At 37.2% G+C, this 63,270-nt stretch overlaps 1 protein-coding gene across 2 annotated transcripts; it reads left to right on the forward strand.

Annotated features, from left to right (window-relative positions):
• Positions 1 to 8,274: 8,274 nt before the first annotated feature.
• LOC149819997 (OPA3-like protein) lies at positions 8,275 to 54,980 on the forward strand. 2 transcript variants are annotated; one of them, XM_089982671.1, is made up of 4 exons: positions 8,286 to 8,608; positions 12,589 to 12,723; positions 45,872 to 45,958; positions 54,630 to 54,980. In XM_089982671.1, exons 1-4 carry the CDS (start codon positions 8,480 to 8,482, stop codon positions 54,783 to 54,785), a joined length of 507 nt encoding a protein of 168 aa, XP_089838797.1. In that variant the 5' UTR covers positions 8,286 to 8,479; the 3' UTR covers positions 54,786 to 54,980. The 2 variants fall into 2 exon arrangements, with proteins under 2 accessions (XP_089838798.1, XP_089838797.1); XM_089982672.1 differs by lacking the exon at positions 45,872 to 45,958 and having other exon boundaries at positions 8,275 to 8,608.
• Positions 54,981 to 63,270: the final 8,290 nt, after the last annotated feature.

The following is a 63,270-nucleotide window of genomic DNA, read 5'->3' on the forward strand; positions in this document are numbered from 1 at the left end:
CACAACTATAACAACAACCACTTTGTCCTCGTCCTCCCAATCTCTATACGGTCTCCAGACAACCTGTATAATCGAGATTGTGGTTTATAAACCATTTACCTCATTTAATTACAATCCATCTAAAATGAACTGAGCATTTTCCTCCTTGACATTTATTGAAGCTCACTGGCTTATCTTGGGAAAACCACAAACCGTAGGGCCACACTGAGGATGCAAGACGACAATATGCTCTCACGTCCAAACCTACAAATACAATAGATTAGTAAAACTACAACCTTCAACGAGCTTAGTCTACAAGTACTAAATATGTAATAAACAAATATCTGAACAAATGGCCAAAACCCCCCAATGGTTTTCGTACCCTTACTCACACGGTAAAGTTGACTGTATAAGTGTGCGAGCATAACAATACCCTATGCCCAATTGTTGACTTCATCTAAGTCTTCCAGGAACTGCAACCACAAGTAGCTTATTCTTGAACCAGAACAATAAGAAAATAAAGCAAGTCCAAAAAAAATAAAAAAAGAAGCCGCGTAACTCTTGGTCAGCTGCTTCAGATGCACATGCAACGGATCTCCTCATTTATTATGAAAAAAAAAGATCTTTCATCGATGATGAATTACTTCCACTAGAAATACACTCACGTCATTCCTCCATCGACATTCCTAGAAGGGCCATGCAATTGTCCCTTGGGTTATAGTTTGAATCCCGTGTTAGGAAGTACTTCCATGGCACTTAAGACCCATAATTCGTGCCACATCTTCTAGGGTCATGGTGATCTCAAAACCCTCAAACTAGAATGTGTTCGTCTTATGGTTCCACTTATTGACCAGGTGGATCATGGTGTTTCAACAATTTTCAAAATAATGTTGGTCCAGAACATCGCCGAAGTGCATCTTTTGTAATCGGTCTTTCTGATATTCACTCAGTTTTCTGTACCACGACAGAACTACATGCCACTGACACCGCCCTTTCAACTTTTCACATATTTCTCTGCTTCTCTTTTGACCTGTCTGTAACACAAAATATCAAATCATAATTAATCGCTATATATAGTAATTGTTATCGCAGTAATCACTATACATAATAATCGTTATCACAGTAATTACTATACATAGTAATCACTATCATAGTAATCGCTATGTTGAGTAATCACTATTCATAGTAATCGTTATACAGAGTAATCACTATACATGATAATACCTACAATAGTACATCATGATATCTAGTAGCGATTAACGCACCTTGGTCATGCTTTTCTCCTCTTCATCCCCTCCCTTCTTTTGCTTTTGTACTTCTTCCTTTTTTCGCTCTCTTACGTCCGTCATTTGCTTTTTTCTTTGCCTTTCCTTCTCTTCCTCCTCCTGCTTCTTCATTTCTCTTTTCTTCTTTTCCTCGTCCTCCTTCTTCCTTTGTCTTTCCTTCTCTTTCTCATCCCCCTTCCTTTCTCTTCCTTTCTCTTTCATTCTCTTCCTCGTCCTCCTTCTTTCTTTGCCTTTTCTTCTCTTCCTTGTCCTCATTCTTCTTCCTTTGTCTTTCATTTTCTTCCTCGTCTTCCTTCTCCTTCATTTGTCTTTCCTTCTCTTCCTTATCCTGAATTTGCTTCCTTTGCCTTTCCTCTTCCTTCTTCAATTATCTTTGCTTCTCTCCCTCCTCCTCCTTCTTTTTCAACTGTCTTTGCTTCTCTTCCTTCTTCTTCTTCTTCTTCAATTGCATTTGCTTCTCTTCCTTCTTCTCCTTATTCTTCATTTACTTTTGCTTCTCCTCCTTCTCCTCTTTCTTTTGCCTTCTCTTCTCTTTCTCCTCCTTATTTTTTCTTTGGTTTCCCCTCTCCTCCTCCTCCTTCTTCTGCCTTTGCTTCTCTTCCTCCTTCTCCTTATTCTTCCTTTGTCTTTCCCTCTCCTCCTCCTCCTCCTTTTGCCTCCGCTTCTCTTCCTCCTCATTATTCTTCCTTTGCTTTTCCCTATCATCCACCTCCTCCTTATCTTCGTCATCATTCTTCTTCTTTTTTCATCTGTACTTCTTCCTCATCATTCTTCATTGGATTATCATCTTCAATATCTGACGGATTAGACTCTGCTCTATACTTTATCAGCAATTGCTCTCTTTCTTTATCATTCTTAATCGTCATTATTTTGTAGTATGCTTCTAATTTCTCATACAAAGCATATAATTTGATGATTTCGTCAAGAGATTTTCCCTCTAATGCCGAAGTGTTTCTTCTCTTACGAATGTAAGCCATTGCTAACCTACACAACACAAAAACTCATCGAAATGGCAATGGGTGCTCCAACGAAAGAAGACGAAGTGTTAGATTTTTTGTGGAACATTTATGGGGAAATATTATGAGGATCTCCTTTTATAGCACATGAATTTAATGCTTATGGGACCCGCCAAGGATTTTATAATAAAATAGCATATACCTTTGAGCGGTTTACGCAATGACATCTTTGTCAGCCACAAATCGATATGGAAATTCCTGTTGATAACTTCTAAATCGATATACAAAATCGGGATAAAAATCAATATTAAGAATCAAAATAATATCTTAAATCGATATCAAGAATCAACATAGAAATCGATATTAAGATTCAGAACAATATCTTAAATCGATTTGAAAATTCGTATTGATATATTAAAAATCGATATTTAGAATCAAAATAATATCTTAAATCAATATTAATAATCAAAACAATATCTTAAATAGATATAGAAATTCTTATTGATACCTTAAAAATCAATATTTAAAATCAAAACAATATCTTAAATCGATATTAAGAATCAAAACAATATCTTAAATCGATATTAAGAATTAACATACAAATCAATATTAAGATTCAAAACAATATTTTAAATCAATTTGGAAATTCGTATTGATATCTTAAAAATTGATATTTAAAATCAAATCAAAACAATATCTTAAATCGATATTAAGAATGAAAACAACATCTTAAATCGATATGAAAATTCTTATTGGAATCTTAAAAATCGATACTTAGAATCAAAATAATATCTTAAATCGATATTAAAAATCAAAGCAATATCTTAAATCGATATTAAGAATTAGCATACAAATCAATATTAAGATTCAAAACAATATCTTAAATCGATTTGAAAATTCGTATTGATATCTTAAAAATCGATATTTAGAATAAAAAAAATATCTTAAATCGATATTAAGAATCAAAACAATATCTTAAATCGATATGGAAATTCCTATTGATATATTAAAATTTGATATTTAGAATCAAAACAATATCTTAAATCGATATTAAGAATCAACATAGAAATCAATATTAAGATTAAGAACAATATCTTAAATCGATTTAAAAATTTGTATTGATAACTTAAAAATTGATATTTAGAATCAAAACAATATCTTAAATCGATATTAAGAATCAAAACAATATCTTAAATCAGTATTAAGAATCAACATAAAAATCAATATTAAGATTCAGAACAATGTCTTAAATTGAATTGGAAATTCGTATTGATATCTTAAAAATCGATATTTAGAATCAAAATAATATCTTAAATCGATATTATGAATCAAAATAATATCTTAAAACGATATGTCAATTCCTATTGATATATTTAAAATCATTGTAATGCTTAGTCGATTTGCCTTTGTTACGAAAATATTGTCATAGTATCACACAAATCGATATGAAAATTCATGTTGATAGCTTATAAATCGATATACATAATCAACATAAAAATCGAGGGTTTAGGTTTAGGGTTTAGGGTTTAGGTTTTAGGGTTAGGGTTAGGGTTAGGGTTTAGGGTTTAGGGTTTAGGGTTTAGGGTTTAGTAATATATTAAGGGTTTAGGGTTTAACATTACAGTTTAGTAAGATATTAAGGGTTTAGAATTTAGGTTTAGGGTTTAGTAATATATTAAGGGTTTAGGGTTTAGCGTTACAGTTTAATAAGATATTAAGGGTTTAGGATTTAGGTTTAGGGTTTAATAATATATTAAGGGTTTAAGGTTTAGAGTTTAGGGTTTAGTAATATATTATGGGTTTAGGGTATAGGGTAGGTATAGTAATATATTATGAGATATATGTACCGATTTGTAAAATATTAAGTACTTTCTAGTGTCAATTTGTTAGATATTGTAGTATGTAATTGAAAATTGTGTATGAGAAATTAACATTGTAGCGACATGAGGTGGCAATTTGCGTGTTCAAATCGTTGCTCATTTAGTGATTTCTATGAAAATTGCTTCAAAGCTTTATACCTATAATTAAATAGTTGTCACGTGAATCACTATCGTCAACAAGTATAAATCGTTATTTTATCAAACGTATAAATTGTTCCTGCTTTAAACGTACAAATTGCTGCTTCAAACATACAAATCGATGTAGAAATTGCACCATTTATAAGTACATATCGTTGTAATGTTTGGGCTTCAACAGTAAACATCGTTCCATATCCCGCTCGTTGTCTATATTGTTTTGTTTGTTAATATCAATTTGTAATCTATTATGCTGAATTTTCGTATCGATTTGTAATATATTATACGATATGTATATCGATTTATAACATATTATGTGTTTGCTAGTATCGATTTGTAAGATATTTGTATTATGATATTGAAACGTGTGCGTGCGACATTTAGATTGTTGCGCGATTGCGGTGGCGATTTATGTATTCAAATCGTTGTTTATTTAGCGATTAAAATTAAAATCGCTTCACAACATCGTAGCTGTCATTAAATCGTTGTGACATGAATCACTATCGTCAACACACATATACGATAAGTCATTTCTTTTATTGGCATGGTAAATAACAGCTCGATGCGTAGTATAGTGTGATGCAACTGACGATCATGACAGATAACATGAAGAATTATGTGCATGTAGATTTAATTTTGCATGGTCGGCAGGAAGAAATCCTTTTGCCTCATAAGTGCGCGTAGTTTTCATTATTCTCTTCTTCCTTTGCTTTTTCTTCTCTTCGTCATCCTTCTTCTTCATCCTTAGTTCTTCCTCATCTTTCTTCGTTTGCTTTTCATCTTCAATATATGATAGATCAGGCTCGACATAATAAATATCCAACAATTTGTTCCTATCTTTTTCATTCTCAATGTTTATTATATTTTGGTACTTTACATAACCCTCATATATATCAGATTGGCGGATGATTTCTCCAAGAGTCATTCCCTCCAACGACGAAGGCTTTCTTGTCTTACGAATTGTAGTCATTGCTAACCTACACAACACATAAATTTAACCGCAAATCATTATAGAAATCGAACCCTTCATAAGTATATATCATTGTAAATCATAAATTGCTACTGCAGTAAATGTATAAATCGTGATCGCTTTAAATGTATAAATCATGAATCATAAATCGGCTAAATCGCTACTGCTTGAAACGTATAAATCGTTGTTGCATCGAACAAATCACTACTGCATTAAATGTATAAATCATTGTTAAATTCAAACTTACAAATCATTGTAGAAATTTAGCCCTCATAAGTACATATCATTATAATGTTTGACCTTCATAAGAATAAATCGTGCTAACTGTTTTTCAGCGACTAGAAGGTGGATAGGTACAAATCAATTTGTTTTAGTATGAAAATATGTGTTATTTAGCATGAATAATATAACCAATTATAAAATTTAGCATTCAGATTTACATAACAAAAATTGATTTGTCTACATAACGAAACCTTACACAAAACTCACCGAAGGGATACAAATTTTGCTAATCCGACAGTGGAGAAGAAACACCTAGAAGGTAGATGCAGCCGATGGTGGCAATAATACTTTGACGGTAGTAGACGATAAAAATGGGTGCTCTGACGACAGCAGACGACAACAAAGAGTGATCCCGCAACAACGGACAACGTCAAATGTTGTGTCGTCAAAGGGAGCTCCTGTTACAACAGATAATGTATCATCAAATGGTGAGCCTGAATGTTTAGGGCGACATATTGCGATGAGCTCCTGTTAAAGCAAAGCAGTTTACTCGTTAGGGCAAAAACGATGATGATTTTAACCCTTTGTCTCTTCTAGCGAGAAGACATTTTTGTCTTTTACTCGAAACATCATTTTATGACGTTAATGGCGGGATAGGGTACTTAAGTCTTTGCAAACAAACCAGACTTTGATGCTAAGTGATGCCGACACACACGGGAAAATGAGGCCGACGTGCTTACATACATGTCGCTCATTGAGACCGAAGCACCTGCGTGTTTCGGGGAGGACATATAAGCTGCTTTTAGTGTAGCCCTAGCCTCACCCCCTCATACGACCCTCTTTTTTTTTTGTCTCAAAAAAATGATGGGTTGATGTCCGAATTGGAGGATTAGGGAGCACCCCAAAAAGGATTCAATCATTTATTGATATTGGTGCTCTGTTTCCTTCCTGTTTCTTGGTGGGAACATGGAGGCTCCTAAGAGGTAGGAGAGCTTATATAGCAAGAAGATGACCAAGCATTTGACCGGGAAGCGTGATGACACGCCGTTGCATTCAGCCACGGGGACAGGCGAAGTCGAAACCCAAAAGGCAGATTCTTGGCGATTGTAACGCTCTGGATGATGTCCTCTATAAGCAAAACCAGGCGGGGGAGGCCACTTTCTTTGTCGCCGTTGAATACGGTTATGTCGATCTGGTGAAGAGTTTTTGGGGTTTGTGGATATTGAGTGTGTTGAGAACATAGCTAAGAATGGGTGTGATGCCTTTCGTATTGCTACTAAGCAGGGTGATATTGATGAGTATTTTTTGAGCGGTTGGTAGATTGGTGATTTGATGGAAATGCAATTCTTGAAGAGCAATTGGTTGGTCTGAATGGAGCATTGTGTGGCATTTTCAGCAGATTTGGCGGCTCAACTTTTTATTTGCTCAGAAAATTCTTGTTGTTTGAGCTTCTAATTCTTGAATTGGGTTTTGGCATGGTGGAGACGCAAAAGGCAGCAGCCATGGTGGAGAAGTTGCTCTACCCCCCCGATCTCTCTAATTTTTCAACCATTTTTTATTTTATTTTTCTCATGCTACACAAACAAGTAAAACCTTTTCATTTAGAAAAATTATCATATCAAAACTTTTCATAGGCAAAATTTTCTTTCCTTATAAGAATTGTTCTTGCTTCCAAATGTGCCCTTAAGTGCACGGTTGGAAGTGAGAAAAAATGTGAAGATTCTACATGAAATAATTGCAGCAGAATCCTCCAATGCACATCCAAAAGAGAGAAGATTTCATATGAAAAGTTTTCGTATTTTTCTCTGCAAGACATTGTATCAATTGAAACTTGAAAGGGTGAACTGTTTTCCTAGCATCTGTTTCACTGAATTCAATTGGTTTACTTTCTTCCTTTTGGGTTAACAAGTTGGGGTTGCCCCACTGACATCTTAACCTATAATCCAAGTCTTTAACCAATCAAGCTATCTTATTGGATTCATTGGTTTACAGTTACTTTTATGTGAAAAAGTGAAAAAAATTTAGGTAAATTAGTCAAAAGTTTGATGAAAGAAACCTTTACAAAAAAAAACGGTATCAAAATAAAAAAAAAGTGAACAAAATCTGCAATAGGGTTTGAAAAAGAAAAAACGCAAATATGGATGAATAAGACATTGAATTTTATGCTCTGGGTGAGAGCCGTACGTTGGGGTTGCAGCATACCACATGTGAAACAAAAAATGGACAGATATGATACTGGCATTGCAGCATGGATTTTCCACTCAGTTTGGAAACTGGTAGTCTGAGCAGATCAAGTGATCTGCCAAATCACTTTAAGAAAAGTGATTTGGCATCCTTACTGTCTACAATATACACAAGACCTCATGAGGTCTTATGCGATGAAGCAATGGACGGTGAGGATGTCAAATCACAGATCACTTGATCTGCTATGGAGATTATGCATTTGAAAAAGTGGCAGCTGCGGCATTTGAAAATTTGGCAGCTATCAACTCTAGGAGGTGGGTGGTAACTATCAATTACATTCTTTAGTGTAAGCATAGAGGAGAGAACCTCACTTCCCATCTCAAATTCATAAACACCCATCCCAATTACCAGTTTCCAAACACCCACCGCATTGTTTGTCCAAGTTCGTACCAATTTAATGAACTCCCAGCTCATTTCAAAAAAAAAAAAGATTGATTTGAAATTGGCACTTCTTGTAACACTCGTTTGGGATCCCATTACCACTGAAATGTGCTTGGGAAAGGGGACCTTCGACTCTTTACATTTACGTTGTGGGTGTGAAAACGCGATTTACCACTGAAATGTCCGAGATTCCGAGTGCCCAAAAAGGGTGGGAGGCAAGAAAGAAACACGCCGACTTACGGATCACGGAGAGACCACGACTTCTTCTTCGCGTTGTTCCATTGTTGGTCAGAGTTGAACACCCGATGCCTTCTTTCCTCTTTGTCGACGAAATGAGGGGAATGAAAGAAGCGTACCAATCAATCTGATCTCCTTTTGCGGTTTTCCCATCACCCAACATTCTCCCCTCTTTTCCTTGGTGCTACTATGATTCTCCCTGTAGCCAAGCTTGGGACGCTGGCATTGAGGACACTCTGCAAGCCCATCGCTGCAAAGCTCAAGAAGGAGGCCGGTCGGCATCCCAGGTTCCGGAATTTCATCGTCAACGTCGCTCAGGTTGCTCAATTCCGCTTTCTTTCCTTCCGTGATCGCGTTTTTTTTTGTGATTCTGGATGTTGGTATTGATTGCAGTTTTGAGAACTATTTATTTTTCTCATGTGGGGAATTGCTTATTGCGGTCGTTAGGATCTGCATTGTTTGATTCAAATGGGCTGTTGAAAAACGTGAAGCTGTTGATTGTTTTCTTTGTTTGAGGGGCTCTGTTGTTGTTGGGTGCTGTTACACTCGAATTGTAAATTATCATTTTGTTGTTGTTGCTGCTGTTTTTATGTGTTATAATAATGGGTGGGGAGTCCCTGCATCTTACGGTGGTCTATATGCGTGATGAGGGTTTCAGGATTCTGTTTTGGGATTGTGGTATGCGAGATTTTTGCAGACCTTATGGAGAGAGGGATTTGATTGGTCTGGGAATTTTCCCTTGGTCAAATTTGTATTTTGAACCCCTGCTGCAGAAAACTTGACAGATTCTTGTTCTCTGTTATCCTGGTGTTCGAGGGCCGGCTAGAGATAGCCTAGGACGGGTTCTGATTATAGATTCATAGTCTAATTAACTTGCAATGGGGAGTGACATTGAAATTGTGCCATTTCGATATGATAACCTATGAATGGTTCTGATTATAGATTCATAGTCTAAGTAACTTGCAATAGGGAATGGCATTGAAATTGTGCCATTTCGATATAATAACCTATGAATGGTTATGATTATAGATTCATAGTCTAAGTAACTTGCAATGGGGAGTGACAGTAGATAGCACTACATTGAAATTGCACCATTTCTATACGAGTGGTGATGATCTTGGGTACCTAGGTTCAAGAAAACAGTAGATAGCTGGAAGGAAGATTAAGATCATCACCACTCATAGTCTGATTCACTTGCAATGGACGGTGACCTTGAAATTGCACTATTTTGATGTGAGTGGTGATGATCTCAGGTACCCAGGTTCAAGAAACCAGTAGTAGATAGCCGGAAGGAAGATATTCAGGGGGACTGAATGGCTTTCAGGCTGTTAAGGAAGCTAGCTAAACTTGGGTGCTAGATGAACATTTGGGAGTACAACAATAGAAAGGATTGCTGCTCCTTGCTTGTGGATTGGGAGGATAAATTGAACAGATTACATATAGTAACAAGAGTGATCGATGATGTAAGGGGCAGTAGAGCTTGTAGAGGAAAGGAGAATTCAGAAAGAAAAATGCTGTCAATTCCAGCGATTTATTGGCTGTGTGCGGGTGACCTGAATGCCTGGCACTTCCATTGGTGGTATCGGCTAGGAAAATAGTAATTTCCAGGAAGTCTAGAGGTGGAGCGTGCATGGTTGGAAGGAACTGAGAATATTCTCGGAACTTCTTGGGGGTTTCTTCAAAGCCCAGTATAACCCTCTGTATAGTTAAAGGGACACTTATATGACCTAGTATTGAACCAATGCTTAGCAATTGCCTAGGTGAAGGGCACACACTAATTAGGTGCCTAGAGGAGAAATTAACCAAAAACCATTAAGTTTTTAAAAATAAATTTAACAAAATATTAAACCATAACTTTGCATCTTTATCTTATTTTAAATTTAATTTTTTATTTGGGTCTTTAGGCAATCACTAAGGCCCTGTGTGGATGACATTTATGAAAATATCATTTTGCATAAAAATGATTCTAAAGCTCATTTATATAATTTAACTATCTATGAGACTAGTAAAAATGAGTGTGAAAGCTCATTTAAAATAATTTAACTTGTTGGACCTCATTTTCACATATCCATCACTGAAATGTCGTTTGGAATTTTTTTCCCTGAAATGGTTTTTCTTGTTAAACAAGCAGCTCCCACCCATGTGCCAAACTATGACTATATCTTACTTCTAAGATCAATGGTCCATATCAAAAAAAAGAAAAGAAAATCACCTCCCACATTTCAAAAAGACAAACTCTCCCCCCTCCCCCAAAAAACCAATCGTCCTCTCTTCAATCAATTCTACCACACAAGATGATGATGTTGATGAGTTTGGATCCAATGCACTCCTCCCGTTGAGGAATATAGTGTTGGTGGCTAAGTCACACGGACTCGGCTATAAGGTCGACGCACCCGCGTCGACACGCCCCGACATGGGTGCAGCTTCAGACATGGTCAACCAAGTGTCGGACTCGGTCAACGCACAGGGGCCGAGTCCGTTCACATTTTGGACCCGGTCAACTTTGACCGAGTTTATTTTTGTCCATTTTCAGGGCAAAAGATGTATATAAAAAAAATCAATATATATATATATATATATATATATATATATATATATAGAGAGAGAGAGAGAGAGAGAGAGAGAGAGAGAGAGAGAGTCGTGTCTCCTAATGGGCAAAACTTTGACCGAGTCTTATTATTGTTATATATATATATATTTTTTTTAAATATATATATATATATACATATATATAGCCGTGTCCCCGTGTCCAAAATTTTTAAAATTGCTCCGCACCCATGTCGCACCCGAACCCACACCCATGTGACATAGGTTGGTGGAGATGGATGCCATGGTCGGAGAGATCTTTGATGGTGGTGGAGAAGATTGACCTGGTAGTTGGCCCTTTAAAGTGGAGGGCTACCCCTAGAGTTTCATCCCAAAACTCAGGTTAGGTGGGTATCAGCTGTATGACAATGGTTGACACTCATTTTTTCATCTTCTTCTCCCTTATGTTGCAATCAATTCATATTTAGGTCTAGTCGACACCCTAGACTCATGATAACCTTTGCCAGAAGTTATGATGGTGCTATTAGCATTTTATATGATGGTAGTGGTGGGTGGTGATGATGCAGATGTGAAGAATAGGGAGGAAGAATTTCTCGCTCTTGGCACATTGATGAGCTCCCAGAGAGCCTTTCCACTGTTATGGAATAGCAATTGTTTTGATGGGTTTGTGGATCCACTTACCTCCTCGTTGCATCATGGGAATGAGAGGAAGGCTCAGAGGAAGCATGAAAAGAGAGGGACCGACAAATAACCATCATCTTGAACAAAAAGTCTTAGAAAAGATAGCCTTTTGCTGTTTTTCCAAAACATAAAGACTATTTTCAAAATGTTTTTTGACAATAATATCAGCCAAATGCACTTCAAAAGTTTTGGAAAAAGGTAGTTCTCAAAACTTGTTCTGGACGTCACCTGAGCAGCCCCTGAGTTTCTCCTAAGTACCTATGTGCAACCTACCACATTTCTAAGCATAGGTACTAGGATCCCTAGGCACCTGCTGAGTCACAACATACAACCAATAACCTGCTTATTTTGGTTCTAATAGCATGTCATGAAGAGTCACCAATAGCTGTGATTGGAAAAGAATCTCTAGGAGGGACTAAGTTGGATTGCATACAAACATGTTATTAAGGGGAAGCTACTTATGACCCCTAGGCAATAGTAATGGAAATTGATGGACCATAAAAGAGGTAAAAGGACTAGAAAATACCCCTTGTTCATTATGCTGTGGTAAGATTTGGGACAAATTAGTCACCTTTATACTTATGTTCTTGGTTTTGAGCTTTCAATGAAACCACTCTTACTTGATTTACTCAATTTTGAAAGAAACTGTTAATCTCTTTTGCACATAGTGTATTAGTAAATTTTAAGCATTTGAGCAAAGACATGGTTTTATCGTAATTTACTTTTTACAAGTGAAAGTTTCGAATCAGGTAACCCTTACTAGGTATTGCAGACCATCTATTTAGATGCCTTCTCATTTCTACATTTTGAATGCTAGCACTCCCCCCTCTCAATCAAACAACTTGCACTCTTGTGTTACCTGTACATCTTGAGATCTCTTGGCAATCATCTAGAAAAAGAAGAGAAAAAAAGAATAAAGAATGTTGTGCATTAGGATAGCCTATTTCTGGTTCACAATTGATGCTAAGATTTTCCAGGCCTATAAGATATTCATTAGTGAAGCTAATCCGTTCATTGAATGTACTTATTACATTACATGTCAATTTTTTCTGTAATTGCAATGGAAACAGATCAATCACAGATTCTCAACAAATATGCAAAGGCGCCTTTATGGGCATTCAACTGATGTTGCGATCCGTCCTTTGAATGAGGAGAAAGCTGTTCAAGCTGCTGCAGATCTTCTTGGTGAACTATTTGTGTTCTCGGTACTACCCTCTCTCTTGCTGATGGAATTTATGGAAGTTTTTGCATTTCCATAGTATTTTCCCTATTTTTATGTGTTTTCTCAATTCAAGATGTTCTGTCCCATTTTGGAATGCTTACATGTCTCAGCTGCAAGAATATTCGAATTTCTGTCATGTGGTGAGACTAACATTAAACTATCCTCTGTGAGTACAAAGTTTTCCTTGCAAATCCCAGTATATTTTGGTCATATTGCCACTTAACTGGCTGTTACATCAAAAGTCAAGACACAAAGTGCTATTTAGATTGGCTACAAAGCAAGCAAGCATGTGATGAACAAATCATTATGCTGGTGCAGAATCGTGGTTGTGTGTGTGTGTGTGCATGTTGCCATATGCCTAGCTGTTCATTGGTTTATTTTGATGTTTGAAGCCTTTACAAGGTACAATGTTATTCTGATCATGATGGTGTAGTAAAGATGCCAATATTGCAAATATACCGGAGCAGAGATGTTCTTGAAAAAGGTGCATATTTGCCAAGTCTGCTAGCATTAGATGCATGTTAGCTAAATGGAACTGCAAAGGGAGACGATTCTCTTCACTCATAAACATGGGAGAGACACCTATATGTTTGATGCTATATGCCTGAGGGTTTTATGTAGTTGTTCATAATTTGCATCAAATGCACAAATGTGCAAATGGTAAAAATTGAAGAAAATGCAGTATGTAGTTCTACTACATAGAACACATGCACACGCACACAAAACATACCTGTTTTTTTGCTTTTATGATATTGTTTTTCAAGATTAGACTGGTAGAAAAGCAGTGGTGTTACCAAGTCCATAATGGAATCAGACATCTTTTCTAGAGAAACCAACACAAAACTTTGATCTGAACTATATGAAGTTGATTCAAGATTCGATCCAACCTAGAATCAAATCACGTCTAAATAGCCTCCCTCAAGTTGTGCGTGGTGATAACCATGGACAACTTGGACTTCAAATGCCAAAATTTCTGTTTAGTTAAGCCTTCTTGAACAAATCAGCCAATTGATTTTCGGTCACAATGAATTTTGCTTTGAATTCTCCATTCTCAATCTTGCTTCTGATAAAGTGCTGATTGAACTCTATGTGCTTTGTGTTAAAATATATACATATTTATATATGTATATATATACTTTATGTATATATATACATTTATATGTATATATATTATGATCCCATGATTTGTAATAGTAATGCCCTATAGAGGCATTTTTGTTTTTTCCTTTTATGTAATAGGAGCTGCCCATTAGGGGCAGCATTGTAATTTTATTTTATTTTATTTTTTACTATTTGTCCCTTTCACTTTCATGAAAGGGCTTTTTTGTAAATGGCCCATAGAGCCGTTGGGAGCTCCCCCAACGGCTCTTTGTGCCTTGTTGTGGCCTATTTAAAGAGGCATTTTGCCTCTCTTGTGTGCTTGACTCAGCATTTTTAATATAATTTATTTTTTATATTTTTGTTGCTCTCCCTCTTTACTCTCTGTGAGTTGTTCATGTTAGCCTTTATGGCTTATTGTATTTAGCCCATTAGAGGCCTTTTGTTTTTGTGCACTCTTTGTAGCCCGTTAGTGGCATACATTTGGTTCCATTACGCTTTCTCCTTCCATGGTGAATCAGATTTAATGAGATTTTTATAGCACTGAACAATATGGATCTCGGAATCCTTTCACCTAAATCACGTAATGGATATCAAATCTATGCTAATTCGGATGAAGCTGCTGCCATAGCTCTATATTTTGCCTTTATGTTGAATTGAGCCATGACCTTTTGTTTGCAGCTTGCCCAACAAACCAAATTGCCTCCAACAAATACACAATATCCTGAAACTGATCTCCTCTCATCTGGGTCACCTACCCAATCAACATCTAAGAAGGCCATAACTGTAAGAATGTCTTCTCCTTGTGTTCTCTTCTGATAATACAAACCATCACCAAGAGTCCCTTTTAGATACCTCATTATTTTTTTATTGCCTCCATGTGACCGGTTCTTGGCTGGTGTATAAATTAAGAAACTTAGTTTACCGTATAAACTTATCTAGATGAGTAAATGCCAAGTATTGTAGCATTCCCACAATACTTCTATATCTGGTTGGATCACTATAAATATCCCTATAATTCATACTAAGCCTTTAATGTATTAGACTAGGCATTAATAGAGATTTACAATCACTCAGTCTTGTTTAGAAGATCAAAAGTGTATTTGTCGTCTGAGGATCAGCCCATCCTTCCGTATCAACTTCATTTGTCCTAGAAAGTATCTCAATTTGCCTAAATCTGTCATCTTGAACCTCTTATTCAATACACTTTTTATCTCTTTAATGTGCTTCTCGGAACTTTCTGTAACAATTATGTCATCACAATAAATAAGCAAAACAAACATATAACCTTTACAATTGTGAATAAATAATGAGTGATCAAGATGCAATCTATAGATTCCATGCTTTTGAATCTCCAAGGATAAGCTCTCAAACTATGAACGAGAGGCCTGCTTTAAACCATAACTCTTTTCAATTTGCACATAATAATTTGGGCCTTTTTCACTGTAGGGTAGAGGTTGCTCCATGTATACCTCTTCCTTCAGATCTTCATGTAAAAATGCATTTTTAACGTTCAATTGGCTCAATGACTACTCGTAATCAATAGCAAGAGCTAATATAATACAAATGGTTCCCATTTTCACTACATGACATAATGTCTCTTCATAGTCAAGACCTTGTTCTTGAGTGAATGCTTTTGCAACCAAACGTGCCTTATACCTTTCAATACTTCTACCGGGTTTATATTTAATTTTGTAAACCCATTTTGACCTAACTATATTCTTGTATGGAGGCCTTTTTACAACTTCCCAAGTTTAGCATTCATGTAAAGCTTTCGCCTCCTCATTCATAGCTTTATTCTATCTTCTGCTTTAAGATGCTTACACAAAAGACTTGGGTTCAATTTGTTTATCCATTTGTGTAACGCCCCCAAAATCCCGGACTTGTAAATTTTTAGGAAAATTTTGAAAGCCTTGTAATCATTTCTTTATCAGAGTTTAAAATAGCAGTTCAGTGAAAAAAGGTGTTTGAAATAATAAGTCAACGGACCTTGGGCGCATTATGGGTGAACATTTTCCGTTACACAATGAATTTGTAACTCCGTACATTCAATGAAATCAAATAGATTCAAAATGAGGTTTTACAGTTTATACGAAAAGTGGAATTTCAAAGAAACCTTTACACCAAAAATATCCTTAGGAGCAAAACGTCAGGGAATGAGTCTCATCTTGATATCATCACGTCATTGTGCCATCGCTTGCCGTACTGACCTAATCTTCTTCTATACCCATGAAACAGTGTTAGATCGATAAAAATCTGGTAGGTGCATAGATATAACAATTCAGAATAAGACTAACACATGCGTGGTTCCATTCGTGATATGCAATTCATAATAAGCAAAAATGAACATGCTAATCTTGTTTCTGTATCGTTCCAATTTTATCAGATGCCTCCGAAGACTGAGCAAGATGAGCATGCTAACAAAATTCAGAACAAAATATACGTTATTCCTTTCACGGTGTGCAAGCCAAAATAAGTAAAATGAACATGATAACTTTGTTTCGATATTAGTTGTCCTAAGGGTACTCACAGGAGAAACGTAGAAATGTAGAAACAACTGAGACTGCCCGGTGGTTTGTTATACTATATATTTTGATACCTCGGACAAGTAGCCGGGTCTGCTATTGAGGGGACGGCCAATGACCGAGAGAGAATTTACCAGAGGCCACTCGTTCAAGGGGATGCATCCATACTTCTGCAGAAGTCATTGGTGTTAAAATATGTTGTATATATATATATATATTTATATATATAGGTGTTAAAATATGTTGTATATATATATTTATATATATAGGTTATGACATATACACATATATATAGTCATATATATGTCTATATGTTTATCTATATATATAAATATATATATTTATATTGTAATACCCGATAGGGGTATTTATGTCATTTCACATGTACACGCATATCCTAGATATGCTTCCTTTTCTTTTTCCTTTCTTATTCTTTTTTTTTGTTTTTTATTTATTTCTTTTTTATTGTTAAAGGGGGTCCCACATAGAGACGTTGGACCCTCCTCCAACGTCCCTATGGGAGCCCCTCCTTGGGTCCCTTGCTGTGTATAAATAAGGGGCATGGCCCCATGTATTTCTTAAGCTTCTTGTGAAGCATTTAGTGAATGAAATATATTTTTTTCTTCTTTGTGTGCTTGATCACTTTTTTGTGGTTTATTGTGTGCCCTCTAGTGGCCTCTTGTGTATGTGCGTGCTTCCGTGCTTGCTCTTGGAGTTCTTGCCTCTCTCGGTTGGCACTTCATTACATGGTATCAGAGCCTTGGTTGAAAAAGCTTCATCGGATCCTCTTTTGACAAGCAATATCCTTCTCTTTCTTGCCTTCATAGTCTTCTTCTACAAATGGCAAACAAGGATGCAAAAATCGATCTTTCATTCAAATTGGATGGGACCAATTATCGCATGTGGGCAGCCGCAATGGAGAACAATCTCAAAGGTAAGAAACTTTGGGGTTATGTATGTGGAACCGTTCCGGAACCACAATTGAAGTTGACTAAATTTGAAGGTAATGAGGAAAAAACATTAAATGAAGAAGAAAAGGAGAAGGCTATCCTTGACTATTCCTCTAAAATAGAAGATTGGGAAAGTGAGCATGCTAAAATCTTAGCATGGTTCATGAACAATGTCGAATTGAAGATTTGTGCAAATTTTGCCAAATTCAAGAAGGCTAATGAAGTTTGGTTTTTTATGAAAGGCATGTACACTCAAAGGGACCTTACTAGACATTTTTTTCTTCAAGAGAAGGTAAGGGCTACCAAGCAAGGTGATATGAGTATTAGGGACTACTATAGTGCCCTATCCTCTCTATGGGATGAACTTGTCCTTCTCGAACCTCAATGGGAAGGTAGTGCTATTGCCATGAGGCAAGAGCAAATGGAAAAAGAAAGGTTCTTTCAATTTATTCATGGGCTTCGCCCCGAATTTGAGCAACTTAGAGGATCCCTTCTTCATAGGGCCTCTACTCTAAGTGATATTTTAGCCGATTTATGTCAAGAAGAAACTCGTTTGGCTTTAAAATGAGATGTTGATGAAGTTCATGCCGTGTCTAGACCCGGCAACAATGTAAGAACATATAAACCACCACATTTTTGGAAGAATAATGGTGGTGGAGGAAGGAAAATCGTTTGTCATAATTGTAATGAACCGGGTCATATTCGTCCGGATTGCCCCAAGTTCAAAAAGAAGGTGGCTTCCGTTGGTGAAACTCCTCCAAACGCCAATGAAGATTCAAAGAAGGATGGAGACATAAAGGAGTCCATCGCTCATCTAACTGAGACTCTCCAACAATTCATAAAGATGAACTCTTCATCATCGTCTTCACCCTCCACGTCCGGCGCCGCCATCTCTTCTTTTCCAGGTATGACCTCTTGGATTCTTGACTCGGGTGCCTCATTCCATATGACCCCAAATGCATCACTTTTGTCAAAACCAAGTCTCAATAAATTTAAATCATACGTCTCCACTGCCGATGGAACATCCTTGGGTGTTGAAGGCATTGGAAATCTTGAGAAAATCTATGACCAAAATAAAGAATTTTTTGTTCCCAAAATCCGTATTATTCCAAAACTTAACCTTAATCTTTTTTCCGTTTCTCAAATTACCGATTTTGAGTGTAATGTCTCCTTTTCACCTACTCATTGCTATGTGCAGGATCTCCGGTCCGGGAAGCGGATTGGGCAAGGCCATAGAAGAGGGGATCTTTACTATATGGATTTTTTGTCTTTGCCATCCAAATCATTTTGTAATCATGTCCAAACTAAAGATATTGAGACTTGGCATAAGAGGCTTGGACATCCTAGTATTTCCAAGTTAAATCTCTTTCCATTTTTGGAAAAATTTTGTAATACAAATACATTTACATGTAATGATTGTATTTTTGGAAAGATTCACTCTCTTCCATATTCACATAGTAATTTTGTGTCAAAAAGACCTTTTGAACTTGTGCATTCCGATGTATGGGGGCCGGCACCCGTCATGTCCAAAGGAGGTTATTCTTACTATGTCTCTTTCATTGATGATTTTACTAGATATAATTGGGTGTAGATGGGTATATAAAGTCAAAACCAAATGTGATGGATCCCTAGAAAGATACAAAGCTCGCTTGGTTGCGAAAGGCTACGCCCAAGAATATGGGATTGATTATGAAGAAACCTTTGCTCCTGTAGCTAGGATGACTAGTGTACGCACCTTAATTGCTCTAGCTTCCATTAAGCAATGGCCGATATATCAACTTGATGTTAAAAACACATTCCTAAATGGAAATCTGTGTGAAGAAGTTCTTATGGATCCTTCGCCGGGTCTTGAAATTGGGAAAGGAAATATTCTAAAGTTGAACAAAGCTCTCTATGGTCTTAAACAAGCACCAAAAGCTTGATATGATCTTTTTAGCAAAGTAGTGCTTGATAATGGCTTTTCTTTATGTTACACAGATACTGCTTTGTTTGTTAAATCCTCTAATGAATACATAACTATCTTATTGCTATATGTTGATGATATGATTATCACAGGTAATGATAAGAAAGGTATTGACCTTATTAAAAATATTCTTAAGGAAAATTTTGATATGTCTGACCTGGGTTTTCTAAGGTATTTCTTAGGTATTGAAGTTGCATACTCCCCCAAGGGGTATGTCCTATCTCAGATGAAGCTTGCCTCTGACATTATTGCTAGGTCTGGGCTGACAGATGACAAAAGGGTGGAGACTCCAGAAGTAATCAATGCCAAGATGAGAGCCAGTGATGGCACTCCTTTAGCAGATCCCACGCCTTACCGTCAACTGATTGGATCTCTAACATATTTATCTATCACCAGGCCCGACATTTCCCATGCAGTTCATAGTGCAAGCCAATTTCAGACTGCTCCATCTACTATTCATATGGCAGCAGTAATGAGGATTATCAGATACTTAAAAAATTCCATAACTAAAGGAGTATTCTTATCCTCTTCTTCACCTCTTACTTTACTTGCGTATACTGACTCCGATTGGGGGGGTAACCCCGATGATCGTATTTCTACCACAGGTTATTGTGTGTTTCTTGGTGATTCACTTATCTCATGGAGGTGTAAGAAGCAGCATAAAGTTTCTCTCTCTTCTACCGAAGCAGAATATCGTGCGATGACCACTACCACAACTGAAATTGTATGGTTAAGAGTCTTAAGACGCTTGCTTAAAGATATGGGTGTCTCCTTCTCAACTTCTTCAAAGTTGTGTTGCGACAACAAGAGCTCTATCTATATTGCTAGCAATCACACCTTTCATGAACGAACAAAACACATTGAGATGGACTGTCATTATGTCCGTGATGAGTTCTTACGGGGCACCATTCAACTCCCATATGTTCCTACTGAATATGAGCTGGCGGATTTCTTCACCAAAGCCTTGCCATCGCCTCGCTTCTTCTTTCTCCTTAGCAAACTCTCGGTGATTTCCCCGTGTGTTTGAGGGGGGGTGTTAAAATATGTTGTATATATATATTTATATATATAGGTTATGACATATACACATATATATAGTCATATATATGTCTATATGTCTATCTATATATATAAATATATATATATTTATATTGTAATACCCGATAGGGGTATTTATGTCATTTCACATGTACACGCATATCCTAGATATGCTTCCTTTTCTTTTTCCTTTCTTATTCTTTTTCTTTTTTGTTTTTTATTTATTTCTTTTTTATTGTTAAAGGGGGTCCCACATAGAGACGTTGGACCCTCCTCCAACGGTCATAAATATGACCGTTGGAGGGGCTCCAACGTCCCTATGGGAGCCCCTCCTTGGGTCCCTTGCTATGTATAAATAAGGGGCATGGCCCCATGTATTTCTTAAGCTTCTTGTGAAGCATTTAGTGAATGAAATATATTTTTTTCTTCTTTGTGTGCTTGACCACTTTTTTGTGGTTTATTGTGTGCCCTCTAGTGGCCTCTTGTGTATGTGCGTGCTTCCGTGCTTGCTCTTGGAGTTCTTGCCTCTCTCGGTTGGCACTTCATTACAATTGGGACCTACCACCTAGGATAATTTTTGGTAGCCCAGACCCTTAACTCCGATGACTGGGAACATCGAGTCATTTGCTCGAGAGTAGTTATTAACAACCTGTCCATCGGAGTTTTTGTACCATCCGATCATCTCTTTTGACAAAACCATAATGACGAATGAGTATGTCAGGTTCTATTTAATTGACGACCCATTCTACATGCTATGGTCTTTCAAATCAACTCGAGCATCTTGCCTGTGAAGGCGATGATCACCATTTATGTGATTTTTTTTCATCATTATGCAATTGCACGCTACGAGGTTATCATAAACCTCTCATCCAGTCATCATAGTACTAACATGCCACGTATGTCTGATAGTACCGATACGATGAAAGGGTTATCGGTTTCTCAGCAAGAAACTCCAACATCATTAGAAATTTCAATGTTCCGTTTATCACTATTTATGTGATTTCCTTTTTATCATTTTGTATTTGCATGCTACGAGGTTACCATAAACCTCTCATCCAATCATCGTAGTACTAACATGCCGTGCATGTCTGATAGTACCGCTACGATGAAAGGGGTATCAGTTTCTTAGAAAGAAACCCCAACACTATTTAGAAATCTCAAAGTTCCGTGTTTTAGGCCGGGAGAGTCATTCAGATATCACAACAAAAGACCGTACATATCTCTTAGGGCCACGCAGGGTTGGGGGAAAGACCTGGTTGCAAATAGGCAACCACCAGGTATCCGTTTTTGTTTTTCGAAACAACGAATATTTCAAATATTGAAATCTTGTCTGAAATCCCCTTTTCAAAAGTCTGGGCGAGCATGCGCAAATATATGTGTTTAAAAGCAAGCGTAAGCCTGTGCACATTAAAGCGCGACGACGTAGTACATGTATATCAAAACATAAGCATGTGCATATTACAGCGTGGCGACATAGTGCATGTATATCAAAACATAAGCCTGTGCACATTATAGCGCGACGGTGTAGTAAATGACATAAAGCAATACTCGATGTGCAAAACCACACATCGAGTTAAATAAATTGCATAAGCAGTGCACGATGCATGAAACCGTACATCAGCTAAATAAATTGCGTAAGCAGTGCACAATGTACAAAATTATATATCAGCTAAATAAATTGCATAAACAGTGCACGATATACGAAACTGTACATCGACTAAATAAATTGCGTAAGCAGTAGCCTGTGCACGTAATAGTGCGGCGACAAAGCAAATAACATAAAACAAGACTCAATATGTGAAACCACCCACCAAGTTAAATAAATTACGTAAGTAGTGCACAATGTACAAAATCGTACATCGACTAAATAAATTGTGTAAGCAGTGCACGATGTACGAAACCGTATATCAGCTAAATAAATTGCGTAAGCAGTAGCCTGTGCACGTAACAAAATAGCGACAAAGTACATGATATAAAGCAAGACTCGATGTGCGAAACCACACATCAAGTTAAATAAATTGCGTAAGCAGTACATGAGGTACGAAATGGTATATCGGCTAAATAAATGCGTAAGCAGTAGCCTATGCACGTAACAGTGCAGCGACAAAGTAAATGACATAAATTTAAATGGATAAGGATTCGAAAAACTGCGTCCTTGAGTTAAAAGCATATATATATATATGTTAGAAGTGTTATGCTATTGTCCTCGTATGCAATTTTCCCCTATCTCAGAGATGGTTGAACTTGCTGACAATTCTGAGCGTAGATTATCAAGGGCTCTTATCTTGTTACGCGTGTCACGTTCGTTGCGTTGATGGGGTGTACTAAAAAGGTATTTTATTGCGCTGCGAAAGAAATGATGCAACAATTTAATTCAATAAAAAAAAGTAACCACAGTCGAGATAGAGGGCAGGAGGGCGCTGCCCTCCTGCTGTTGCGGTAAAAAAGAGAGGACAGGAGGGTGTTGCCCTCCTGCTGTCGTCAAAAGATGGGAGAGGGCCCTCCTGTCGGCTGTCAAATAAGAGAGGGGGCAGGAGGGCGCCTGTGGCTGTCAAAAGAAAGGGAGAGGTGGGGACAGTCGGTGTCGCCCGGATGGTGGCACCGGCTGCTGTTTTTAGGCAGTAGGAGCTGAGAAGAGGAAGAAGAAGGTGGAAGGGATGTGGGGCCCTTGGTGGTCGCTGACTGGAGAGGGGTGACATAGCGGGGAGGTGTCGCTGCTCACGAAAGGGGTGGCATATGGGAGCTGCTACTGCTCACTCTTTTCCCTCCTCTCTAGGGTAGAGTCCACCCTGCCTTTCGACCGAGTAGGCCATGCCAACTCAAAGCTTGGAACGGGGCCGACCATAAAGTGCACCCCCACCTCACCAAACCTGACCAACATATGGTCCTACCATCTTATGTGCCCCCACTTGGGTTACAATCTCACGTTGCTGAGCTTGGCAAGAGGGGGAAGAAGACGAAAAGGGAGGAGGTCGCGCAGAGGGAGAGAGGCGATGGGAGTCGGGGGGAGGCTCGGGGGTCGGGGCTGCGCAGGGGAGAAATCAGGCGTGGGGGGTTTCGTTCTTTGTAAAGAGACCCCCCCCTGCGGGGGTTTAAATAGGATAGGGGGGGCTTGGACCTGGATCCAAAACACTTTTTTTTTGAAAAATTCGGATTTTACATTCCGTGCCAAAAATATTTGGTGATCCAGACTAAAATTTTGGTAATTGCCCACTTTTCAATAGGATGACGAATTCTTCCCAATCTTCTTACTTCACCATGGTTGGCTACATTATCTATGCTTTGTAACCTAGGTTGAACTTCAATATCTTGTAATGCTTTATTTCTTCTGTTATAGACCCAGCCTTCTTTGTATCTATTATTCTCTATGACTGGAATTATTCTTTCATTTGGGGCTGGTTTTCAACTATATCAGAACTTCCTGCATGTTGTCCTTTATTTTTTGCAGCTACTTCTTGGGGCTCAGAGTTGTCATTAACACGTGGGAAGAGCTCATCACACAACTAGGGCTGATAGTACTCTTTTCGTGAATCAAATGTCTGCTGCTAGTCTAATGTCATGTCCTGCTTAAAAGAATTCTCATCCAAAACAACATTTTTTGTGAAGTTCAAATACATTTATTCTTGGTGTTGTAACATCTGAACCCTTTATAATCATCAGCATAACCAACAAAAGTGCACACATATGCTTTAGCTTCAAATTTATTTCTCAAGGCTTTTTCTACATGAACATAGCAAAGGCAATCATATGCACACAAACAAACTGTAATCATGGTGTCTTCCAAATAATATATAGTATGGTGATTTGTTATCCAAAATTCTCATAGGAAGCCTGTTTATGATTTGCATAACAAAATGAAAAGGAACATCCTTTTCATGCATCATTGCCAAAGCACTCTCAATAATATGCCGATGCTTTCTTTCAACAAGTCCATTTTTCTGTGGAGTGTGGGGACATGTGACTCTTCAATTGATCCTATTATTTTGGAGATATTTTTTAAATTCTCTCAAAAATTACTCCCCTCCACCATCACATTGAAAGTTTAAGACAAACATAGAGAATTGATTTTTACCTTGTTGAGAATAGGTGGTTTTAAGTAAAGTTATTTTATAGTAAGATGCCATTAGTATTTTAGTTTTTATAATTGGGGCTTTATTGTAATTATGCTTCTTAAGCCTCTCTCTATTTAACATAGAGAGAGGCCCTAATATCGATATGAAGTTCTGAGTTTTTGTGCAGCCGTCTCTGTCTCTCTCTCTCTCTCTCTCTTCCTCTCTCTCTCTCCCTCTATCTCTTCTCTCTCTAGGTCTCGGGTTATCTTCTACATGGTATCAGAGCACAGTCGATTGTGGGAGCGTGATCGACTGTGACGTGGGAACGTGATCGATGCTCAGCCGATCGTGGGAGCGTGATCGACTGTGACGTGGGATATTTTTTTTATCGAGCGTGATCAAAGCTCGACGTGATCGAGTGTGATCAAGGCTCGGTCGATAGTGAAGGCCATCTTGATCGTGATTACATCTTGATCGTGATCAAACTCCTATCCCATGAGTAAAAAGAAATCAATACCTAATCAGGTCAGCGATGAAAATTATTTTTTTTGATCTGATGACAGATCTGGTCATGCTACTAGTCGTGGATGCTTGCTGTGGGTTCACAGCTCTTTGTTTTTATTGTTTCGTGAATACCTACTGCCTCGGTGGTATCTCCTGCCGTAAGTCTCGTGACTACCTGTTGGGAGTTTGATTGCTGTTGGTATAGTTTACACTGAACATGTCGTGTGCGATATTGATATCGTTGCTGTTGGGAGTGTGATTGCTGTCGGTAATTCTATATATGGTTGGGGCCCTGTCTTGTTTATCTGGATATCGTTGCTGTGGGAGTTTGATTGCTGTTGGTACAATCTACTCCGGATATCGTTGCTGTGGGGAGGTTGATTGTTGTTGGTATAATCTGGATATCGTTGCTGTGGACATGCTGTGATTTCAGGTCGTGACTTTCTGCTATTTTTTTTGGCAGCATCCAACACGTAGTGGGCTGCTCATGAGAAAAAAAAAATGCATGACTCATTGTCGAACTGTATATGTCTGGGGAGCTGCCCCTGTTATGATTTTTTTTTTTTTGCTGCATATGCAGAAGTCATGTTAGTTGTGATTCACTGACGTGCTGAATTATTTTTCTGTTTGTGGGCTGCTGCTCACTACTGTCGTGGAATTTTTTTTGTTCGTAAGTGAACAACTGCTGCTTGGAATATCAGTTGGTGTGTGAGTGTAACACACGGGTTTTCCTGTTTTAGCTTGGAGACTGTCCGGTTTTTTAAAACCAGAAGTATGGCTGAAACTTCGAAATGTGATTCAAAATTGGAGCATATTGGAGAATATAAGGCATTTGCCAATCCATTTTAGTATGGCTCGTCTGTAAGGCTAAATGAAACTAACTATGCTAGGTGGTCCAGAACATTTATGATATCGGTATCTGGACATTGTCGAAAACATATCTTGTTGGAAGATGAACCCACTGAAAAGGTGGGAAAATATGTTACCTGGGATGAAGATAATGACAGAGTTATGTCATGGATTATGAATAGTGTCGAACCCCATATTGCAGATGGTTTAATTTATTATAATACAGCCAAGCAGATGTGGGATAATCTTCGAGATACATACTCACAAGAGACTAATGTGAGTCGTATCCTACAAGTTGAACAGGAAATATACAATTTACAGCAGGGAGATCAAACCTTGGCCCAGTACTATGTCTCAGTAAAAGCTGCTTTTGAAAGACTTAATGCTCACAAACCTCTCTGTTGTTCAAAACAAAAAGATCATCAAGAACAAACTATGGTTGCTAGGTTTCTTACAGGTTTATCTTCATAATTTTCTGTTGCAAAAGTCCAAATGTTGACTGGTTCGGATGTACGTACTCTTGCTGAGGCATATAACCGTCTAAGCAGACTTGCGATATCTCTTCCACATTCTCAGCCTGTGACTCAGTCATCTGCCTTAGTTGTCTCATCTGGTTATGGACGTGGAAATCTTCAGAACATCAGAGGACGAGGTCGTGGACGAGGTGTGGGAGGCAGAGGAAAGCTTAAATGTATATTATGTAGAAAATCTGGACATTTAGAAGATCGTTGCTGGGATAAGCATGGCCGACCAACTTCCTCTTCATCAAAGTCATATGCTCCTAAAGCTAATACTACTACTCTCGAGGTAACAAAGGCACAAGAAAATATCTCTGCAAGTGACAGTAGTATAACTCTCAGTCGTGCTGAATATGATGAGCTGGTAGCTCTTCGTCCTTTGAGTTCTACCTCTCCTGTTGCTGGTGTTGCCTATTCAACCGGAAATCTTCTTCATCCGACTGACCGTAAGTGGATTATTGATTCTGGTGCATCCAGACATTTATGTGGCAATTCCCTTGCTTTTTCAGATCTAAAGGATATTAAGGCTCAGCTTGGAGTCTCATTAGCCGATGGGAGTACCTCTCCGGTTGTTGGTCAGGGAAATATTTCTATATCCTCCTCATTACAGTTGAAAAATGCTCTTCATGCTCCAAAATTTCCTCAAAGTTTACTTTCTGTTAGTTGCCTTGTAAAAGAACAACACTGTAGAGTAATATTTGATCCAATGGGTTGTCATTTTCAGGATTTGCTGACGGAGAAGAAGATTGGTGGAGGCTATGAAGAAAATGGAATCTACTACTTACATCATCCAATGGGTACTGTTAATGCTGCAGTGGAACATTCATTTAGTCCTGTTCAGTGGCATCGTCGTCTTGGCCATCCGTCATTGTCAAAGCTTCGTTCGGTCTTTCCTCAGATTCCCTCCACCACATCATTTCAGTGTGAAGCATGTCAGCTGGGCAAGCATCATCGAAGTTCGTTTCCTTCGAGTCAGAGTCAGTCTAGTAATAAAGTCTTTGAACTTCTTCATGCAGATGTATGGGGTCCTAGTAAGATTCCTACTAGGACTCAGTGTCGATACTATTTAGTTATTGTTGATGATTTCTCTAAGTTATCATGGGTGTTTTTAATAAAGGAACGATCTGATGTTCCAAATATTATCAAATCTTTAATTTTTGAAATAAAAACTCAGTTTGAATCTACTGTCAAGATTGTTCGCACTGACAATGCTCTCGAGTTTAAATCAAAAGGTCTGTTACAATTTTACCAAGATAATGGCATCCAACCCCAAACTTCTTGTGCTTATTCATCTCAACAAAATGGGGTGGCTGAGCGAAAACATCGTCACCTACTTGATGTTGCCAGGACCATTATGATTCAATCAAATGTTCCTGCAGCATACTGGGGAGATGCAATTACAACTGCTTGCTATCTGATCAATCGCATGCCCTCCTCTTCTGTGGGTGATCAAATTCCAATTCATATCCTAAAACCCAACGTACCTCTCTTCTCCCTCTCGCCCAAAGTGTTTGGATGTGTTTGTTTTGTACACAAACTTGGCCCTGACCGGGATAAATTAGCTGCTCAAGCTACAAAATGCATATTTATAGGTTATCCAAAAATCAAAATGGATATCGATGTTATGATCCTACTTCTCGCCGAGAGTATGTTAGTGCGGATGTATCTTTCTTGGAATCCACTCCATATTACTCTAATACCGGTTCCCCGCTGCAGGTTGATCCAGCTGAGTCTTGTCCATTACCTATACCTCCTTTTCCCTTGGAATCCGTGCCCTCATTCCAGAACCACACTTCATCCTCTTCCAGATTTCATAATCCTCCATTGGTATATGTGCGTAGAGATCCACCTCCGCAAGTGCCTCCATCTTCTTATTCCCCTGAGGTAAGTTCTACTGACAATAATGATCTTCATGATGATGATAACAGGCCGATTGCTCTACGAAAGGGGACACGACAATGTACCTTATATCCCATATCTCATTTTGTCTCCGAAGACAGAATTGGCAATCAGATGAAATCTTTTATTTCAACTTTATCTGCTGAAATTATTCCTCTGAACTATCAGCAGGCAGAGCTTGATACTCGCTGGAAGCTGGCTATGCAAGAAGAAATGGATGCCTTAATATCTTAGCATACTTGGGATCTAGTTGATTCCCCAGCAGATGCTGACATTGTTGGATGTAAATGGGTATATACGATAAAGTACAAATCTGATGGTTCAATTGAACGTACAAGGCCAGATTAGTAGCCAAAGGGTATACTCAGACATATGGTATTGATTTCTTTGAAACTTTTTCTCCTGTTGCACGGATGGGTACCATTCGTCTTGTTCTCTCAGTAGCGGTTCAACATGGGTGGAGCCTGTACCAATTAGATGTGCAAAATGCATTTCTATATGGGGACTTATCTGAGACTGTTTACATGCAACAACCTCCAGGATTCGAGGTTGAGGGGGAGTGTCAAAAGGTGTGTAGATTGAAAAAGACAATTTATGGCTTGAAACAAAGTCCTCGTGCATGGTTTCAGAAGCTGTTTGAAGTGATGTCATGTTTTGGCTTTAATAGGTCAGCAACAGATCATACACTGTTCATAAAGAAAACTAGCTCTGACATAGTTGTTATGGTGGTATATGTGGATGACATCATTCTTACAGGTGATGATGTGAAAGCTATTGAAGCCACAAAGGATCATCTTCAAAAACACTTTGTTACAAAAGACCTTGGTTCACTCAGGTATTTTCTGGGTATAGAAGTTGCCAGGAGCCGTGAAGGGATGGTTTTGTCTCAACGGAAGTATGTTCTTGACTTATTAAAGGAAACATGAATGTTGGGAGCTAAACCAGCAAATATACCTATGGACCATAAAGTTCAGTTGTTTGAAGAAGGGTCAAAACTGGTTGATAGTAAGAGCTATCACTCCCTAGTTGGGAAACTATTGTATGTAACTGTGACCAGGCCGGATATTGCTTTAGCAGTAAGTAAAGTCAGTCAGTTTATGGACAAACCAACTGAGGTACACTGGAATGCAGCTATTATGATTCTCAGATATCTAAAATCTTCTCCTGGAAAGGGGCTATTGTTCAAGAAAGGTGGAACTCTGGATATAGTGGCCTATTCTGATGCTGACTATGCAGGGTCTGTAGTAGATAGAAAATCTACCACAGGATTTTGTGTGTTCCTGGGGGACAACTTGATCTCTTGGAGAAGTAAGAAGCAAAATGTGGTTTCTAGGTCGAGTGCAGAATCAGAATATCGGGCTATGGCCCAAACAGCTGCTGAATTGATGTGGGTTCGTACTGTTCTTCTTGATCTTCAAGTGAAGGTTTTCTCTCCCATGACCATGATGTGCGATAACAAAGCTGCAACATATATAGCAAACAATCCTGTATTTCATGAGAGAACAAAGCACATTGAGGTTGATTGCCACTATGTAAGGGATATGGTTCAAGCGGGTCATATCACTACCAAATATCTAAAGTCGGAAGACCAAGTTGCAGATATGTTCACAAAACCTCTTGCTAGACCAAAATTTTCAAAATGTTGTGACAAGCTGAGCATGATTGATATCTATGCTCCAGCTTGAGGGGGAATGTTGAGAATAGGTGGTTTTAAGTAAAGTTATTTTATATTAAGATGCCATTAGTATTTTAGTTTTTATAATTGGGGCTTTATTGTAATTATGCTTCTTAAGCCTCTCTCTATTTAACATAGAGAGAGGCCCTAATATTGATATGAAGTTCTGAGTTTTTGTGCAGCCGTCTCTCTCTCTTCCTCTCTCTCTCTCCCTCTATCTCTTGTCTCTCTAGGTCTCGGGTTATCTTCTACATACCTAAAACATGATTTTTTTGAAAGATATTGAATATTTCATGCTTGTGCTTCATGAAGTATGTCCAAGTATATCGGGAATAGTTATAAATAAAAGTAACATAATAATGACTGGTAGAAAAAGAAGAAATAGGTACAAGACTCCATACATCATAGTGAATAACCTCAAAATTTTCAAGGCACTTTTATTTAAAACATTAAAGGAAGTACATGACTCTTAGACGTTTGACAACTTGAACAAATAACATCTTCTGACTCATGACTCAAATTGGACTTAGGAATCAAATCACTATACACTAACCTTTCAATAAAAGATCAACTACAATGAGCTAAACGACTATGACAAATATTTGGCTTATTCAACTTAGACACACTAAGAAGACATGATGAACTTGTCACCAACTTGGGCTTGAAAACTAGACCAACGAGCTTGAAAAAAGGATCTTCTCTGAAGATGTACATATTGAACGTCTTCTTTATTTGAAGATCCTTGACATAGACAAAGGAATGAGTAAATACAACACAAGAATTGATATCATCAATAGATTTAGAGACTGAAATCATTTTTTTTAATATTGAAAACAAAAAATACAGCGTTCGACGCATTGAGATGACTGAAATTAGACAAATTGATTGATGCACTTCTAGTGCGAGCAATGGAGTGACAAGTACTATCCCCAATGATAACATTATCTCTACCATAATATGGGATCAATGTTAGAAGCTTACCTTGATTACCCATGATGTGACTAATAGCCCCTGAATCAATATGCCATAATCTTTATTCATTTTGCTTTAAATTAAGTCTTGCAAGTGTTAGCAAAAACTATTTGTCCTCAAATTTTTTTCTTCCAGATGTTTGTCGTTCACAAGCTTATCCACCAGACTGAGGTTTATGTTAAAACTGCCTTGGGTTGGCAGACTTTGTCTTAAAAACCGAGAAGAAGTGGTAGAAGGGAGGAGAGAGAGAGAGCACGTTCTTTTCTTGGAATCGGCAGCCACACTGATTTCATGTGTCTGCACTAAACTTCATTAATGTGAAATAGGTTTTACAAATCTTTTACAATGACAAGACTACCCTTAGTTAGTAATGTATATTACATTACAATATAACATACATGTGATCTATATGGATCCTCTACTGGATCCATATCCGATCTGTATTCTAATACCCTCCCTCAAGTTGTGCATGGGATTGAACCATGTGCAACTTGTTCTTCAGATACCAAAAACGGTTACTTGTGAGACCTTTTGTAAACATATCAACAGCTTGGTCTTCTGAAGACACATAAACTTGTTCAATCTCTTTGTCTGCTACTTTTTGTCTAATGAAATGTTGGTCAATCTCAATATGTTTGGTCCGACTGCAATGAACAGGATTGAACACAATTTGTATAGCACTTCTATTATCACACATGAGGGTTGAACTTGAGATACTCTCTCCCATCTCTATAAGGTGATGCCTAATCCAGGTTACTTCTGCTGTGGTAGCTGCCATAGATCTATATTTTGTCTCTATGCTAGATCTTGCCACAACTTTCTGTTTTCTGCTACTTCATGAGATAAGATTGCTTCCAATGAAAACACAGTATCCTGAAACAAACCTCCTTTCATCTGGGTCCCCTGCCCAGTCTGCATCTGTATAGGCCAATATGTCATGTTTCGGTGTTACTCATGAAGATTGAGCATATATGAGTCCATCACCCATCGTGCCTTTTAGATAACGGAGAATACGTTTGACGGCATCTATGTGACTAGTCTTTGGTTCATGCATGAACTGAGATACTTGATTTACAGAATATACAATGTTTGGTCTAGTAAAGATAAGATACTATAACATGCCCACTAAACTGCGATACTTGCTTGCATCAGGATACAACTCGGCATCACAAATGCTGAGTTTTTTATTGACAACACTGGGTGTAGGCACAGGTTTGCAATTTGTCATTCCTGCTTTGGTCAGAAGATCAAGAGTTTATTTATGTTGAGTTAATGACATTTTTTTATCCTATCTGTCCACCTCTACATCAAGAAAATATCTTAGTTCTCCAAGATCTTTCATCTTGAATCACATACTTAGTAAAACTTTAATTTGTTGAATATGCTTTGGAGCATTACCAGTGATCACTATATCATCAACATATATAAGTAAGAAAACCATAGCGGTTCCATCCCTGTATATGAATAAAGAATGATCTAGTTGGGAATGAATAAAACCGTGGTTCTGAATCTCTAAGGAGAAGCTTTCAAACCATGACCTGGAGGCTTGCTTTAAACCATTCTGGTTAATTTACATACATATTCTTTTGGATCTCCCTCTGCATAACCTTGAGGTTGTTTCATGTGGACCTCTTCTTTTAAATTCTCATGAAGAAATGCATTTTTAACATCAAGCTGACTAAGGCTCCACCCATGTTCAATAGCCAGGCCAAGGATAATACGAATAGTTCCCATTTTCACCACTAGACTGAAGATCTCATCATAATCTTGACCATATTCTTGGGTGAAACCTTTGGCAACAAGACGTGCCTTGTATCATTTAATGCTCCCATCCGGTTTATACTTAATCTTATACACCCATTTCGAGCCAACAACATTTTTATCTGGGGGACGACCAACTATCTCCCATGTTCGACACTTATGAAGTGCCTCTATCTTTTCATTCATCGCCTCAATCCATTTGTTAGATTGAACAACTTGACAAAACCCAAGTGGTTTCTCATGTTTTTCAATCTTGGATAGAAAGATATGAAAATCCATAGAGAAGTTATCATAACTTACCCATTTTTCAATATGATGCCTTATCCTGCTTGATCTTCTTGGTGCCTCTCTGTTACTGGGTAATGCCATGTGTTCTCCAACAGGTGCATCTGTTTGCTCTCTAGGTCTTCTGGTATAGACATTCTCTTTGTATCTCAGACATTCTATTTTCGATACCTTATCATGTATGCTTTCAAGAGCCAAAGTGGTACGTTCAACACTGAGCCATGGATCATACCAATTATCAGCTATATCGCCATGTTCACGATCATAGTTGGCTTTATTTTCCAGAAAGCTATTTTCATTAAAAACAACATTTCTGAAAATTTTGATCTTCTTATTGGCAGGGTCATAGCACCTGTACCCCTTGTGTTCATCTGCATAACCTACAAATTGGCATATAAAGGCTTTGTCTTGAAATTTAGTTCTCATGGATTTGTCAATATGTACATAACATGTGCATCAAAAAACTCGTAACTCATCATAATCAGGGTGCATACCAAAGAGAACATAATAGGGAGACTGATTTTCAAGGATAGGCATAGGAAGGCGATTTATCACATGAGTGGCAGTGTGAAAGACTTCTATCTAAAGACTGATGGGCAAGTTACAACCATGCATCATACTCATTGCACTTTCTATAATATGTCTTTGGAGGAATACTCACCACCTCCATCACATTGGAGAATTTGAATATTTTGGGAGAATTGATTTTTAACATAGGCATGAAAGTGACGAAAAATAAGGACCTCTGATTTGTGTTTCATGAAGAATATCCAGGTAAAACGAGAGAAACTGTCAATAAAAGATACATAATATTTACTTTCAGAAGAGGAAGGATTGGGAGTTGGACCTAAAACATCAGAACATATTATCTCAAAAGGAATAGAAGCTCTTTTATTTATTTGATGAAAATGAAGTACATGACTCTTGCAAACTTGACAACTGAGACACATTTTATCATTCAATGAAGGTGAAACAAACTCTAAAAGAAAACCATTGGATACTAATTTTTCAATAAAGACTTGACTACAATGACCAAGACGAGAATCCGAGAGATCTGGCTTATTACATTTGAATATATTTAGGACGTTTTTAGAGACATGATCAGACTTGGGCTTCAAGACACTGGAGGTTGGATCTTCATTGAAGACATACATGTTTCCACGTCGCTCTCCTTTAGCGAACATCTCCTTCGTTTGAAGATCCTTGACAAAGATAGAAGTAGGAGTAAATTCCATAGATGAATTGGTAGAGTCAACAAGTTTAGATACAGAGACAATATTTTTCTTTATATTTGGTGCATGAACAACATCAGATAAAGAAATAGATGATTCAGACAAAGGAATAAGGATGTTGCCTATGTTTGAAATAGGGTGGTGAGTCTCATCTTCAGTTACAATATTAGATTTACCAAAATAAGATACCAAAGTAGAGAATTTACCTGCATTGCCAGTGACATGAGCCGCTGCCCCAGAGTCAACATACCATATTCCATCATCATTCTGTTTCAGGTTCAAGTTGGCCATCGCAGATAAGAGAAGATCCTTAGTATCATCACTAACCCGAAATGTACCTGGAGTTCCTGATGTAGCAACATTTCTATTGTTTTGCGCTCTATTTCGATTTTGTGGGTTGAACCAACAATTGACTTTGATGTAACCTCGTTTATTACACTGATAGCATGTGGGAACATTCATTGAAAAACTGACTGTGGAATTTGGTGTAGGTAGTAACCCACGTCCACCCTGGATGGGAGTTCCCCTGCCTCAGCCACGTTATCCTCATGCACGATCAACTATCATCCATGTGGCAAGAACCTCATGCGTAGATGATTGTTCAACTGAAGTATCAGATATGCTCTTCAGAGTCATCTTGTACTGAAAGAGTTTGGCATGTAATTCCTCAAAACTGAGTAACGTAGGCAAGCACAATAAAGAGGTCACAATAACATGATATTTTGATCCTAGGGCATTCAGTGTCTGTTGCACCTTTTCTTTATCTGACACTGGATATCCAACCATGGCTAACTGATCTGTGATATTTTTGACTTGATTTAAGAATTCAATGATGCTCATTGCCCCCTTTTTTAACATCTGAAATTCGTGTTTGAGAAACATCACTTTAGCCTCTGATATCTGAGAATATGTCTGAGCTAAATCCTCCCACAAAACTTTGGATGTGCAATCATCAGGAATGAAAATCAATACTTCTTGTGATAATGTGGAAGTGATGTATGCGACAAGAGCCTGATCGCGCTTCATCCAAGAAACAAATGCAGGATTGCGAATAATATTCGACAATCCTCCATCCTCTTTGGTTTCGGTTGTGATAAATTCTGGAGGCATTGGAGTGGAGTCATTCAAGTGGCCTGAAAGGTCTTGACTTCGAATAAAAGGAGCAATTTGCCTTTTCTAAGTCAGATAGTTATTGGTAGTTAACTTTTTTGAAACTAGTTGTTCCAGGAAGTTGGAAGAAAGACCCAAATTGCTTGAAGTATCCATTAGTAGCTTGTTGACAACGGAAAGACACTAGTGACTGAAACTAAGATGAAAGACTGACAAAAGAGTGTAAGGTAAAAGGTTAAAATAAATGAGAATAGAGCATACGTGACAAGGTAGTTTTCAGACCAGCAGTAACGTGATGTTCAGAACCGATAGAGAAGAAAATCAGAAAACAGCAGCAACGTGAGAAAGAAAAAAACAATTTGCGTGATATGGGAATGAAACTGCAAATCAATTTACGTGATATGAGAATCAAACTGGAATGGAACTTGGCTCTAAGAAGGAACAATAACAGATCTGAAACTGCTTCAGATTTGCGACAGAGAAACTCAGCAGATGAAAATAGAGAAAACAGAACTCGGCTTTATAAGATTGAAAAGAAACTCAGCTTAAGGAGAGAGACGATAACAGATCTATATTTCAAATCTGCGACAGAGAAATTCAGCGAAAGAAAATAGAAGAAACAAAGGATGATGTTGTTGAAAGGAAAAAAATATTTTAGCAGAAGGGAGAAAGAAGCAAAAGAAGAAGACAGACGAAAGAAACGTGACATGTCGGCCTTTCACGCTGATGGAGCACGGGCTTGACAACTTTTCTTCGCGCCCAGAACCTGCACCGCTCTGGTACCATGTTAAAACTGCCTTGGGTTGGCAGACTTTGTCTTGAAAACCGAGAGGAAGTGGTAGAAGGGAGGAGAGAGAGAGAGAGAGAGCACATTCTTTTCTTGGAATCGGCAGCCACACTGATTTCCTGTGTCTGCACTAAACTTCATTAAGGTGAAATAGGTTTTACAAATCTTTTACAATGACAAGACTACCCTTAGTTAGTAATGTATATTACATTACAATATAACATACACGTGATCTATATGGATCCTCTACTGGATTCCATATCCGATCTGTATTCTAATAGTTTATTCCAGAGTTACTGGAAGCACCCCTATAGAAGGGGAAGCGCGCTTCCCCGATACGCGCTTCGGAAGCGCGAAACGTCGCGCTTCCGAAACGCGTGGGGAAGCGCACATTTCAAATGGGAAGCACGTACCCCTTTAATGGGGTGCGCGTACCCCATTAAAAGGGTGCACGTACCCCATTAAAGGGGTACGCGCACCCCCATTAAAGGGGTACGAAGGGGCGAATTTACATATTTGTCTTTTTTTAAAACTTTTTTTCCAAAAAAAAATTAAAAGAACGAGTTTTTTAAAAAGGGCAAAAAAGAGATTTTGAAAAAACCGTGAAAACAAAACCCGAAAGGGCTTTAGGGTTTTTTCACGCAGCTCAATCCGAGTCTCCTCCCTTCTCTCCTCTCTCTGGCAACTGATCGGCGGAACCCAAAATCCGGTGACCTTCACCGACATCCGGCGACCTTCACCGACATCCGGCGACCTCCACGGCGATGAATCCATTCAGGTACGTACTCTCCTCTCTCCATCTCTTCTCTGTATCTCCCACGACCTCTCTCTTTCCATCCCTTCCCTCCATCTCTCTCCATCTCTTCTCTCCGTGTCTCCCACGACCTCTCTCTTTCCATCTCTTCCCTCCATCTCTGTTCTCCCTTTCGTTTCCAGGGAACAAGCAATCCTTCTGCAGTCATACAATATGACATTTAGGTTGTGAATAGCATGACAAAATGGGAATATGTTTTACACTCTTTGTCGGTTCTGCAAAATTGCTTATTCATGTGCATGCTGTTGGAAACAATTTATTCTATCTATGTTTATCATTATTTATTGGGTTGCTTATAACTTACTGTTGCCTTGTAACCGTAACCTTGATCTTCTGAAAACGGAAAGCTTATCAGTTTTATTTTCTGAAAGTTTTGGTCCTTGGAGATCCGATTTTCTACCTAGGGTTTGGGACATCATTGTCTAACTTAATTTTATTTTGGTGCACTTTCTGGAAATCTGAGATTTGTGTGGCTACTCAGAGGGCGTGAAGGTGGGGAAATAAGGTCAGTCAATGAGTTTAGACTTTAGACCTGTTTCGACCCATCCAAATTGTTTCCCTTAAATGGTGGGCCTGTATTTCGCGTTGATGAAGAGTTTTCAAGTGATATAGGGCTGGTGTCTGACCTGTGTGAGGTTCAACTCGTGAGTAGAGGTTTGTGTTGCAGGTTTGATCCCTTCATTCTCTCTAGAAGGTACATTTAGGGAATAGGGGATTGTTAGAGACTATTTGTTTCATTTTCCTGTTGCAATAACATGGTGGTCTTTATCTTTTGTGTTGTCAATACGATGGTGATTTATATTCTTATGTGAGTCCCATGAAAGAAAAAAAAAACAGTATATTGGTTGAGAAGCATTTCACATTTTGTGTTTTAACTGAGTTTATTTGGTCTTCTTTCTTATTTCATATGGAAGCTGCACGAAATCTAATGGTATAGTTGTATGACTGGTAGGGATCTGAGTCCTCACGCAGTAGTACTTTGAACAACAACAACAACAAACAACAACAACTACGCCTTCATCCCAAAACAATTGGGGTCAGCGATATGAACCAAAAAAGAAATTCATTTTGGGTCTTCCACATGAATCCTTTTCCTCCAATCATTTCTATCCAACGCCATGTCCTCGGTGAGGTTCAAAGCATTCATATCCTTTCCTATCATCTCCATCCAAGTCTTCCTAGGCCTACCCCGACCTCTTTTAACTAATATATTTTCCCATTTCTCCAACCTTCTAACTGGAGCATCATTAGGCCTTCGCCGAATATGTCCAAACCACCGTAAACGATTCTCTCGCATCTTATTTTCAATGGGTGCAACACTTACCTTCTTACGTATCTCTTCGTTCCGAATCTTATCTTTTATTGTATTTCCACACATCCATCTAAGCATCCGCATCTCAGCTACACTCATTTTTTGAATATGATGTCTCTTGGCAGCCCAACATTCCGTACCATATAGTAAAGCGGGTCTAATAGTCGTCCTATAAAACTTTCCCTTCAACCGCAATGGCATTCTACGATCGCACAACACTCCAGTAGCACTTTTCCATTTCATCCACCCAACCTTTATCCTATGATTTACATCTCCATCAATTTCTCCATACTTTTGAATGATAGATCCCAAATATTTGAAATAATCATTCACCGGTATATCTTGCTCACCAAGCTTCACTACACTCCCATCACTACTTCGTTGCTTACTAAACCGACATTCCATATATTCAGTTTTACTCTTACTCAACTTAAAACCTCTAGCTTCCAATGTCTGTCTCCATAATTCTAACTTAGCATTAACCCCAGCTCTAGACTCATCAATCAAAACAATATCATCAGCAAACAACATACACCACGGTACATTTTCTTGAATTGATCTCGTAAGCTCATCCATCACTATCGCAAATAGGAAAGGGCTAAAAGCAGATCCTTGATGTAACCCAACCGTTATCGGAAAATTGGTTGTCACCCCTCCACAAGTGCGGACATTGGTTACTACTCCTTCATACATATCTTTAATTATACTAATGTACTTGAGAGAAACACCTTTCTTCATCATTGTCCACCAGAGAACGTCCCTAGGTACTCTATCGTATGCCTTCTCTAAATCAATAAAAACCATATGCAAATCTTTGTTCCTCTCTCTATAACTTTCAATAAGTTGTCTAAGAAGATGTATAGCTTCCATAGTTGATCTTCCAGGCATAAAACCAAATTGATTCTCCGATATCATGACAACCTTCCTCAACCTAGACTCAATCACCCTCTCCCAAAGTTTCATAGTATGACTCATGAGTTTTATACCACGATAGTTTGTGCAATCTTGTATATCACCCTTATTCTTATATAAAGGCACCAAAGTACTCTTCCTCCACTCATTAGGCATCTTATTTGTACGCCAAATCAAGTTAAAAAAATTTGTCAACCATTCTAAACCTTTCTCTCCCAAGCATTTCCAAGCCTCGATAGGTATACCATCTGGGCCAACTGCCCTTCTAGATTTCATTTTCTTCAAAGCCTCTGCAATTTCTTTCTTTTGAATCTTACGCATGAAGTCACGATTTATCTCATGAAAAGGAATGGAGAAGTCTCCAAGATCTTGAGCATGACTATCATTAAATAGCTTATCAAAATAATCTTTCCATCTCTCCTTAATCTCCTCATCTTTGACTAAAACCCTTTGCGTTTCATCTTTGATACATCTAACCATACCCAAATCCTTCGATTTCCTATCTCTCATCTTTGCAAGCCTATAAATATCCTTCTCGCCTTCTTTGGTATCCAACTTGTCATAAACCTCCTTATATACCTTAGCCCTTGCGTTTCGAACAACTTTTTTAGCTTCTTTCTTTGCTATCATATACTTCTCCAAATTCTCATTATCACGACTCTTACTTAGATTTCTATAACACTCTCTTTTAACCTTAATAGCTAATTTGACATCCTCGTTCCACCATGATGTATCCTTACCTAGTGGTGCACCGCCTTTAGACTCACCCAATACCTCCTTAGCTACTTTTCTCATACCACCCGCTATCTTATTCCACATTGATTCTGAATCCTCCTCGAGACACCAATCAACTTCCTTAACTACCTGCTCTACAAACATTCCTTGTTTAGCTCCTTTCAGTGTCCACCACTTAATTCTAGAATCTATCCTATGTCTATCCCTTTTGCGGCATTGTCTAATTCTAAGATCTAAAATTAAGACTCTATGTTGTGTAGCTACACTTTCTCCTGGTATAACCTTACAATCGATGCAACAACCCCTATCTCTCTTTCTAAGTAGGAAAAAATCTATCTGACTCGTATTAACCCCACTTTTAAATGTTACTAGGTGAGACTCCCTCTTCCTAAACCAAGTGTTTGCTAAGATCATATCATAGGACAAACAAAAATCTAAAATCCTTTCTCCACTTTCATTTCTTTCTCCTATACCATAGCCTCCATGGATATTCTCAAATCCATCCCTACTAATGCCTACATGTCCATTAAGGTCACCGCCGATGAAAAGCTTTTCTCCATAAGATGTCTCTTGTACTACTCCATCTAAATCTTCCCAAAATTGATGCTTAATGGAATCATCTAAACCTACTTGAGGTGCATAAACACTAATAATATTAATAATATCCGTACCTAATACTAATTTAATAAGTAAAATTTTATCACCCTTCCTACGGACCTCAACTACATTATCTATAAACTGACGACTCATAACAATCCCTACTCCATTCCTATTCCTATTTATACCTGTATACCAAATCTTATATCCCCAAGGTTCTATCACTTTAGCTTTCTCACCTACCCATTTGGTCTCTTGAAGACATAAAATATCAATCTTTCTCCTACACATAACATCTACTAACTCTACCAACTTACCAGTTAAAGACCCTATGTTCCAAGTGGCTAACCTAATTTTATGGTCTTGAACTAACTTCTTTACCCCCACCCGTCCAACAAAGTGAGGGAACCCTTGCCTATTTGACACCACACCCGGGCGCCGGTGTGACGCGTCGCTTCTGGGCGACGACCTAGCAACCCTTGCACATTTATCACTGCCTCCGGGCCTAGAGAGTACAACGCGTCGCTCAGTAGGGAACGCCCCAACGAAATTCTCATATTGGTTCATTTTCATAGGATATGACAAAGTTTTTATGCTGGCTGTCACAGGCCTACCGCAACCCTCCTCCTTTATCCGGGCTTGGGACCGGCAGTGTATAACTACACAGGCGGAGTACTTTGAAGTTTCAAAATTTTTCTATTATTACATGGTATAAGTAGTCCCACGCTTCCCGCTTCCTAAAATTTTGAAAGTGCCTCGCTTCCCGCTCCCGCTTCCTCGACTGGTAACTCTGGTTTATTCTAACTCTTATTCTGAGTTGTGGCTTTTGGGTTATACCTTGGGTCATCTTTAAAACCAATAGTTAGCTTTAATGTTGCTTGTCTTTTTGCATATATAACAAATAGAAACTCTTTTTCCTTGATTGTTTCCAATAGGAAGAGTATTAGGCAGAGCCACTGAAGCAATAAACCACAACTTCCTTGATTTCCTGCATATCCGCATCCTCTTCCACCATGGAAACTTTCTCTTCCTCTTCCACGGACAACTCCAGTAGTAAACATTTCATGGGAATCTCTTGAAGCTCTAGAAGCCTCCCTTGTCATATTATTAAGAGTCATCTCATAATGAAGCAACTTGGCTCTCAAATTGTCAAAAGATGGAAGGATCAAGATTCAAGAATAATTGGAGCTAGTAGAAAGAACATAATATTTTGGTCTTAAGTCCACTGAGGGCTTGTTGAACTCTTATCTTTTTTCAGCGCATCATATCCCACCATGGGCTGATCCATGATTGACTTCATCTTATTAAGATATTCCATAACTGACGCAGGTCGCAGTCCCCTTCTTGAGATTCTGAAATTCCTTTTTCAAAAACATAACTCTGGACTCTGATATTTGTGAATATCTTTCCACTAGCTTTGTCCATAACTCCAAGGTGGCAAATCATCAGGAATACCCAAGAGAACTTCCCGTGATAGTGTGGATGTGATATATGCAAACACTGCTTGGTCTCTCTTCACCCAAGCAACATAATTTGGATTTCTATCAAGAGAAGTTCATGTCACAACCCCTTTTTCATCTCTCTTCCTTTGTAATGAATTCTGGTGGAATCAAGATTGTCCCATCAAGGTGTTCAGCAAGATCGTGACTACGAATAAAGGAACAATTTGATGCTTTCAGGTGAAAAAATTAGTTTTATTAAACTTTTCAAAGACTAATTGGGTGATAAAATTTGAGGATAAAACAGACAGCAGAATTAGATTCCATGGATATCACCCACAAGACAATGAAAATGATAGAAACACAAAATTTGAGAGAAGCAAGACAGGTCATGAGAAATAGAGACTTATAGAGATGACTTGAGAAGCAAGAAAGTAGATAATTGATAAAGAAGATTAAAGAACAGAAAATAAACCAGAACTAGAGTGCAGGGAAAAGATTGAAGGAAGAAGACTAGAGACAAGTGAGAACTGAGAAAGAAGAAAATCTCTTATGACCTTTGATGTAGACGATCAGGATTGCCGTCTCTCTGATACCATCTTAGGATGCATCAGATCTGTATTTTCATTCACCAAGAACCCACACAAAGAATAGAGGAAGAAGAGAAGACATTTTGGGCTGTATGCTGCACAATTCCCAATGTGGGAAATCATGTGGTATCTTGCACTATATAACCAAATCAGTTACAATATGTTACATTGACAGAAATACCCCTATTTTAATGTACATAGTAAACAACATAACATGGGGTATAATTGGAAAAGTAAACCTTCTAATAACACAACATGATGACCCAACAATGGATAAGTGGATCCAAGACCTGATCCAACCCAAAATTAAATCACGGCTCAATAGTCATCAGATCTGTAGGTTTGTCGAGATCTTTGATTTTGAGAGATTCATCTATGTCAAAACTCAAAAACAACACTCAGATCTTAAATCATGTGCAGAGTACCAGAGTTAGTCATGTATTAATCTGGCAGCTTATGATTGAATCAGAATTTAATATCTTTAGTTATGTGAAAATGCATGTGTACACCCACATGTGCAAAGACATTGAATAGCATGCCACCATTGGATGCCCGGGCATGTACTTGTCTTCAACTCAATCTTTGTGTGATGGCACCTGCGAGGATTCCATATGTGCAATTCACTGCAAAATAAACAGTAACTTCTAGAGATGATGCATGTTCAATGAATACATAGAACCAAGGTTGTATGTATTGTACCGTATCGTACAATACAGTACGATACATATTGTTACTATGAAGAAAATAGATACAATACACACTCGTATCGTGATACGAGTGCATATCGTATGTATCGTACGATACATGGTTGATGCACAAAAATGGCTGAATCGTAAAATTTTTTGAGTTATAAAGACCTCTTGAGGGCCAAATCCTCATTTGTATAGAGGTCATTAGAGGGGTATCCACACATCATGAGAGTGATTTGGAGCCCGATCCATGCGTAATGGGAAAGGGCTTTTGCGGTTTGCTCTAGTAAAGAGTGCATTTCCACCATTTTTCACTCAAGGAAGTGGATTAAGGTAAAAAAAAATATCTAATGTGAGTAAAATTACAAAATTATCCTAATTTTTTTTGCCTCATGGGGCGCTGCCAACTTACCGATTTAGGGATGTATATCAACGTAAATTAGGCTCTACACTCCAACAAAAATGATCCCGCATGGCAATGGGGCACTCAACTAATGAGTGAAAATCGAGTGCAACTATTGCCATAATATTTTTATTTATGTAATATGAAAGTATGAGTCTTGTGGGATGTTCTTAATTGCAAGATATTTAATATTTTGCATTGTTCTTGTGTGATAGTTGATGTTTGATGATGTCTTATGTAGCTCATAGAGACATAAATGCTTCATATGTGATTTTATGGTTGTATTTTGTGCAATTCATCATTGTTTCATGTGTTTATGATTTTTTAGAATTTTTGTTATTTTTCATGATTTTTTGAAGTTTTAAAAAAAAAGTTATTAAAAAATTATGATTTTTATGATACGATACATATCTTATTTTGGGCTCGACCAATACGGGTAACGATACGATACTTACAACCTTGCATAGAGCCTCAATATATCATGGCCTTTGGAAGGACCATAGTTCTCAAAAGCACTTAAAGTGGAATCCCAATCATATACATGAAACAACAAAAACTGTCAAATACAGAATACATGATTAAAAAGGTTTTTTCATTCAAAAAGATGAGTAAAAAAACAACATAATAAACATGTTGATTAAAATTGGCAAACAATATATGCATGGGTTTAATTTGGTTTTAGTTTTATAAAATGAGGTAAAAAACGTATATATGAGATTTTTCATTGAAAAACAAGTTGCGGTATAGAAACTGCAGGATATGAATTTGAGACTCAATGTGATTTGAACTTAAGATCCAATAAAATTGGATCCATAATTAAGTTTCTTTGAAATATATTGATAAATGTATTTTTTTTCTCTAAATGTTTCATGCAAAAAGAGTGAGGTTTTCTTGATGAAGTAAAAAAATTTACTTCAGTTTTTCTTGTTTTCGATGTTTGTTTGAAAAGACTTGTTTGAATGGAGTTCTGTTAACTATGATCCCAATTCCTTGAAAGCCCAATTTGGAAGTGAGAAGCCACCAACTTTTGAAATGAGTAGGAAGCAGTTAGGAATCATAATTCCTACTATGCGGAATCACAAATTCTCATATTTTTAAGAAACAGGATTCTTGAGATTAAGGAAATGGCATTTTCAAGGCAATTATTTTATGGAACTATGTTTTTACCAAAAAATACCATCCATGACTTATATTGTTTATTTATGATTATTAATAGTCAATCAACATTGTTGAATATGTTAAATTGTTGCATAAATTTTTTCTTAAAATCTTTAATACCTAGATATACAAAGTAAAGTTACTATTCAAAAATGTTATCCTTGTTTCAAATACTGCATAGATGATTACTGTTTTTGAATGTTGAATAATGAATATCTATTATTATGTTCTTCTAAATAAACTAAGGTAGGGTGCTTGAAATAGCTTGTAATCATGATACCATGAAACAGTTTTTTTTTCTTACTTTCTTTACTTCTTTGTAACTTCACATGATCGTCTTATTTTGCTTCTCCAACTTACTGGTGGAGATTAGGAATTCTATAGTAAAGGAGAGAGTAAAAGTGAAGAGAGTAAAAGTGAAGAGCATCTGTTAAATGTATTTGATGCAATGTGAGGAAATGGCATATGATAAGTAATTCAAACCAGGGTTACAGGAAGCACCATAGGGTATGGGGAAGCACACTTCCCCGAAGCACGTTTCAGAAGCGCGAAACGTGCTGGGAAGCACCAAAAAAATTGGGAAGCGTGCTTCCCATTTAGGGGAAGCGTGCTTCCCATTTAGGGGAAGCTCTTTTTCCCTTCTTTTTTCATTTTTTTTGTGTTTTATTTTTATTTATTTTTTATTTTTTCTCTTTTTTTGCTTCCCCCTTGCTTCCCTCTCGCTTCTTAGGTCGCTTTTGAGATGATTTCTGGTTCACTTCTAAGTCATCCCGCGCTTCCCGCTTCCTAAAATTTTGAAAGTGCCCCGCTTCCCACTTCCGCTTCTCGAATCGCTTTCCGCTCCCGCTTCCTCGACTGAAAACTCTGATTCAAACTCATTTTCTCTTAGTTCTTAACACATTTTGCTCTGAATTGTGATCTAAGTATGATGCAAAATGCTTCATAAAATAAATAGTAGGAATTTGTCATCAAATCTTATTTCCTTGTTCTCATGTATTTTTGAATTCAAATTGTCTGTAGTGCCAATTATAGAAAAATATAACAAGTTAAAATTTTCAACATGCCTTCTATAATGCTGTGGTAAATAAAGAGCTTTTGGGTGGCTCTTGGGATTATATTTTCCTTTTTAAACATTCTTCAAGTTAAATGTTTCCTCAAAAGAGGTCCTCTTTTTTTTTGATAGGTTGTAATGCACTTTTTTTTTTCAGTATGCAAGCTCGTTTGTTGTTATTCTACTGCTTAAGTGCCATATTGCATAAATTAGGTAGCAGGAGGTGTAGTGATTTTTGAGGTGCAAAGAAGTGCTAGATCTGAAGCTAGAAAAGAAGAAGCACGAAAGGCAGAACTGGCAGTAAGTTTTGGACTTAAGCTCCTCATTTTTCTTATAGATGTTAACCTGTTTTTTCAAATTTATCTCAAATGAATTTATCATATTGAAATAAAGCTTTGTGTTTTTAGGATATCTTTTACAAATTTACTAGAATCTTGCAAAGAGGGTATATTTTTATCTTATTGTTAGAAACAACATATTGCCCCTTTTATAGGTCTAGATAGATCTGTTGTAGTATGTAGTTAGACAAACATTTTTTTTCTAAGAAAACAAGTCTTTCTTTCATTTTGCATTTTCTTTGAGCTCCAGTTTTCATAAAATGTTACAGTACAGACTAACTTGAAGTACTTATTTAGACATTAAAATGGTCATTAGGATCATAAGTGTCTGATCCATATAGAAGGGACAAGGCCATGATGATCCCTAATCCATTGGGGTCATGGGTTGTATGTAGATTATGGTTAGAACCTGTCACATGGGTGCAGGTGCGACACGGGTGCGGAGCAATTTCAAAAATTGTGGACACGGGGACACGGCTATATATATATATATATATATATATATATATATATATATATATAAATGAACAAAAATAGACTCGGTCAAAGTTGACCGAGTCCAAAATGTGGACGGCCTCAGCCCTGGTGCATTGACCGAGTCTGATACTTCATTGACTGTGTCCGCCCCGTGTTCGAAGCCGCACCCGTGTCGGGTACGGGTGACGCGGGTGCGTCGACCTTTTAGCCGAGTCCGTTTGACTTAGGTTAGAACTAGTGTTTGAGAGAGAGAGAGAGAGAGAGAGAGAGAGAGAGAGAGAGAGAGAGAGAGAGATGTCAGTATCCTCCAGACTTTGTGAAAGCTTACAAGTTAAACATACTTTTGCCCTTAACAGATTTTGAAATATCATGGAGGTATACATTAAGTCTTAATGCTAGGGATATTTAAGTAATTTTATGAAAAAAAATTATCTGTTGCACTTTACGCATGTAAGGAATCTGTTGATAACTTAATGTGTACTTTTCATAAATGTCTTTGTTGGTGTTGGCTAATACGAGGTACCAGTATTTGAAGATTTACTAGGGGCAGAAATTTTTCTTGCTTGTTTATATCCACTGAAAGCAGTTTGCATTAACACCTCTCTCTCTCTATCTCTGAGTGGCATAGACACATGCATAGCATCATGTGTATATGCAAGACATATAAACGTGTGAGGGGTGGTTTAGTGTTTGTAGGGAAGACATTATCCGGTGTACCTCTTTCATACAACACCAATACTGGAAAAAATACTGGTTGTTCCATCTTGGTTCATGTTTTTCATCTTCAATGTGGCTGGAATAGATGCTGATAAAAGGATCTCTCAGTAAAGTCCCTTGCAGTAATCTGCAGTTACAACGGTATATATTGCAAGTATGGTGACCATCCAACCAAAGGAAGGTACAATAAGTACAAACCACTTTTAAAAATCATATTTAAAAGCAATTTTTGCCAAATCCGAGACCACATAGATGTCATCTTCATGATAAAAAAAAACGTAAAAACCGACTCTTATTGCAATTTTTTTGATGCATAGATTGGACTTTTATGATCCAGAAAACTTTAAAAATCTTGATCTGTTGATTTTCAACACATTATAAAAATCCTACGTACACATCGAAAAAATTTGCTGCAAGAGCTGGTTCTTAGGTTTTTGACCATCGAGATCACATCCGTACAGTCATATTTGCCAAAAAAACATTTAAAATCGATTTTCGAAAGTGGTTTGTACCTTCTTTTGGTTATAATATGAGAACTAGAGTGTGAATTAGGCATTTCATGTAAGAAGATGAGTTCTTGGATCACCACCAATCAAAACTTCAAATAGCTCCCACCCAAGTGTTAAGAAAGATCACTCACAAGAACCACAAAGGTTCATACGAAATACCCAAAAAGGGTATGCAATAACAAGAAAAAATATTTTTTATTGATTGTGAATCACCCTAAAGAAAAGCTTACATTATAAGGGGGCAAAGCCCCATATTTATAAACAATGAAATAGGCTTGAAGGAGGGAGTTGTTGGGCTTCCAACAGCTCTAAATAGAGTCGTTGGAAGCCCAATGTCTCTTTATCTTTTTTACTAAGTCAAACATTGACTAGTCAAAAAAACTATAAAGTAAAAAGTAAAAAACAAAAAAATCCTATTCTAACTAAACTAGACCTATGCTAACTAAACTAAAAATAAAGTAACAAAGATTCCTAGTTAGCCTAGATTATTACATATAATTTAACACTCTCCTTCAAACTTACGGTTGGATAACCGAAAGTTTGTCCAAGAGAAAGTGAAATCAAGAAGCAGCGAGAGGTTTAGTAAAAGAGTCTACCAGTTGATATTCTGAAGAAACATAGGGGAGACCAATGGTGTCGTGTAGAAATTTCTCTTGTAATAGTGACAATCCATCTTGATGTGCTTGGTTCGTTCGTGTAATGTCGGTTGCTATCGATGTAAATAGAACTTTTATTATTGCATCATAGTCATGATGCTCCTGTATTCTGAACACTCATGTCATGAAGCAAGCGTCTTAGCTAGACTGCTTCCATAGTGGTTGTGACCATAGCTCTGTACTCGGCTTCAGTTGATGAGAGTGAGACTTTTTTTTTGCTTCTTGCACTTTCAAGAGATGAATGATTCACCTAAAAATACACAAAAACCAGTAGTTGAGTGTCGATCGTTGGGATCACCTCCCCAATCTACATGAGTGTAAGCAATTAGATCTAAGGAGAAAGAAGCAGACAAAAAAAGTTTTCAAAAAATGGAGGTTTTAATATATCAAATAATACGTAAAACAACTCCCATATGAACAGTGGTAGGAGCATGCTGAAATTGGCTTGTTGTATGAACGACATGCGCAATGTCAGGTCTTGTAATGGATAAATAAGATAGTGCCTCGACAAGTTGTCTGTAAGGTGTTGAATTTTCAGGTGGTTCTCCATCATCAATCTTCATTTTGATATTTACAACTTTGGGAGTGTCAACCTGTTTTTCATCTGAGATACCAGACCTGTTAACAATATCTAGAACAAATTTAGATTGAGTTAACAAATAGCCTCTAGAGGAATAAGCAACTTCTATACCAAGAAAGAATTTTAAAAAACCCAAATCACTCATTTAAAGTATATTTTGAGAAATTTTTTAATGTTGTCAACTCCCTATTTATCACTTTTAGCAATGATCATGTCGTCTACATAGAGAAGAAGGGTGATAATACCTGCATCAGAGTTCTTAACAAACAAAGTTGTATCAGTAAGACAAAATTGAAAACCAAAATCAAGCATAACTTGACTAAATTTGTCATACCAAGCTTTTGGGGCTTATTTAAGACCATGCAAAATCTTATTTAATCGAAGAGCTTTTCCTTTAGGAATATTAATGCCAGGTGGTGGTTCCATATACACTTCTTCGGCTAAGTTTCTATTGAGAAATGCATTCTTGACATCCATTTGATATATATGCCATTTATTTACAGATGCAAGAGCTACTAAGGTCCTAACTGTGGTCATTCTAGCGACTGGAGCAAAGGTCTCTTCATAGTCTATTCCATACTCTTGGGAATAGCCTTTGGCAATTAATCGGGTCTTAAACCTCTCAAGAGTACCGTCATTCTTGGTTTTAACTTTATACACCCATCGACAACCTATAGGCTTTTTGCTTGGCAGAATATCTTGAATAGTCGAGGTATTCACCTTTTCTAAGGCATTTAATTCCGCTGTCATTGATTCGACCCATTCAGACTGTTTATTTGCTGCAGCATAGTTAGAAGGCTCTATGTAAGAGTGTATTAAGGCATTGTAGGCTTGATACTTTGGTGAAAAAGACTAATAGGACACAAATTTTTCGGAGACTTTTGACACTCTAGATGATTTTATTGGTATTTGTTCTTGTTCTTTAGTATATTTTTCGAGAGCACGTGGTTGTTCTAAATTACCCCGACTAGAGTATAGAATACAGTTTTGATTATCACAAAATGATTCTGTACTTATCATGTCATTTTGATCTTCTTGACTCTCTTCAATATCACCTTTATCAATCTTTGGAACTAAGTCCAATAAAAAAAATACTCATCTATTTCCTTAGAGTTCTCATTCTCAAAGAAACTTTTCTTTTCTAAAAAAGATACATTTCTTGACACATATAACTTTTTAGTTTTAAGATCAAAACATCTATAGCCTTTTTGGTGATTTGCATATCCTAAAAAAATACAAGGAATAGCACTATGAGAGAATTTATCATTTTTGTAAGAAAAAATAAAACACTTTGCACCAAAAAACCCTTAACCTACAATAATATGGAATTTGTTTGAAAAGTTTTTCAACAGGAGATATATTGTTTAATGAAAATGATGACATTTTGTTAATAAGATAAACTGCAGTTAGAGTGACTTTGGCCCAAAAAATCTTTGCTACTTGATGTGTAATAAGTAAAGTTCTTGTTATTTGTACAATATGCCTATGTTTTCTTTCTGCTAAACCATTTTGTTGAGGGGTATAGGGACATGATCTTTGATGTGTAATACCATTTAAATTCAAATTATCTTTAAATTCTTTTGATAAAACTGTCTCCCTGAAACGGTGCAAAAGATTGAAATATCATTCTTAAACTGATTTTTATTATTTTATGAAATATTTGAAAATAAGAAAACTTTGGATTTATGCTTAAGAATATAGATCCAAGTGTCTTGTAAAATCATCTACAAAAATCACATAATACATAAAACCACCTTTTGATATAACAGGTGCGGGTCCCCACATATCCGTATGTACTAACTCAAGTGGTCGAGAAGACACAAAGGTTTTTTCTTGAAAAGGTAATCTCTTCATTTTACCAAGATTATATTTTTCACATGTAAATGTTTCAAAATTATAAAAAGTTTTCATCTTTGGAAAAAACTGGATCTTGGATACACTAAGATGGCAAGTCTCTTGTGCCATAAATCCAAATCCATTTTGTGAACATTACAACATAATGTATTCTTGGGTATTTTCAAAAAATTCATGTAGTATAAGCCTCATTCTCTATGACCTTTCCCAATCAGCTTCCCTGACTGGTGATCCTGCACTCGACAACCACGAGAGGAGAAAGAAACATTACATCTATGGTTAGATAATTGAGAAACAGATATAAGATTTAGGTTAAGTTTAGGAATATATCTAATTTGTGGAATACAAAATCCTTTTGAGTTTTGAGAAATATTTTCAAAATTTTCTATTTCTTTGATTTTAAGAGATGTTCCATCAACGGTAAAAACATTTGACTCACTTGAGTTATAACATTGGAATAATATATCAATGTTTGGTGTCATATGAAAAGAAGCACCTGAGTCAAGGAGCTAAAGAGATTTATCGGGATTCGAGATGCCGATGGAAGAGATTGTGGCTCCAGTGGATGAAGATGCTCTTCTGAGTAGAGGTTGAAGTGCCTCCATTAATTGTGTTAAGGACATGCTTCTGATGGATGGTTCGCCTTATTCTTATGGAGGTCCGACAGAGACAACCTTCTTCTCATAGGGTTTCTTCAATTTCAGATAGTAAGTTTTCAGATGTCTCGATTCTCGACAATAGTAACAAATAACTTTTCTTTTTTGAAATTCATTTCCTTGTTTTTCATCATTTGTCCTCCCATAGTGTGAAAGTTTGTATGTACGACATTCTAAATACGGCTAGAACCAAGTCATCATTACACTTGGAGATTCTCTTCTTAAGCCTATTATCTTCCATGCTTAATTCTTCTATTGTGTCTTCTATTAAAAGAACCTTCTATCGATTAAGAAGAACAAATACAGTTGATTCAAATTTCGATTTTAATCCACTAATAAATTGAAAAAATGCTCTATATTTATTTGATTTTGACGGAATTCTGTCTTTTGGACAATGCCACTTCAGTTTAAGAAGAACCAACTCTTCTTATAATTCAGACAAGCTATTATAGTACTCTCTAATGCTCTTGTCCCCTTGAACCGTATTTTATATTTTGTCTTATAAATTGCACATATGTGCAATGTCTTTAAGAGAATGCATTCTCTTAAGATAGTCCCATGCATCGTTTGCATCTATGTCACAGGGACTCGGCTAGCAGGGTGCCGCACCTGCGTCGACGCGACTCGACGCGGGTGCGGTCAACCCGACCCTGGGTGCGTTGACCGCACCTAGGGTCATTTTGGTCCATTTTTTTGTTTTTTGTTTTTACATTTTTCCCTATGAAATGGGCTGCGGATGGTCCATTTTTTTTTTGTTTTTTTTTTTTTTAAATTTTGCCCTATGAAATGGGCTGTGCAATTTAAAAAAAAAATCGGGGGGGGGGGCGCTGCCCCCCTATAACCCCCCGCCAGGGGCGCCCTTCCCTGGACCCCCGCCTGCTGATCGCGCAGCGGGACCCGTGTCGGGGGGGGGGAACCCCCGAACCCCCCTTATATATATATTTTACATTTTTGCCCCTGCCGCACCCCTGCACCCGGGTTTTTTGGAAGTGCCGAATCCCCGCACCCGCACCCATGTGACATAGGTTTGCATGTTCAAATTTTGCAAGATCTGAACATTTTTTTATATCGACACTACTAATAAGCCAAGACATAATCTTGACATGCCTCATTCTCCATTCCTTCCACTTTTTTGCGTAAGTGCTAATGACTTTGTTTTTCTCAACCTCCGTAAGAGGTATTTCTTTCTCACCTTCTGCCTTTGTAAGCGTTAGCTTAGGTTCCAAATCGGTTTCATCCACTAATCCCCACAACCCCTTTCCCCATATAAGGTGCTTCATAATTGAGCCCATGTAACATAGTTAAAATCGTTGAGCTTAATGGGTTTAATGGTGACATTATCATTGTCATCTATTTTACATGGTTTGAGAAGGAAAATAAAGAAGAGAAGGAAAAAACAGAAGAATAGGGAAGAAGAAGAAGAGGGATGAAAGTGAGTATTCCACCACCGATAACGAGTACGAATGCTCCTCCAAGCTTTTACACGATCATGATTTCACATACACTTGAAAAGAACTTCACTTCTTTTTCAAACTTTGAACGACACATTTCCCGATGTACCAAAAAAACTTAGCTTGGATCACCAAGCTTTGATACAATGTTAGAAGATGAGTTCTTGGATCACCACCAATCGAAACTTCAAATAGCTCCCACCAAAGTCTTAAGAAAGATCACTTACAAGAACCACAAAGGTTCATACAAAATACCCAAAAAGGGTATGCAATAACAAGAAGAAAAAATATATTTTATTGATTGGGAATCACCCTAAAGAAAAGCTTACATTATAATAGGGCAAAGCCCCATATTTATACACAATGAAATAGGCTTGAAGGAGGGAGTCGTTGGGCTTCCAACGGCTCTAAATAGAGCCGTTCAAAGCCCAACGTCTCTTTATCTTTTTGACTAAGTCAAACATTGATGACTAGTCAAAAAGACTATAAAGTAAAAAACAAAAAAATCCTATTCTAACTAAACTAGACCTATGCAAACTAAACTAAAAATAAAGTAACAAAGATTCCTAGTTAGCCTAGGTTATTACATATAATTTAATACTCTCCCTCAAACTTACGGTTAAATAACCTAAAGTTTGTCCAAGAGAAGGTGAAATCGAGGAGCAGCGAGAGGTTTGGTAGCTGCCTACTCCGATTTGTGCCTATTTCCAGCCTACCGGCTTTCAAAAGTTTTTTTTATGCTTTTCTCAAATCTGATCATACAGATGTGTTCCCACTCTAGTTTGCATATTTTTATAACTTTAATGTTTTCATTTTTTTACACACCTAACCCTCCAGAAGTGATCTACATATTTGGGTTAGTAGAAAATGTTGCTTGGATCATGTTTTTTTCATGTGTATTTTAGATCTTTTGAGGATTGAAGAATCAACGGCTTACAATTTTTCAAAATTTTCAAGCCTCAAAAAATCATATATATATATATATATATAGAGAGAGAGAGAGAGAGAGGGTAAATACTGGCTACTAATGAAGGTAAGGAACTAATGAGTAAAAATCACTCTTTTCTTCAAAAATTTCCAGTTTTTTCTAGACCAGATGTTAAGGATGTGATCTACATGGTTTGTTTATGATTATGATTATGAAGCATTTGTTATTTTTCCAGCCTAGGTACAGCTGTTATTATGTTGTTATGTCTTTTAACTACTGCTTCCGGTTTCAAGATTTTATATTTGCTTGTTTATTAGAATGGGCCTTGTTTATTCATTCTGGTATTGAGATTGACTCAGAAGTTACTAATAGATTTGTTCTTAATCTTGATTTCCTCCAAAAATTTGATTTTTTGTCAGACCTAACAAGCAGCAGAATATGAGTTCTATAAAATTTTCAGTCTGGTTAAAAATCTATTTGTGGTGATGAAATCAGCTTGCTGTTTGGCTCTTTGATGACTAAATTGCCTGGTAATCTTATCTAGAAACTTATTGTTGGATTAAGGGGTAAGCCTGAGACTGAATGTTATGGTCTTCCATCATATATATGGCATATATAGGGTTTCTTTTTCCTATGAGATTTCTCATATGGGCTTGTGACTGATAAAGTTCCTAGTCATGATATTTACTGAATTTATTAGTTGCTATTTGTTTAGTTGAGCTCTTCTATGAACATGCAAACCTCACTTGTCTCACTAGTGTAATGACATTTATTTTAACACGGGAACACATGATATCTTTTCTAGGCTATGCAGCAGAGAGAAGATGATTTGGCTAGAGAACTAGAACTTCTTAAGCAAAAAACCAATGATCTGGAGCAACTTTCTCAGGGGCGAGGCCTTGCAGGTATTTTGAAATTCAGACATGCGCAGCCAACTGAACAGACCCAGCCAACTGCTTGACCTCAATTTTTCTTCTGACTCTTCTTGTTTTGGTTCTGATGCTCTTCATTAATGATTCCTGAGTAGGTTTCAAGTAACTGCACATGCCTGTATTCCTGAATTGTAACCATTGGTCTTCTGTCTTCTGTTTGAATTATAATTCCTCTCTGTAAATGCAATTGATTTGAGTGAATAAAGATTTTTGCACTTGTATCATTGGGACATTGATGTTCCCTTGTCTTCATGAAAAAGCTTTTGAAGTTTCAGTTAAGATATTCTGCCACATAAGTAAACAGGGATAACTTAATCGGCCCTAGTAGCGTGGATGAAGGTATTATTAGGCTAGATGAGAAATGGAAACATGTGATATTCTCTTGTTTGAGAGCTGTTTGTTACCTGACATGACTGTTGTAAAGGGTTTTTCTTTTGTCCTATTCTTAGTTTCTCCACTGTACCTTATATTAATGTGATAAAAGCCACTTTTTCATAGAGGTTTTCCATATTACTGCTTTATTTATTTATACAATTTAGGGAAATTTGCAAAAACACACCTAAAGTCTTGGCAATAATAAAAATACCCCTAAGTTTCAGATGCTGTTAAAAATACACCTAAACTTTTTCACAGTTAATTAAAAAAATTAGAGTTTACTTCAGTCAAAGTTGCCATTAAATGTGTGCTAAAATTACTATTTTGCCCTAAAAAATATGTTCTCAAAAAAGCACGTATTTTTTGAGAAATTTCCAAAATGCACGTAAATTATTAGAGATAATAAAAAGCACACCCCAACTTTTTCATGGTTAATTAGAAAACCCAGTGAATGCTGAAATTGTCATTTTACCCTCACAAGTGATTTAGAAAAGAACCTGTGGCATTTATAAGAGAAATATATTTTCAAAATCTTAGATTGGCAATTAAAATCTTCATATACCAATCCAATTTTTGACACCTAAACATATCTAAATCTGAGCTGATGTAAATAAAAATGTTCAAAACTAGGTCTGATCTATATTGTCAAATCTAAATGAGGCTTACCAACGGGGGGCTCTGCGTGGTTGGTAGGAGCTGTCAGTGCATCTCTCCTTGGGGACGTTGCAGGTTCAAACCCCAGTGGTACGTTGAATAATAACTGGTGGGGGTCTGCCTAACCCCAACTTGCCTTTAAAAAAAAATCTAAATGATGCTTATCCAAAATTTAGGTGTAACAATATCTAAAAGCTTCGGTGCATTTTTTATTATCGCAAAGACTGTTTTTGAAAATTTCTCGAAAGGTTAGGTGCTTTTTGAAAACACATTTGTAAGGGCAAAATATATTTAAAGGGTAAATCAGTAACTTTATCCTATTAACTCAATTTGGGTTCATGATAACCCAAGTTAAATTGACTGAAATATGTTGTTGAATAACAGAGTATAAAGTTAGGTTTGATTGTAACAACAATAAAAACTTAGGCGTGTTTGTTATTATGGCCAAAACCTTAGGTGTGCGTTTTAAAATGCCCTACCATTTAAATTTTATATATGCCTATATTTTCCTGATATTTTCTTGAGAAGAACTACATTTTTCAATTTCACTGCAAATATTCTGCCGAGAACCAGATTTATGATTATGTTTTCATTATTGTACAGACCATGCCCTGCAACACCCAAGCAAACCTACCATCATCTCTAGGTTTTTCACTGATGTGATTCATTGTCAAGAGTTAGGGCTGTGAACTGTCGGGTCAGGGCTGAACCCACCCTGTCCAGACCCTAGGCCCAATTTTGATGTCCCAGTTTAATGTCCAAATTAACCTGGCATAGGCAGTACTGGGGGGATAAAATGAGAATCGGTTTTGCTTGGTAAAACCCCATTTTAAAAACATATATGTAAGCCCCAAAGGGGTTTAGCATAGTGGGATGGGGCCTAGGCCGCTAGGCGAGCGGTCTAGGTTCAAATCCCATGGGTGTCACCCCTTGCCCAAGCCGAAGCCCACAGGGTTTTATGCTACCAGGGCGGTGACCGTAAATACAACAGACAGAGCCAGCGCGGTTAGGTCTCTGATCATGAGGACGGTTTCTCCGTGTAAATAAAAAAAAAACCTATATGTAAATTTTTTTATTAATTCCAAAACCATGCCTGAGCCCCGCTACTAACTGGAACCTTATGTAAGCAACCTGATCATCAATTAAGACCTGATTTGGTCGATCACATTGAACTATGGTTTGATTTGTATTGGAATCTGAATGGGTATGACCCGCTCTGCTGAGAGCTCTATCAAGAACCAGTGAGGTGTTTTTTTGCTCCATCTGAGCTTGTAGATGTGTTTATCATTGTCCGTCCCCTAGACAATTTATTTGCATTGAAATACTTAAGGGTGTGTTTGCATGTCATGGAAGGAGGATCCACGCCTCATTCCTTGAGGAGCCTCCTTCCGCGGTAAATGAATCGATCCCCCTCAAATGGAAAATATTTCCGCTGAAAGGAGGGGTCCAACATTGATTTTGGGCTCCCTTTCCTCACGGAAAGGGAACCCAACGTTTGTGTTGCCATGGTGAGCCCCACGGAAACCCATCAACAGTTGTGTGTTTTCCACAGAAAGCCCCAGCTTTCTGCGGCACGCAAACGGGCCCTAAATGATTGAACCTTTTTTATTAAAACAAAAGGTTTTGATGCAATCTATGGGCTGTTTATTTTAGATCTCTCTACAACCTCAATCAAACATAAAAAAGAAAAGATTATCTAATGGCACACCTTTCTCATTAAATAAGTTAATAACGTTTTATTCAAATGTCAGAAACTGAAACCTTTAACTAATCAGATCCAGATCTATGTCACAATGAGTCGTGGACTTGAGGATGCCGGATTTGGATTCGACTCAGAAGTTAGAATTTTTTTTCAAAAAAATGGGACACGAGGACACACATTTATTATTTTTTTTAATCAATAAAAAACTATTTTTGAATATTTTTACATTAAAAAATATTTTTTTATTAAAATAAAATTAATATATAATACAATATTATTCACAAATATTAAATTAATATCATACTTGACGGAGTCCATGTCAGCATGTCTGCTTGTGTCACCATGGACATGCAACCAAAATGGCATCTCCCAGTGACAGATCCGGATTTATACAATCCAACTAAATGGATTGAAGATGGATATCTCACCAAACCTGTTACATGGGGAGCATGACTAACAATGTTGTCAGAATCGGCCTGAATCAGATCGAAATCAGTCTTTAGCCGATTTACTAGAGGATGATTCATCTGTCACTTCAATATAATTTTTTTAATAATTTTAATGGTTAAAAACATTGCTTAATATTTTTTATTTTTTTTAATAAAACATGTCGTCTGATGGTAAATGATTTGAATTGATTTGATTCAGGGGCTTTTTTAAGAAACCGATTCACCTGATGTATCAATTTTAATAACATTGATGACTAAACATTTTCAGATCTTTGGTATTGGATTTGGCCATAGGGCCTCACAAAATGAAACCTCAAGAGCCACAAACTTGGTGGGCTCGTTAAGTCAGTCGACATAAATATTGGACTGGTTGAACCTATTGGATCAACTTGAACATAATAGATAATTGGAACAAAACTAGATCTGCACTTGAGACCATAAAAAGGTTTGATGAACTTTTTTCAAGATTCAGGTCAATCCTACATCTATATTTATTGGTTTGGATCTAGTTATGATCTAGATGAAAGCTCTACCTAGTACGGGTGAGTTTAGATCCAAATTAGCATTATAGAATAAAAAAATACTTATATTGACATAATGTGCATTGAATGGTCCCTCTTTAGACCCTCTGATTATATGGATCTAGATTTGACCCAGATTTTATGGTGATCAGATACTATTGAATCTGATACTTGGAGTAATAAAGTTGACATGAGAGTAGGTTGGATCAAGTTAGATCATATAATATTCTTATACATCTGGTTGGATCAAGTAAAATAATATCGGATCTGCTTGAACTTGTATGGATCTTAATAGGTTTAGTTAAATATTTTTTGGATCCAAAAAATATCATTAGACATGAACCTAGTTATGCTCCAAATGAAATCTATACACGATACAGTTGAATTGTATTCATATGAGATCTAAGAATGTTTTATATGATTGCATATTACTTTATTGCATATGCTTTACAGATGTTTTATGTTTTGGATCTAATTGATTTACATTTGATCTAAGGTTATGTGATGGGTCTGAATAGTTGGATCTTACGTAACTCATAGTTTTACTTAAGCCGTCTAAGCTTGCATGGAGATCAATTTTTCATTATAGGTTATGTTGGACTTTATAACATCTTAAATTAGTTTTGGATATGTACTCATATAAATCCAATGAATTTGGATATAAATTTTGTATGGATCCATAATCGGATATGAGCTTATATTTTGACATGTTGATTGCTTATTATCATATTTGATAAGATCAAAGCCTTTGAATGAGTTTATCATGATTAATATATCCAAATGGTAATGGGCTTATCACGATTACATATCCAAATTAAATCGGAATATGAGAACTTAAGTTTTTGATGCAATGCTACGGTGGACTCGGTACACACCGATCCACGATCCAAGATCCAAACGCACGCAGAAGCTAAAATGATATAGAGTCCAGACAGAACTCTGGAAAACTGATTTTCGGAATCTGTGCGCTCTATTTCGACAAAGAAGATCCAAATAAAAGTTGTGCGTGATTTGCACAGCTTTCCAACGAATCCAAAAATACTAAATTCGGAGCAAGAACGACCGCTCCACGGACTCGACACCGGGACTGCTAAACAAGTCCAACACAAATTATCAAAATTCAGGGATAGACTGTTTGAAGAGAATTTTGACCCGTCAAACGTTTGAGTTTGGACAAACTCACAACTGACGAAATGAAGGTTAGATCCAAACCTTTCCAGAACACTAAAGATCGCAATTTTTGAAATTTTCTACAGTCCTCTACGAATTTTTGAATTTCGGAATGGTATGAGTTATTGTTTCAGAAAATAAAATTCAAAGATTCGACAGTAACAGCAAAGATCAATATTTTTAAAGAAACTAAGAAACGATTCAATAAAAATCACAAACATGAAAGTTGTAGGTCTAGATTATAGCTTTCTACAGAATCAAAAAAATCGAAATTTCATTCAGAGAATCTCCAGATAATCAGAAAATACCGAACACTATTAAGTTGGTTCTGAACCAAACTGGTGACAGTGGATGACTATCAGACTGAGACTTTGACAGACAGATTCAGGGATTCAAATGGACGAATCGCAGAAACCTTTCAACTACAAAGTTGTAGGAAATCTTTTTAGCTTTCCAGGAAGCTAAAGAACACGAAAATCCGCTCAATATTGAGTCCGATACGGATGTTTTATCAGGGACTTCTCTGTTATCTCGTAACAGCGATTTGGTCCTTTTGAAAGAACCCGAGTTCATTCACACACATCAACATCCCGAAATAACTTAAGATCAAAGAAGACAAATTTTAATATAAAACTCCTCTAAGCATGTATTTGCAACTCTCTAATGATTCAATACAACTTAGCAACAATAAAACATGAACAATCGCAAGCAAATGCGAATCAAGGTAGTAAAGGACAAGAACGAAGAACCAATGTTGATATCCGAGCTGAAATGGATAATGGTCGTCGTTGGGAAGCAACCGATGCCACAAGATGAACCACGAACAGTAGGGATGGATTACCAACCACCACGATTAAACTTAGAACAGCCACCACGAATAGAATCTCTTCACAAGAGCACCTTCCACACAAAAACGAAGTTTGGTTTTTCTTTCACACCAAGATAGCTTTCTTTCTAGCACCAACCACACAAAAAACTTGATTTTTCTCACTCTAGAACCAGCCACACTACCAATTTCGAAATTGAACAAGGCCCTTCACCCCTTGGACTACCTCCCTAGTTAAGGGCTTAGGTTGCTTGGGAAGAGCCACAATAAAGAGACCTTTGCCTTCCCAAGCTTTGCACAAAAAACGAGTGTGCAAGCTTAGATTTTGTCAAATGCTAATAACTCCACCAACAGTCCATTTTTGACTTTGGGCTGGTCAACATGAATTCAAATGAGGTTCAAGATGGACCACACTAAAGTGGTGCCACCTAGGACCCCCTTTATGAAGACGGATCAAGATCCGGATCCAAATAGGCTGTGAATTGGATCATGCATCAAAAGCAAGAGAGAAGCGAATTTGCGAAAAAATAAAAACTACCCTTGGACCCCATACACCCTCTAGTACCACAAAAAGATCCTACAGGGTACCAAAACTATCCGGATTCGTAGAATCCGACTTCTAAAAAAAATAAAAATAAAAAAATTACATGAAATAACTATTGATAAAGTAAAATCCAAAAATATGATTCTGTAATGGAATCAAAGCAATAAAAGGATCACGATGAGCATCAACTAACTGGGAGATCCACTAGGACCACGAATGTCCTGCAAGCGTGTGGATCGCCTTGGGTAGCGATGTCTGGAACGGGTCTGGATATTTGGATTGAGATCCAAATCCGCTTTTGTCTCTAGATGCTCTGCATCAGTTTTACTTTTAATGGATATTGCTTTTAGTTTTGTGATATACACATATTGCTTAATTGCAATACTAAATAAGTGAGAGCTGAAATATTATTTGCACATGCATGTGAATACTTATTTGCATAAGATGATAGATACTCATCATAAATCATGCTCTTATGTTTTGATTGTATGAATGCATGAAGAATTATTTTTATGCTTTGAAAACTTTATGCATACTATGCGACATGATAATATTCATATATATAATTGTTTGGATCTAGATATATCGATCCAAAATGATCAGATGGTGGTTAACCTGATGAAAGTTAAAGCATGTTGCATGTGATTGATGATACACATGAATAGTAAGAGTATTGCCTATGATAAAAACTTGAAAAACAAAAGCATTTGCTAAGTTTGACAAATCATTATTGATCATGGATCCATGTGTTAATGAAAACTCATAATACCCCACTATTGTGCATGTGAATATTGGGCAAGGTTATTAGCACATGTTGATGTCCTATAATATGATCATGGAAGAGCAATATGAAACCCCATGACTAAAGCCAAAAATGTTGCACGTGACAACAATAGTAAATGTCGTCTGAATTAGTCGCTTCGTAAGACACTTGAAGTTGGAAGTAGTTGGCGGACAATAAGGCTGCGATTTTTCATATGGTATTAGGCATTAACAGTATGATTTAAATTTGATATGAGAAGAAACCTGTATAGTTATGTGAAATGACTGCATAAAATGATCATGATGGTAAAATAAATCAAGTTTGTGAATATCTTCATGATAGAGATATATCATGAAGGAGAAACCCAACTAGTATATGAAAAAACTCATGATTGTTAAATTCATACTATTAGGTACAGACAAACTATTGGACCCTATGAGGTGACGGGTATGGCCAATTTCAATCATAACAATCTCTTCCAATTAGCCATTACTAAGGTGCGTCTATATGTTTGCCTGGTAATAGAAACAAAGGTAGTGGATTTCATGAAATCTCTTCAAATGTTTAGCCCCTGCAAGAAGAGGGAGAGGTACCGAGCCCGTGCCCGGAACAACACTTTTTTCTTTCTCTCATTGTCTTCTTTTTCTTTGTGCAGGGGCATTCTCCACCGTAGAAAAAGAATTGTCATCCATCACATTATTGGCAGAAGAAAGGGGTCCATCACATTATTGGCAAAAGAAAGGGGTTCTTCTTGCTGCCTATTGCTTCCTTTTGACTGTGTGAATTCACATGGATATCTTTGATCTAGTCAATCGATTCCACAACATCCAGTGGACGCATGATTCAAAACTATTGATAGGTCCTTGTTATTCATGCATTTGCATGCAGATAAGATAGAGAGAGATGCCACATTTAGTCAAGTTCACCTTTTTTCTTTCTTTTTTCCCTTAATTTCTCACTCCAACAAGTGAGTAGTTATTGGTTGGATTTTTAAAGTAAATTCCAAGTTCTGCATGCCAAAATGGGTGGTGTGGAGGAAGAAAAAGGCAAGAGCACTTAAAAAGGCATCTACCTTTTCAAAAAATGAAGCTTTTGGCTGGGTGGACGTCATTGCAGCATATGATTCCCCTGGAAAAAAACAAAAGCTTCAAAAGCTTCCTCATGAAATAGACCTTGTTTAGTATTTCAAGGAAAAGCATGTCTTTGTGAACATTCATACTACCTTGTTTTCTTTTATTTTCTCCCTACTTTCACAATTGACAATGATCAAGGAAAACATACCATTGTTATGAAAATAAAATGAGCTGCAAGTATTTGGTTTTGATGTGAATAGAGAGGGCTTGATTTAGGATAAAATTATCCATGACTGAAAATTCAATAACATAAAGAGTTTAAAGAAAGTACCCAAGAAAAGTACGGAAAGGGAAATTAAGAAGTTTAATCAACAATTGAACTGTTCATTCTCTCTCCTAAATCAATTATTTATAAAACTCTCTGAATTTAGATTTTC

This window comes from Nuphar pumila, chromosome 12 (assembly GCF_984573655.1).
Source record: "Nuphar pumila chromosome 12, dmNupPumi1.hap1.1, whole genome shotgun sequence".
NCBI lineage: Eukaryota > Viridiplantae > Streptophyta > Magnoliopsida > Nymphaeales > Nymphaeaceae > Nuphar > Nuphar pumila.

What these genes read in the sequence shown, in the direction of transcription:
- LOC149819997 (XM_089982671.1), top strand. Translation starts at nt 8,480, where the DNA reads ATGATTCTCCCTGTAGCCAAGCTTGGGACGCTGGCATTGAGGACACTC. An exon ending in TCATCGTCAACGTCGCTCAG is followed by an intron (nt 8,609 to 12,588) that starts GTTGCTCAATTC and finishes CAATGGAAACAG; the next exon opens with ATCAATCACAGATTCTCAAC. An exon ending in GTGAACTATTTGTGTTCTCG is followed by an intron (nt 12,724 to 45,871) that starts GTACTACCCTCT and finishes TGCATAAATTAG; the next exon opens with GTAGCAGGAGGTGTAGTGAT.